This window comes from Carex rostrata, chromosome 11, assembly GCF_964058835.1.
Source record: "Carex rostrata chromosome 11, lpCarRost1.2, whole genome shotgun sequence".
In the NCBI taxonomy this organism is placed as follows: domain Eukaryota; kingdom Viridiplantae; phylum Streptophyta; class Magnoliopsida; order Poales; family Cyperaceae; genus Carex; species Carex rostrata.
In genome coordinates this window covers 1,126,667-1,198,755 of record NC_135928.1, presented here as the reverse complement: position 1 = coordinate 1,198,755, position 72,089 = coordinate 1,126,667, and the positions used below count along the sequence as shown (strand labels likewise).

Here is a 72,089-nt window from a genome sequence, read left to right as displayed (position 1 = left end):
GAATCAATTTGGACTTGAAACGAAGAAGTTATGGCCGAAAAGGACTGAAAAGGGCTTTTATGTGAAGTTTTTATACTTACAGGGACCTATTTGTAAATTTCTAAGAACCTGAGGTTATAATTTGGGCTTTCGACAGGGTCTGGAGTGCAATTTGGGCTTCCAATGGTCTATTTGAAGAGGTTTTATGCTGCCAGGGATTTATTTGTAAGTTTTTAAGGGCTTCTGTACAAATTTTCAATGATCAAATGGGTTTATATGCAAAAGACTTTGTTTAGTCACATCTGGACTTTGAGATTAGTGTTGGGCCTTTGAGAGGCGCACAAGCCACTGGATTGAGATCATTGAGCTTTTGTATTAGTGCAGCAGGTGATTTAATCAATGGGCTTCAAGATTGGACTTTTAGGCTTTAATAAGTGCATTGCACCATCAATCATTGTGCAAAGGCTTGGATTTTATCCAGTGGGCTTTAGGATTTGTGCTGAACCATTTTGATTCATTTATTAGCTGACAAAGGGGGCCTACTGCACAGTAACGGGTTATTTGATTTGAATTTGGATCGTTTGATCAAAGGGATACTTTAGAAGTCGTGCAACCTGATAGGTCATGAGGGGTTTGCCTCTGACAAGCTAGGGTTTATCTCGATGAACTGCATCTGGCCGGTTCTAGCCACGGCAGCGCCAGCCATAAGCACCGTTGGCTTCATCTGGTCATCATGTGAGGTACCCATTGTCAGCGGCGGATGATCACCGGAGAAGACGGTGGAGGCTTCTACAATAACAATTGGTACCAATGGTGGTTTAATCTGATTTCTGCTGATTTTCATGCAATTTTCTTCAGAGAGGATGGGAAGTATTGATTTTGCATTTAGAGGGGTTTTGAACATGATTTGGGTTTCATTCCATCTGTTTCAGTATCGATTTGATACCAGTGGTTGGTACAAAGGTCCAGGGGTTGGTTCAAGCATTTCAAGAAGTCAATTAGACTATTTCAAAGTTATTTGAGCATGATAGAGGCATTGGGTTGAATTTAAATATGTTTTGGTTATGAAAAACACATCTGAACTCACTGTTTCAGTCACTTTTGATCCATTTTATCATGATTTTTGTACAAAAGATGCAAATTTAATTTTACAGGATTAAATAGGCATGTGTTAGGAGTTTTTGTTCCAAATTTCACATTTTCCTGAGCAAGGTTACTCAGTCAAAAGGGTATTGCAACATAAGGGACAGTTCTAGTAATTTTGCAATTTTAAATTCAATATTTTTTATTTTTAAAAGATGAACTTTAGAAGCTCATATCTCTGTGTAGGAATGTCCAAATCATGCAAACTTTGGGTCTATCTTATGTGTTTTTTATTCTCTACATGATAGTGTATTTATTTTTATCATTTGATCAATAGATCAGTCCAGACTTGCTAGATTACTAGCAGAGGTTATTTCAAGCACTTTTGATGTGCAGCACTGCCTTAGAGGCAATCATCATGCATTGCAGTACTGAGTATGGGTTTGGTATTGTACCATAGGTTGCCAGAGAGGATCATGTATGCTCAGTGTTGTAAAATGCGGTATGCGGAAGGTATGCGGAAGACCACCGCATACCGCATATACGGTATACGGCCGCATATGCGGATTTTTATGCGGACTTATATATGCGGATTTTAAAAGAAACGATCAAATAAAATAAGATATAATACTCACAATATAATAAAACAAAGAAAACATACAGCCCAAAATCAAATAATAAATAAGCTGGACTTAACAAAGGGCTTTTATTTTTAATTAATGCAAATATATATGAGTCTGTATCTCAAAGTAAATTTCGGCCCAAAATCTCATGTACTGGCCCATGATCAAAGCTACGCATGCATCTCATTAAATGAAATAAAGTGAGTTTGCACAGCGAGCCAGCGACAGCTCAAAAGCGTCCGGACTTGTTTTTCTTTAGTCCCACAGCATCAAATTAAATATATGAAGACGCTTAGGACTCTATAAAATAAGCTGGGAGGTTCCTTTCACAGATCACTTAACTGGATGTCTCCATCCGGATGAGTCTTTGCAATTTGATTGGATCTGTTTTATCAATGGATATCAGATCATTTTTTTATAAATAAAATTATTTGAATTAAGAAATTTTAGAATCTGGTAACAGGTTTTAATATTTTTTAGTATGTTTTCAATGTGGACCGCATATGCAGTCTGCATAATTATTTTTTATGCGGTTCTTCACCGCATACGCATATGCGGCCGCATAAAACCGCATTTTATAACACTGTGTATACTAGTATTGGTCTGGTTCATCATTCAGACCATTTTAAACCAGTTTTCAATGCTTTAAACACTATTCTTCGTACCTGAAATGACCAGAATACCCCTCTCTCAACATATTTTTATAAATAAAATATAAAAATGATGTTTGCGTATATTTTCTTAAGTATAAAGCATATGACTGACATATCTTTGCATGTTTAAAAATACAAATGCACATGCACATATGTCCAAGATAAATGTCCAAATCATGTCCAAACCAATCGAGAACCAACCAAACGACTAAATGAACCTTACATAAGCCCTCTTTTAGCCCTAATTACCCGGTTTACACCAAAATAGGCGTAAATCCCGGAATGAACGAGGTATTTAGTTTGCACCCAAAAGGTCTGCTGATGTAATTAACGGCGAAGGCTTGTGCCCGTCAGGAGTTAAACTTCTCCACAATCAAATAATAAAACCCCGATAGGTTGATTATGAATTGTAGGCCCGTCATAAGGGTGAACCGGAAGGAATTGTCGAGAAATGTCCCGGAACTCTATTTCGTATTGCACTAAGGGATCAGCACATGTTTAAAACCTGATTTCCCCCCTCTTTTAGTGCAACTCTCAGCGCCCTATAGTTGTCAAGAACGAAAACCCTGAATCCTCTGATGAAGAGGCAATGAGAGTTAACAATAGACAGGTTCTGTCCAATCCTCGCGGTAATCAAAATAACTGCTACCCAAAGACTCTTGATGAACAAAGGAACAAGAAATATTCAAACAGGCATTGGAAGATGGTCTCGAGTTACCTTAATGCTGCTTATTGTCTAATGGGTATCTGATCAAATAAAGGCCCAATCGGAGCTAATTAATTCATTTTAAGATTTGTATGTCTGCTTCAACATTTGAAGCAAACATACAAGTTCATAAATCTTAACACAAATTGAACCGCTCTGATCAAATATTGGATCGATTTTGATTCCCTGTCCATTGAACCCTTCCCTTCTGATGTGGCGCTGCTCCTCATTTTACTTTATTGACAAGACAACAGGATTTGGTCTAATCTTTGTTGAGTAGAACTAGGGTGTTCTTAAGTTCATCAAGTCTCTTGATGAACTCAAGTCTAAAATTCATCAAATCGACTTCAAATGACGAATCTGAACTGTTGAAACCCGTACCTTACGAGTGATGCGTCTACATGTGAAAATTTTATAACATTTGAATTAATTTAGTATAAAGTTAAGCGGTCAAAAAATATTCAAAAAATGAATGCATCAAAATTAATTTATTAAGTTTCTAATTTTGATCGATTGACTTTATACTAAATTAATTCGAATGTTTAAAATTTTCACATGTAGACGCATCACTCGTAAGGTAGGCGAATTTCAACGGTTTGGATTCGTCATTTAAAGCAGATTTGACGGGTTTTAGACTTGAGTTCATCGGAAATAAATCTGTTGCGATTCTTTGGAATCACAAGGACCCTGCTTTTCCAAAACAAACCATCCATTTGTTTTGAGATTCGTTCTTAAAATCAAATATCTTTGAGATCCGTGTATTCCAAAAAATAAATGGTTTGATTTGGAAAAACAAGGTCCTGCGATTCCAAAGAATCGCAGCAGATTTATTTCTGATTTTACCAAGAGACTTGGGGAACTTAAGACACCCTAGTTCTACTCAATCTTTATTAATTTCAAAAGGATTTGAGCAATAACGGGAAAAGTGTAACTTGTGTTAAATCAAGCGCAATTATTGAATCATATCATCATAAATTATAGTGTATGGTGCTGGCTTTTTAAGAATAAAACTAAGATGATTTAAGATTTAAGCTCATTAAATAATTAGTGAGCTTAATCTAAAAATATATTAAAATAATTTCAAATAACGAATTCAACTGTTGAATTTAATCTACTTCACGAATAATACATTTACATATTAAATTTATATGTTTTGGAATTAATTTAGTATTTAGATAAGTAGTAAAAAAAAGTTTATAAATTAATTCGAATACATTCATTTTTTTTTTTTTATCACTTGATTATTCTCAATTAATTCAAAAAAAATAATATGTAAATGCATTACTAGTAAAATAAATCAATTATAGTTTGAATTGATTGTTTGAAGTTAATTAAATATATTTTGAATTTAAAACTCACTTACGAACTTGTGAGCTTAAAAATATTCTAGTCCTGCTCAGGCTTTTTAATTATCATTTATGGCAATTTTCATTGAAAGAGTAAAAGTACAGGATAATAATACATAATAGGACACAACTTTCCATGTCATTTTTAGTATTGCTTAGAAAAGTAAAAGTCATTTGTGCAATTGTGCCCTCCAAAAAGAGGAAAATACTGTTTATATCCCATCTAGTGTATTAAATTTTGAACTATGCTGCTACATTTTCTTATTTGGTTACAATTCAAATAGAAAATCTGTATTCGATCAAATATACAATTTTTCATTTTCGATCGCATATTCAACCACATTCGTATTACCACATACTTGTTTGTATGATGCTGCATATTACCGTATACTTATTTATATATATATGTTTCATTTAAAATCTGCATATATAAATCCGCATAAATATTTGTATATGCGGCCGCATACCGCATATGCAGTATATTGTCACCTTTTTGCATACCGCATAAAAAACTGCGTTTTAAAACATTAATCCCAACCTATGTTACCCTAACACTCCTAGAAACCCATCGTACCCGTGTCTGACACGTATCCGACGCCGACACGCCTCTGACACGGCCACGATACGTATCAGACACGCCAGCTAGCGCGTTAGGTGAGCTGGCGTGTCCCAACCATGTTGATACGGTCTCCGACACCGCGTTGAAACTTGTCGATTCGGCCCGAAACGTCCGATACGATTGGGACACGGCGGGATACGCACATGTGGCCCGTGAGCTGCGCCCGTGCCTGTGGACCGCGACCGTGAACCGCTCCTGCACCCGTGCACCGCGCATACACCACCAATGAAATTGAATTTTTTTTCCTCCCTTGCGTGAATCAAACTGGGGTTCCTAGGTGAGTGTCAAAATGTTTTACCACTCCACTATAACTTCTTTTGTATTATCTTTTAGTAGTTATAATATTTACTATATTCTTTGGTTAAGTCTTTAATCATTTATACAAATTTATTTTCTGTTATAATTATCTTAAATATACAATATATAAAATAATTAAAAATAATAAATATATAATAGACGTGTCGTATCCTCTATTTTTGAGAATTGCCCACTAGTGGAAAATATGGAATCAGGATCGGTTATATACACATATCAGTAACGGAATCCAACCGATCCTGATGAAGGCGATACTGATACTATCAGGATCGGTTTTATATTTTTTAAAGAACCGTTCCAAATAGAAACTAATAGGATCGGTTTTTTCATAAAACCGATCTTAATAGTAGTTATCTAGATCAGTTTTTGAATAAAAACCGATCCAGATAGGAACTATTAAGATCAGTTTTTATATAAAAACCGTTCTTGATAATATTTTCGAATATTTTTTTTTATTAAAAATTTCATATCTATATCAGTTTTTGAATAAAAACCGATCCAGAAAGGAACTATTAAGATCAGTTTTTATATAAAAACCGTTCTTGATAATATTTTCGAATATTTTCTTTTATTAAAAATTTCATATCTAGATCAGTTTTTGAATAAAAACCGATCCAGATAGGAACTATTAAGATCAGTTTTTATATAAAAACCGTTCTTGATAATATTTTCGAATATTTTTTTTTATTAAAAATTTCATATCTAGATCAGTTTTTAAATAAAAACCGATCCAGATACGAACTATCAAGATCAGTTTTTATATAAAACCGATCCTGATACTTTTTTTTTTGTTGGAATGAGGATCTGAAATCTGGATCGGTTTTTAAAAAAATAACCGATCATAATAGTAGTAATCTGGATCGGTTATTTAAAATAACCGATCCTGATGTTTTATTGAAGCTAAAAAATATATTTTTATTTATTTGACCAGCTTCCATATATATTTTGCTGGCCAGCATCCTAAATATATTTTTTTTTGCACAGTAAGAAACAATAATCAAATATCATATACACATCATAAATTAAATATCATACACATCTTAAATTATTACAAAAAATTCATGTTCATACAAAGTTTTGTGAAGCATTACATATTATAACAAGAAATTTAAATCCAAAAAAAATTAATTAACAAACATACAAGTGACTAATTGAGCTATTTCTTCAATTAACACACATTTATGCAATTAATGTAAAGCATAACAATAAAAAAATCAATAATTACCTCTTTTGCAATCACATCACTTGAGATTAAAAAAGATCCTAAAAATAAAAACAAATGTAACAATTAGATGGAAAAACATTTTACAATAAAAAATACAAAAAAATGTGTTTTTAAAGCATAATAATGAGAAAATTATATAAAGTTAATACCGTAATAGTTGATCGGCCGAGCCGGAGGTGCGAGAGGCTCGGCTTTGAGAGGAAGAGACGGAGAGAAAGAGAGAGAGAGACACGGAGGAGAGGGAGAGACGGAGACAGAGAGAGAGACACAAAGAGTACAGAGGGAGAGACGGAGACAGTGAGAGAGACGCTAAGTTGAAAATGAGAGGCGCGGAATGAAAATAAGAAGAACCCTAAGCAGGTTATATAGGGAGTTATCATTAGGATCGGTTGTTTATAAAAAACCGATCCTAATAGTATCAGGATCGGTTTTTTATAAAAAACCGATCCTAATACTAATTTTTTTTGGCGGGACTAACTTTGAAAAAAATAGTATCAGGATCGGTTTTTTATATAAAAACCGATCTTGATAAATTTTTTTTTCAAAATGGGTTCTGCAAAAAAAAAAAAAAAAATCAGGATCGGTTTTTTATAAAAAACCGATCCAGATACTATCAGGAACGGTTTTATTGCTAAAAACCGTTCTCGATAATTTTTTTTTTTTTTTTTTTTGCTGCAGAACCAACTTTGAAAAAAAATAGTATCAAGATCGGTTTTTTATAAAAAACCGATCCTGATACTATATATAAGAAAGATCACTGCGGTAAACCCCACTCATATTGATGGTCTATCAACCATCAAACGGCTACCATTTATTTTCTTTTCTGTTGATAATGCATGTACACAGATAAATATTAAGAAAAATATGAAAAATATCAAATTTATTTATTTGTGTTTGTATGGCCAAATCAACTCTACTATGATCAATTTTGTACAATTTTATTATTATTAATGGCATCAAATTGTTAAATGGAATGCAGACCGTTCATTTCTGCATGATCATCCAACGGTGGGTCTGTAATTAAATGACATGTAATAATTTTTAAAATGATCAAGATATAACATGGAACATTAATAACGTAAAAGTGCCGAAGGCCCGACAACTGTAAGTTTTGATCCAACGTAAATTATTTACGGCCGTGCGATGTTGCTATATTGTTTTGCTTTGATGAACTAGTACACGAATCCCGAATTGTATCAAATTTTATAATGGTGAAATTAATATGACATTCTTTCATTTTAACGGTTCCGATCGACCAAATGCTAATATTCGTATTCGTTCCTTCACAACCCCACACAACAAGGGTTCAAGTCCTATGTATATTATTATATGGCACAAGTCATTGATGCATCATGCATGATTGTATAAAAAAATTCAATAGTCAAAATGACTTCAAAATGAAATATCAATGTCAAATAACTAATTATATTATCACATAAATTTTAATAATGTAAATTACATTAATTTTCATCAAAAAATATTTATAATTGAACCATATGCCATATACAACAACCATATATATATTCTATTAATCACCACACTAATTACATATACAACAACCATATAATTGAACCATATGCCATATACAAAAAAATAGTATTAGAATTGGTTATTTGAAATAACTGATTCTAATACTATTTTATTTTCAAAGTTGTTCTTAAAAAAAAAAAAAAAAAAAAAAATTATCAAGAACGGTTTTTAGCAATAAAACCGTTCCTGATAGTATCTGGATCGGTTTTATTGCTAAAAACCGATCCTGATGCTATTTTCTGATATATATTTCATTTGTTAGATGTATTTAAGTTATCTGAGAAATATATATATAACCAGAGATTATTTAAAAAAAATAAACAACTTGTTTGTGTTTGTATAATTGTTTGTTTAATTATTTATTTGTTATTTATAAATTAATACCATAAAATTAATTGCTTAATTGATGTCATGAACAAATGGAAACGAATTCATATTACCTGAGATAACAAAATATATATGGTTAGACCAAGACCATATTGATTCGAATTTTATCAGACGGTTCATATATAGGATGTACATAGGGAATTAAATATCTTTAATTTGACATCTTTAAAGAAATTAATTCAATTATAAACCTCTTTTTAAAAAAATATATATACTTGAAAGCTGGCCAGGTTTTACAATGCTACCTTTAAAAAAAAAAAAAAAAAAAAAAAAAAAAAAAAAAAATTTATCAAGAACGGTTTTTAGCAATAAAACCGTTCCTGATAGTATTTGGATCGGTTTTATTGCTAAAAACCGATCCAGATGCTATTTTCTGATATATATTTCATTTGTTATATGTATTTAAGTTATCTGAGATATATATATATAACCAGAGATTATTTAAAAAAAAATAAACAACTTGTTTGTGTTTGTATAATTGTTTGTTTAATTATTTATTTGTTATTTATAAATTAATACCATAAAATTAATTGCTTAATTGATGTCATGAACAAATGGAAACGAATTCATATTACCTGAGATAACAAAATATATATGGTTAGACCAAGACCATATTGATTCGAATTTTATCAGACGGTTCATATATAGGATGTACATAGGGAATTAAATATCTTTAATTTGACATCTTTAAAGAAATTAATTCAATTATAAACCTCTTTTTAAAAAAATATATATACTTGAAAGCTGGCCAGGTTTTACAATGCTACCTTTAAAAAAAAAAAAAAAAAAAAAAAAAAAAAAAAAAAAAAAAAAAATTTATCAAGAACGGTTTTTAGCAATAAAACCGTTCCTGATAGTATTTGGATCGGTTTTATTGCTAAAAACCGATCCAGATGCTATTTTCTGATATATATTTCATTTGTTATATGTATTTAAGTTATCTGAGATATATATATATAACCAGAGATTATTTAAAAAAAAATAAACAACTTGTTTGTGTTTGTATAATTGTTTGTTTAATTATTTATTTGTTATTTATAAATTAATACCATAAAATTAATTGCTTAATTGATGTCATGAACAAATGGAAACGAATTCATATTACCTGAGATAACAAAATATATATGGTTAGACCAAGACCATATTGATTCGAATTTTATCAGACGGTTCATATATAGGATGTACATAGGGAATTAAATATCTTTAATTTGACATCTTTAAAGAAATTAATTCAATTATAAACCTCTTTTTAAAAAAATATATATACTTGAAAGCTGGCCAGGTTTTACAATGCTACCTTTAAAAAAAAAAAAAAAAAAAAAAAAAAAAAAAAAAAAAAAATTATCAAGAACGGTTTTTAGCAATAAAACCGTTCCTGATAGTATTTGGATCGGTTTTATTGCTAAAAACCGATCCAGATGCTATTTTCTGATATATATTTCATTTGTTATATGTATTTAAGTTATCTGAGATATATATATATAACCAGAGATTATTTAAAAAAAAATAAACAACTTGTTTGTGTTTGTATAATTGTTTGTTTAATTATTTATTTGTTATTTATAAATTAATACCATAAAATTAATTGCTTAATTGATGTCATGAACAAATGGAAACGAATTCATATTACCTGAGATAACAAAATATATATGGTTAGACCAAGACCATATTGATTCGAATTTTATCAGACGGTTCATATATAGGATGTACATAGGGAATTAAATATCTTTAATTTGACATCTTTAAAGAAATTAATTCAATTATAAACCTCTTTTTAAAAAAATATATATACTTGAAAGCTGGCCAGGTTTTACAATGCTACCTTTAAAAAAAAAAAAAAAAAAAAAAAAAAAAAAAAAAAAAATTTATCAAGAACGGTTTTTAGCAATAAAACCGTTCCTGATAGTATTTGGATCGGTTTTATTGCTAAAAACCGATCCAGATGCTATTTTCTGATATATATTTCATTTGTTATATGTATTTAAGTTATCTGAGATATATATATATAACCAGAGATTATTTAAAAAAAAATAAACAACTTGTTTGTGTTTGTATAATTGTTTGTTTAATTATTTATTTGTTATTTATAAATTAATACCATAAAATTAATTGCTTAATTGATGTCATGAACAAATGGAAACGAATTCATATTACCTGAGATAACAAAATATATATGGTTAGACCAAGACCATATTGATTCGAATTTTATCAGACGGTTCATATATAGGATGTACATAGGGAATTAAATATCTTTAATTTGACATCTTTAAAGAAATTAATTCAATTATAAACCTCTTTTTAAAAATATATATATACTTGAAAGCTGGCCAGGTTTTACAATGCTACCTTTAAAAAAAAAAAAAAAAAAAAAAAAAAAAATTTATCAAGAACGGTTTTTAGCAATAAAACCGTTCCTGATAGTATTTGGATCGGTTTTATTGCTAAAAACCGATCCAGATGCTATTTTCTGATATATATTTCATTTGTTATATGTATTTAAGTTATCTGAGATATATATATATAACCAGAGATTATTTAAAAAAAAATAAACAACTTGTTTGTGTTTGTATAATTGTTTGTTTAATTATTTATTTGTTATTTATAAATTAATACCATAAAATTAATTGCTTAATTGATGTCATGAACAAATGGAAACGAATTCATATTACCTGAGATAACAAAATATATATGGTTAGACCAAGACCATATTGATTCGAATTTTATCAGACGGTTCATATATAGGATGTACATAGGGAATTAAATATCTTTAATTTGACATCTTTAAAGAAATTAATTCAATTATAAACCTCTTTTTAAAAAAATATATATACTTGAAAGCTGGCCAGGTTTTACAATGCTACCTTTAAAAAAAAAAAAAAAAAAAAAAAAAAAAAAAAAAATTATCAAGAACGGTTTTTAGCAATAAAACCGTTCCTGATAGTATTTGGATCGGTTTTATTGCTAAAAACCGATCCAGATGCTATTTTCTGATATATATTTCATTTGTTATATGTATTTAAGTTATCTGAGATATATATATATAACCAGAGATTATTTAAAAAAAAATAAACAACTTGTTTGTGTTTGTATAATTGTTTGTTTAATTATTTATTTGTTATTTATAAATTAATACCATAAAATTAATTGCTTAATTGATGTCATGAACAAATGGAAACGAATTCATATTACCTGAGATAACAAAATATATATGGTTAGACCAAGACCATATTGATTCGAATTTTATCAGACGGTTCATATATAGGATGTACATAGGGAATTAAATATCTTTAATTTGACATCTTTAAAGAAATTAATTCAATTATAAACCTCTTTTTTAAAAAAAAAATATACTTGAAAGCTGGCCAGGTTTTACAATGCTACCTTTAAAAAAAAAAAAAAAAAAAAAAAAAAAAAAAAAAAAAAAAAAAATTTATCAAGAACGGTTTTTAGCAATAAAACCGTTCCTGATAGTATTTGGATCGGTTTTATTGCTAAAAACCGATCCAGATGCTATTTTCTGATATATATTTCATTTGTTATATGTATTTAAGTTATCTGAGATATATATATATAACCAGAGATTATTTAAAAAAAAATAAACAACTTGTTTGTGTTTGTATAATTGTTTGTTTAATTATTTATTTGTTATTTATAAATTAATACCATAAAATTAATTGCTTAATTGATGTCATGAACAAATGGAAACGAATTCATATTACCTGAGATAACAAAATATATATGGTTAGACCAAGACCATATTGATTCGAATTTGATCAGACGGTTCATATATAGGATGTACATAGGGAATGAAATATCTTTAATTTGACCTCTTTAAAGAAATTAATTTAATTATAAACCTCTTTAAAAAAAAAAAAAACGTACTTGAAAGCTGGCCAAGTTTTACCATGCTACCTTAAAAAAAAAAAAAAAAAAAAAAAATTATCAAGAACGGTTTTTAGCAATAAAACCGTTCCTGATAGTATCTGGATCGGTTTTATTGCTAAAAACCGATCCAGATGCTATTTTCTGATATATTTTAATTTGTTATATGTATTTAAGTTATCTGGATCGGTTATTATGTATAGACCCGATCCAGATGCTATTTTATGATATATTTCAATTAATAAGATTTATTTGAGATATTTTAATTATCAGGATCGGTTTTTGTTGGAAACGGATCCTGATACTATCAGGATCGGTTTTTACTAAAAACTGATCCAAATGATTGAACTATTAGGATCGGTTCTAAAATAAAACCGATCCTGATAGTATCAGGATCCGTTTCCACAAAAAACCGATCCTAATAGTAATAAACTAGGATCGGTTGTTACTAAAAACCGATCTGAATAGTTTTTAGGATCGGTTTTTTTAAATAAACCGATCCAGATACTTATTAGGATCGGGTGTCCATATAACCGATCCAGATAGGCCGATCCTGATTTCTGTTTTTCCACTAGTGGCCGTGTCGCCATACTCGTGTCGTGTCCGACACGATACCCGTACCCGTATCCATGCAACATAGATCCCAACGGACCATTGATGTATCTTATGTTGTTTACGTGCGAGTAACATTGGTCCCAACGGACCATTGATGTATCTTATGTTGTTTACTTGTGTACTCGCATTCTTCTCTATTTACACTTCAGTTTGATATCTGATCGGAGTTGTTCGATCTAAGAGCAGTGATATTTTTTCTTAATACCATCCATGCATCTTTCCAGAGCGCACAAAAGTATCTCTTGTTTTTCTATTTATTTTGCGGTGGTATGCTTGATATTTATTATGATACTTCTGCGATCAAGTTTGAAAACTGAGACTAAGCCAAAAGGGTTAATTCCTCCTAGTTGTTGATCGTTTTTCCATTTAAAAAAAATAAAGGTTTAGGTCTTGGAACAGGGACTTCATTATTAATCAGAAAATTAAAATTGGAGGGGTTGGTGGGTCTGAAATGGAAAGAAAACAGGTTGGTATTTTTGTCCAAAGGGTTTTAGACAAAGTACCTGGTCTAAACTATTCGATTCATGCTAAAATTTATACGGACGGTTAAGATTTATGGAGCCATTTAAATTTATTAAGTTTGGAATCAATTGCACGAATCTTAACACATATCGGAGAGTTCATATCCAGCTTTGATAAATTTTGTCCAAAGCACTTTGGACAAAACCCAATACAAAAAATATGACTTTTCTATCGTAATTAAATATTGTGTATTAACGCAAGAAGAGAATTTTGTTGGTTAACACTTCCTCCTCTCATGTGGGTATGAAAGGGTCAAACCTTGAGATGCCTTTTCGTAGGAGCAGGACCCTTTCAAACTTTTCAAAACTGCTGATGTTTTCCTCATTCTATTTCTATACCAGTTTACCTAGTCCAGATCCTCTCAAGTAATATGTTTCAATTCGAACAGGACGATCAGAATTCAGATCACTCTGATTCAAATCTGTAATGTACAGAGACTTCAAGATTCGTGCCAGTATATACCAACGGGATCAGATTCAAACTCAAAAATTGAGGTAGCTTATGTCATAAGAATTCCTCTATACCACCTCCCTCCCTCCCCTCCTCTGTTCATTAAAAACACACCATTGACAAGTCCTTACGAGCAACCCAACCCCTCCAAAACAAAAGAAGAAATAGCAATGATGGCAAGCAAAGGAAAGGGAGGAGGCCCAATAGTGCCATTTCTTCTAGGAGCAGCAGCTGCCACAGTTTTCTTAGTTTTCATTTTCTCTGATCAGAAGGCCAGGCAGCCATTGGAGGCTTCTCCTTTCAAAACCAAGCACCAATTTGCTGCTCCTTTAGACTCCCCCAATCTTGAAATCAAAATTAACAAGACTTCTATTCAAGCTGGTAACAGAGTTCCCAAGAAGCAATCACATGCCAATCAGGTTGGTGCTATCTCTTTCTTTCTTTTTTCCTATATTAGTTTTCATTTTGCGTGATTATAATGTTTTTTCTGCTTTGGAATGCATGCAGTTTGTACTTAAAAAATTTCTTTTACAATTAGTCAACGGCGTATTGGTATCCTTTCCTTCAAAATTTTCAAATAATATTCATTAGTAATTTCCAACACTATTTATTTGCATTAAAAAAAAAGGATAACTATTTATATAAAGTGAAACAATCAGATGAAAAATTAATCTTTATTTCTTTGAGGAAACTGGAAGTAAAATCATCAAAGCATTTAAAATCTACCACTATACCCTTTTTTATCTCAATTGGTCCTTTTGAAATTATAATAGTACATTTAATTCCACATATTGTTAATGCATTATTGGATCTACATTAATTCTTTTCCACTTGCATAGACTTCTGGCAATGCTATTGAAGTCTTTATTCTTGCTGTCACCATCATTGTTCCCTATTGGTTCATTCAATACTTAGTTATTTTACTCTTTTTGTACATGGCTAGTTCTCTCTCACTATCAAATTATTGAAGTACAATTAGATATTTCAGTTTGGCTTCCAAAGGTTGGTAAGGTCAAAAACTTTGGAAGGAAACCATCCAAAAAAAGAGAAAAGAAACTTTGCAAGGAAAATTGGATTATTGTAATTTTCAAGGACGATTCTGTGATATTCAATTTTAAAAACTGCACAAATTAATTATTCTTGAAGACAGTACAAAATGTCAAAAACGAATAGTTAGCCAAGTCAATGCAGAGCAACAATAATATCGGCTGCAACTGGCATATTATTTAGGAAGTATAAAAGTTTCAAATATAACCTCCTAAAACTTTTATTTTGATTGCGTATAATCCTAGTCTCCCCCCCCCCCCCCCCCCCCCCCCCCCAAACCAAAATTAAAAAAAAAAGGTAGTAACTCGATATTGAGGCCCAAAAAAAAAAAAAAAAAACTTCAGACTTACTGCACCTAAATAGCAACAAGAATAACAATAACAATTATAATATAAGAAATCAAAACTTTCTTTCCTAATTAAGGTATATGTTTCAATGTCAAATTTCATCAAACAGACATCAGATGATGAAGACCTACAAGACATGTTAAGAAAAGTGGCCTTGGATGACCACACCATCATTATGACTTCAGTGAACGAGGCATGGGCTGCACCAAACTCACTTCTTGATTCATTTTTTGAGAGTTTTCGGGTCGGAGAAGGCACAGAGCGATTTTTAAAGCACATATTTGTCGTGGCCTTGGATGCAAAGGCATACCAGAGGTGCAAATCCTTGCACCCTTACTGTTATTTCCTCAAGCAAGAAGGAGTTGACTTGTCTGAGGCGCAAAGTTACATGAAAAATGTTTATCTTGATTTGGTTTGGAGCAAGCTCAAGCTACAGCAGCGCATACTAGAGCTCGGTTACAACTTATTGTTCACGGTAATTTTTTTTTTTTTTTTGTAAAGTAGCTTGTTGTGCATGCCAACATATTATTTGTGTTTTTCTAAGTCATAGTAATTGCGCCTTTTAAAATGAAATATAGAAGGGAAAAATAAGTTTCTGCTGCTGCTAAGTTTTACCGCCGCACACCCATTTTTACACTCTGATTTTTGCTTCAATTTACTTATTTTTCTACTGATTTAACTTCTTTCTTATCAAATAAACTAGTATTACCTTCAATTAATTCAGAATCTTAACTTTTATGATTAAAAAATTGCTTTCATTGTGATATTACAATGATTACCTTTTTATTAAACCTTTTTCTATACATAAGTGAGTTCAGAATATGACAGATAGTACGAGAATTTACCTCAAAATAAGACAAATATTTGTGGTATGACATTGTGATATGACAGACAGTGTAAATATTCCTGGGAGCTGCATCTCTTGTCTAATGCAGAATTTGAATATCTAATTATTTGTGGTTACAGGATGTAGATATTGCCTGGCTTAGGGATCCGTTTGAGCACATAACCCTAGCACCCCACATATCAACATCGAGCGATTTTTACTTTGGTAACCCCGATAATCTTGGAAATTACCCCAACACAGGATTCATATATTTCAAGTCATGCAAGAAAAACATAAAGGTCATGGACTATTGGCACAAATCAAGAAAGAGGTTTCCCAAAAACCACGATCAATTTGTGTTTAACGAAATCAAGAATGAAATTGTTTCAAAATTCGGTGTTCGGATGAAGTTTCTCGATACCACGCACATCAGCGGGTTTTGCCAGTTAGGAAGGGATTTGAGCAAGATTGCAACAGTCCACATGACATGTTGTATCGGCTTAGAGAACAAGTTATTTGATTTTAAAAGAATTATAGAGGATTGGAAGAGCTACCTAACACACCCCCAATGGGAGAGACAACAGGGCAAGATCCAATGGAGGTTTGAAGGAGGGAGATGCATTCACTGACACTGCAAGTGTATATTTTTTTTCCATTTAATTACCCTTCTCTACATTTATTTAGTTTTCCATTGTTCAATATGTGTTATAAGAAAGTGTTTATTTATTTGTATGATAGCATTCTTTGAGGTAGAGGTATTATTTTGGGCCCATAAAGAATAATATAGGACAAGGAAATTTTTAAGGTTAAATATATTGATTTCAATTGTCAGTTGTTGTTTCCAGTTTCAGTATAATTTTTTGAATTTTACATTTCCAACGGATATATCATATATAGTATTAGTTCAGACTGAGTTCATAAGCAGCAGTACAAATTTTCTACCTACTGAAGATTATTTTTTAATTCGTAGATCATAGTTTCAAGTCCAGAAACAAACAAACAAACAAACTATACATTATTTGAGCACTGGATGAGAGATGCATGCATATAGAACAGAGTGATAGTCACCTAATTGTTTTTTAATTATTATATATGTCTCGAAGGAAAGATATCCACTTCAAAGTTAAAATCATGATACAAGTAGGTAGGTTATTAAGAGTTTCAGACGACTCTTTTGAGTTTTAAAAGGGGCTTAGCTGTTTGGCTGTTTGTATAGACATTCACTTTGATTCTCAACAAGCTTCTGAACGTATTCAAATTTTGGAACAGTTTTGTTGCTCTTTAAAAAATATTTTTAATATTTTTAAAGAAAGGGACGGACAGAAGAGAGCAATAATAATGCTATCAATATCAGGCTTGTAAAATTAAATATGGCTCTGTCCTCAATCCGTCTTTCATTCGGTCCACACCTGTCTCTGTTACACTGTTTGGTGATAGTACGAATGTACGATGCTATAGTATAATTTTGGATCTAATTACAATTCAAAGCTCCACCTCTGTGAAAGGTGATCATGACCGTTCGAGTTTGATTGGAGGGTTCTCTGTATCAAATTGAGGCTCATCTGTGATCTGTGACACTAGTGTATAGCGTACAGGCACCGTGTATTCCCTGCAGTACTATCCAGTACTGAATTTCCTTTTAGATGGATCTTATAATCAACCCTGTTAATTAAATAATAGAACCAAGTTTCATTAGATCCAGGCTGTTGTGAAATCAACAAAATACAATCTCTCTCCCATGATCAAGAATCTTATATCAAATAAAGCTAAATATTTAAACAAACAATAGAACTAGAGTACTTTTAATCCATATTTTTCCATTTTTGTTCACCTAAGATTCTGTGGATCTTATGCTTTTTTTTAAAGTATGGTGTCTAAATTGTAACCGGATAAATGATTTGAACCGAAACCTTAAATTCATAGATATGCTTTGTTTTATACATAGCACAATGTCTTAATTAGCTGTACGAGATATGGTTCTTCTAAACTAACAACAACATGAAATTTGTACATAAGCAAAAAATATTTTTTTAACGGGGAATTTCATGTATTACCTAAGTAGCAAGTATTGAGTTTCAAATCTGCAACCTCTTATATAGAGCGCGATATCGTAGTCCACATTAGATGTAATTTTTCAGCAAAAATTATAATTGTGAGAAGAATTCTCCGTGCAGTGAAAATTGTTTACATCAGCAAAATACTTCCGCATTATCACACTGTATCTATTTTTATCAAATGATGGGTTTGAATCGATTAAAAGTGCAGCAACTTGCAAGACAGATTAAAGTCCCATTGCTAACAAAGTTTACTGTGTTAATTTACACTGAAATATCAAACCCAACATTGTAGACATTATTTATTTGACAAAAACTACGTGTATTGTTATTCATTAGACACTAGACAGTATATATATTTTTTTATTGGGGTGAACTTAGGAACCAGGGGACGTCCGATGAGCATTGGACCAAAATTGATCCGATACCGGGTCGGAACCGTCCGATTTACATCAAGATGCGCTAACCTGATAAGCAAGAATTTTGAAGCGATGCACATGAATCTTACTGCGAATTAGACAGCTTCAACTAGGCATCATACCGATTTTTATCCAATATCCATCGGACGCCCCTTCTTCTGTGAATTTGAGGATTCTCAATTTATTAATAAATGATACTCAATCTATGTATGTAACAAGATAACTGAACACTGACAGCGATCAACCCTTTCCATGCGGAGGCCATTGAAGGTGTCAAACGGCGATCGACCCTTTCCAAGCAGAGGTCATTGCCCTTCTGTAAGAAGGTAACAGCCAGACCCCAGGAAGAACGCTTCATCCTCCTATCGGACTGCAAGGTGTTGGTCGAGTCAGTAACAACAAAGAACACTGATAGCATACCTACATGGCAAGCCCTGGAAACAATTGGGAAATGTATAATCGCATACACTACAAAGGAGTTGAGAAGTACCCTACGTTACACTAGAAGGGAATTTCTCACATTGCCGCATCACTGGGCAAACGTTTCAAGAAGGACCAGAAGATCATACAGTGGAAGACCACCAGAGGATATCGATACTGGAGGTTTGGGCTAGAAGGACGGAGCAGTCAGCATGAGGAACCTGTTGCAGGTTTCACGTATCACATTTAGATCTTCATCATTCACTTAATCTTGACTTTTTAATGCTCGGATAGTTCCGTTTTTCTTCTTAGGGAATGAAACTGGTACCGTCACTGTACCGGGTCACTACAGTTTTCTAGGAGTGAGTTTTTTCCTTTCAGTTTCTTTTCTGTTTTAGTTCATGTTTTATCTTTTAGGAACTGAGAACTGGTACCAATAATGTACCAGTTCACTCCAGCTTTTTTTCCTTTCAGTTGCTGTTTTAGTTTCTTTATTTTACTTGTTCGTGTGTAAAACTCATGTTGGCTGGTACACGTAATGTAAAACTCATTTTTATTAAGATCAATGCATGCCTAAGGGCTTTCAATCAAAAAAAGAAAAAATCAAGATAACTGAAATTTATTTTTTGAATTCTAACCTTTATGGATTAACTAAAATTATATTCTCAGGTAATTTACTGCCAATAGGTCATCATATCTGGAGTGTGGAGTTTGCATTGGACCATTGAAAAGCATAACACACGCGTCAATGCGCACCCCAAAACAACCTGAAGCCCAGTGATGCCCAGTGACATTCATCCGGATGCCCAGTGATGCGTGGAAACGTTATCTCACAATTGATCTTATAGTTCTTTCTTCTCTGGTACAGTTTGTAAATACAACATTAGAAAATAAGATATCAGCATAATACATGTATCTTGCCCATTATAATATATGACTCATCGATCCATCAATTAATGACCTCGGTCGGTCGGTGGTCGTACCAATTAATTAAAGCCTACGTAATAAATGAGGTTAGTGGTCGTGGATGATTGAGAAATATTAATATAAATAACATAAACCAAACAATTTGGGAGTTCAGATCAAATTCAAATCGGCAATAATAACAAAAAACCAAAAAGAACCAGTACTTAAACCATGCGCACATAGCAGTTACCAAGTTTCTCTTTTAGTAGGTTTTGGTTATGCACGTAAAAGTAATGCTGCTTAAATTTTTACCATAATAAGTTTAATTCTACATACTTTGTAGTTTATATCTGTAAATTCAACATAAAGCGCATTTCTTTAGGACTGACAATTGTCACCCAGCACAAAGTTATGTGCCCAACTTAAGATAAAATATTGGGTAAAGTGTTCTTTCCATATATAGGAACCGCAATTCATTAAAAAAATGTGCAGTAGTTCGGCTAGGATGAAAACAATGATTCATGGTAATTGGTAACAGATGTCACTAACTCAAGCATGCAGTACGACCAAACAAAAACATTGTAATACACTAGTTGAACTGAAAAATAAAAAATTTCCATACACAAAATTTGCTTTCCTGTCCTTCAACAAAAAAAGATGCCCAGTTTTGAACTACTAAGTCCAACTAAATAAACTCCGAAAGAACTATCAAATCCGAGGAGGTCTCTCTCAAAATTAAGACTTTAAGCTGCTTGAACTTGAGTTGCCTTTCCCTTTCTTGGTGCAATCTGAGTCTCAGGCTGTTCATAAAAACAAATATAACAAATTATATGTCATTTACATCTATCAAACTATTTAGTTCGAGAGGGCAATCCATACAAAACTATGTTCTTTCTTCATTTTTCAAATCATTTCAAATAACACAAAAAGTTCATTGGGAGAGAGATTAACAAAAAACTACCTCCTTTTTGACAGCCTCTTCCTTCTCTGACAAGATCAGCTCAATGTGGCATGGTGAAGACATGTAAGCTGAAAATGAAGTTATGTCGAAGTCAGAATTTATAGCCTACCAGACCTCGATCAAAAATTCATTTATTACAATACAAGAAATGAACACAGCCAGAAATGGCTTGTCTTCAGGAGAGCTATAATACAAGAAATAAGATAGAAGAAAATAAGAAAACCATACGATTGATTCTTCCATGAGCACGGTAGGTGCGGCGACGCTGCTTCTGGGCCTGATTGACCTGGATGTGAGAAATGTATAGGTTATCCACATCAAGCCCCTTGACCTCAGCATTGCTCTCAGCATTCTTGAGCAGATCAAGGACGAAGCGGGCTGACTTGGCAGGCCAGCGTCCCTGACCATTAGAATGGCGGTTCTTGGCCTGTGCAGTACGGCCCACACCACCGCAGAAACGGCGGAAGGGGATTGCCTGCTTGTGTGCAATAACATCTTCAAGGTACCTCTTTGCTTTCCCCAACGGCATACGCCTAATGGAAAACGCTGTCTCCCTTGTGTTCTATAATAAAGAAAAATAGAAAGAATGCACACTGTTAGTGTAGAGTATAGACAGCAAAAATAATATTTATGTTGTTCATAATTGTATTTGGTTATCATGTAACAAATACATAACTGATGAATACATCAAATGACTTGTGAACTGACTACAGACAGAAAAGTTCGCAAAAAAAGAAGTGGTGATGAATTTAAATACATCAATAACAATCATTGACTAAAAGAGTGCACATAAGCAAAAACATGTATCACTGTTTACTGAACCTTCTGCCATAGGAAAATCTAACCAAAAGGTTCACCCAATAACATTGTTTTTATATCCCTAAAGTTTGACGATAGCTCTGCTGACTGAAACTAAACAGAACCATGCTTTTTCATTAGGTTATGATTATCTAACTGAATATGCAATTAAATAGCCCATATTAAGGTTTTTTCTTTTTCATTAGTTAATAACACTCATTGACTAAAAGAGTGCACAAGCAAAAAACCATGTATCACTGTTTACTGAACCTTCTGCCATAGAAAAATCTAACCAAAAGGTTCACCCAATAACATTGATTTTATATCCCTAAAGTTTGACGATAGCTCTGCTGACTGAAACTAAACAGAACCATGCTTTTTCATTAGGTTATGATTATCTAACTAAATATGCAATTAAATAGCCCATATTAAGGTTTTTGCTTTTTCATTAGTTAATAACAATCATTGACTAAAAGAGTGCACACAAGCAAAAAACCATGTATCACTGTTTACTGAACCTTCTGCCATAGAAAAATCTAACCAAAAGGTTCACCCAATAACATTGATTTTATATCCCTAAAGTTTAACGATAGCTCTGCTGACAGATACTTAACAGAACCATGCTTTTCATTAGGTTACAATTATCTAACTAAACATTAAATTAAAGCCCATAATAAGGTTTTCGCAAACATATTAAAAAAGTCACATATAGCATAATATATTCCTAAAGAGTAGATTATTGCACAAATGTTTCCCCTGACCAGTTGAATCTAATACAAAAAAAATGAACATCAACTACAATCAAAAGACCAATTTAAGAAATCAGGCATACAAGCTATAACAACAGAAGATAAAGTAATGTCAATAAATGTATCATCGTTTACTGAACCAGATGGCATTGTGTGGTCAAATGGTTCACCCAATAACATCGAATTATTTTCCCTAAAGTTTATGAGAGCACTGTTCTATAAAACAAAACAACACCCTGCTTTTATACTTTAGGTTGCACCTTGATGAAACCAAAAAATTTCATGAATTCAATTTACTGACAAAATAACTATCAACATGACTTTCGAGATATGCTACATTATTATTATTATTATAAAATACAATAATAGTGTATAATATTAGTTTCATAGAACTCATGAATTAAATCTATCTAATCAAACTAAATTAGGTTAGCCAAATCAGAACACATAAACAACTCAAAACAACAACCCACGTATTCAAACTAGGATACACATAAAAACACACTACTGGAGGCTTGCAAGAGAATAAATCTTAGATCACATACATGTCCAAAAGCACAATTATAGGACAATGAACAAAAACCAGATTACCAGGCTTTTAAAACAATATAGGCCCTTTTATAAAATCAAACCAGCAATATACATATTGTATATCAATCAAAATGAAGTAACCAACAAGTGAGAGAAGAAATCTTAGAACACATATTCTACTGCAGGCATCATTGATTCGTCACCACTAAATACAGAAAGACCTAAGGGAAAACACCATAAGACAATAACTGACGCTATACCACCCCTAACAATAATTTGATATCATATGTTTACAATTACAAGTGCCGAAAAGTGAGAAAATTACAGCAAACATAAACTAACCTTGAAGTGAACCCTCAAGTCACGGCCCATAGCCTTGGCGGCTGCAAAATACAGGAGAAAATATAATCAGTTTAAGCTACAATGTTAAAATCATGGAAATGATGATCTGATTCGATTAGATCGGAGAAACGACCCATTCAAACAAATGTAGATAGAAAAAAAATAACGTGAAATGAACTGGAAGATGTGAGATCTTACACTTGGTGACATTAACGGGTTCTCTCGAGTACTTCACCTGCCATCAGATAAAAACACAAAAAGATAATCGATGAATACATAAATTTCAATCCAGAAACCAATTGAGATATTTAGAAAAGCGAGATGGAGAGGTACCATCGCTGCGCTGCAGTCTGGAGAGAGGTGTGAGGCGGCGGCGGCGACAGAGAAAGAGAAAGACAGGTGCGTAGTTTTTATACGGAAACATGAGAAAAACCCTACCCTATTGGGCCGAATATGAGATACATCTCAGATGGGCTTTTATTAAATTAAAATGCCTCCCTCTTTTCAGGCCTGCAATCCTCAACCTTCAGATCCGCGCTAAGATCGTGCGGATGATAGCGCTGAGTCAGAGGTCCAGTTGCCTCCAATTCTTTATCAACCCCCCTTTCTCTCCCCCACGGTCCAAGCCCGCTCCCGATTCCAACGCTTACGAGTTATGACGCTTTTCTCTCACCCTATGTTGCATGGATACGGATACGGATATCGTATCGAATACGATATGGATGATATGGATATGACGATACAATAATTTTTAAAAAATCCGAATACGATAGCCTATTATATATGTTTTATTAATTTAATTATAATATTAATTCAATTATATAAATATAAAAAATACTGGGTACAATAGCGGAAGTATATATTATATATCAAAAGATACTCAATTCTAACATAAACAATGAGGTGGCGTAGTGGAAAAGTGCAATGGTGCTAAACTTCCTAGCATGGGTTCAAATCTTGCATCGCTCAAACAAAAATTTTATATTTCGGTTCACGCGCAGTGCATGGAGAAGTTCGTTGGTGCACAGCTTTACCGCGGTGAACGGGCATACAGGCGCATATCAAATGTGTGTCGTGTGTATCGGATGCGTGTCAGACCCGTATCGACGACCGTATCAGTGCGTTAGATCTAATACGTATCGTGGCCGTATCGGACGCGTATCAATATCCGATACGGATACGGATCCTATATTGAAGTATCGGGGTAACATAGCTCTCACCCTTTCCACACCTCCCGCCCCTCTTGACTCACTCAAGCCGACACCGCACCACCCTCTTGCAACCTCCGACCACTCTCGATCCTCCCTTCCCCTTCCCATTTCCGTTCTCCACAGAGTTAGAAATTAGGATGCGCTCTTTCTCACTCGTTTATTTAATTTGATGCAAAATAAAAATTAAGAATGGAACTTCAGAAGATATGTATTGATTGTTACTCAAAAGCAAGAAAGGCAGTAAAGAAACGAAAGGGAAGAAAGGAAAGAATGTGCCTCCTGGGTCGAATAACTTCAACGGGCTAAAACCACATTATTATAATTTCGGCCCAAATAATGCTTCTCTACTTAAGTCAGATTTGGCAGCTGGTGGTCCTAGCGAATGATTTAGGCTTAGCAAGGAAGAAATTATAGATAAGTATTAAAGGATATGTACATTACTTGGTCAGATTAGAGAGAAACATTTATAAGTTCTCTATTCCTTGATAGAGAGGGTCCGCAGCCGATACAAGATGATGCTACTTTGTTTGAGGCTACAGTCTAAGAAGATGCCAGTGTTATTTGTTTGTAGTGCATTCATGTAATTGAATGCCCTGTGTTTAGTTTGTTGTTATAATTTTTGGATTAATATATATTTAGAGGTAATGCTGGAAGTAGTTTGGATATGTTAGTGGGTTAAAAACTTTTGAAAGATTACTGACAAAAACCATGTATCTATAATAGAATAATGTTCAGAACAAATTTAATTAACAACTATAATTAACAATTATAATAAAATAAAGTTCAAAACAAACTTGTCAGACAAAAATTTGCCCAAAAGAGCATACATGCCTTTGATATAGAAAGTAAGTCAAAGACTACAAGGGTGGACTGCAAAGCAATTATCAATAGTTGTAAGGTTAGTATTGATAAATGTTGTGTAATCACAAGTTCCAATCCATTTCATGTCAGTCTTCAAATTACCAGAATGGGTAATTCATGAAATTGATAAAATAAGAAGGAAGTTTTTATGGAAGAAAAATGCTACAGAAGGAGAAAGAAGGGGATTTTCATTGGCTAACTGGGAATTAATATGTAAACTTAAGAAAATGGAGGATTGAGAATTATAGATTTACATACCTTCAATATTGTCCTATTAGCTAAATGGTACTGGCGATGGTGTAAACCATAACCAATGTTATGAAAATCATTATTCATATATTTCTATGATAATAATGAGGTGAGGGAAGTACCAAATTGCAAATTCTTTAAACGTACCTTATATAAAGCAAAAATATTTTGTGAACAATTTATTATAAAGGTCATAGCCTCATAGGCAATGGCAATTCAACAAAATTTTGGTCTCATAACTGGGGAGAGGGAGAGGGGTTCTTAAAAGATGAATTTCTATAATTGTATAAGCTGACTTTGGAACCAGTGATAATGGTTTAAGAGTCATTCTAAAATCAGAACATGAGATCATGGTTCTTGAGTTTGGTCTCTCCAAAAAGTGTGTAGTAGTTTGGTAATTTATGTAATATCATGATCAGACAACAACAACTAAATCAGGAATCAGTGTCTATTTGGAGATGAAGAATGAGCCTAGATATAATGTATTCATTCAAAGAGCATAAGATGAAAGTGTCTCCTAGGTTCAAAGTGTTTGCGTGGCTTATGTATTACAAAAAGATACTGACAGCTGAGAATATGGCTAAGAGAGGCTGGAATATGCCAAGCATGTGTGTAGTATGCAGACAAAACAATGAATCCATAAAACATATTTTACGAGTGTTTTTCTCATTGATCATGTACTATAGAGTGACATAACAAGTTGAAATAGTTAACAGAAACTGGCAAAGATAATTTACAGATGAAGAAACCATAAAGCACTAATGTAGAGCAAAACACAAAGGCTCTGCATTTAACAAGCCACCAAAAAATAGTCATAGCAAAACAACAAGCTAATACTAAGCCGCATATGATAGTGCTAAGGTAAAGTAAGGATCCTAAACTCAGATCTATACAAAAATCTTTGTTCTTCTTCATAGCAAATCAAGCTGGGGAACCAGCATCCCTCAACAACAGAATAAAGGTTGTTTCTTCAGTCGCAACACCCTAATACACTATCAGTTGATTGTCAGCAGGATCCCAAACATGAAGGGGTATTGCGTTGATATCCTCAAGTAGTCATTCCTCTGCAGCTTCTTTGATTCTTTTATCCATGCGACACTAAATATAATAGATCGAACACTTTTACCATTACTAGATTGAAAACAAATTTTATTTCTTTGCTTTTGTTCGCTTACAAAAGTATGCTACAAAGTTTCAGGTACAGCTAGCTGTACCAGTTTAAACCTTGAATCTACTCTCGTCTAAGATTGCAAGTGCACAACCCTATCCATATAGTATAATAAGGTATCGATCCTCAGGGACGGAATAATTCGACTCTAAATTCTTACTAATCTGAGTTAGGTACTAGAAGTGTGAAAAGTTGGGTTTGGTTTGTTTATATTTCCTAATTTTGAGCGACAATTCAATTAACAGTAAATGAAAGCAATTAAAGGTTTTGGTTTTGAACAATGATAAAAGGCGCTCCCAGAGTTTCAGATTTCATCCCAAACTTTGCCCTCTCTGGACCTATCATGCGACTCGCATCATCTCTGATGCGACCCGTATGATGCGACTCGCATCATCTCTGATGCGGGTCGCTTGGCCCTCGAGCTGAGCTGACATGTGTTCGTATCTAAGTTGATTTCTTGTGCGAGGCTTCAACCTGTAGCTCTCACCTACTGGTATCTAACCTAAATTGATTGTCTGGTTTGCTAGAAGTATCCACAACCTTTCGATAATGGAAAGTTCACCTCTCGGCTACTATTGATCATAAATCTACTTCAAATACTAAATCTCAATTGCAAGAAACATCAAGGCCAAATTACTAGAAGAGATGCTATAGACATCTAACAGTAGACAATCAAGAATCAATCAAGCAATCAAAATCAAGCAATCAATGAATACTCAAACAAAGAATCACACAAGTTCAAACTTATATCAAAACAACATGCAACTCAAAGACAAAGTTTAGAGACTACATCCTAGCCCTAGGAACTAAAGATCTACTCAAACATGGTAAAAGAAAGCATAAAAGAGAGAGAGAATAGGCAGATCATGATGAAGCTCGAAGATCCAAGGTGGATTGGAGAGGATCTTGCAATCTTCTCTTCTCTTCTTCTTCAAGCAAGCTCCAATCTCTTTCTTCTCTCTTGATCTCTGCTCTCTAAGTGATCTGGAATGTAAAAGGGGAAAAAGCTCTCCAAATTCTGGCATAGGACCTCCTTTTATAGGCAACGGGTCTGATTTGGGGCTTGTCAGGTTCAATTTGAATTGGGCGGCAACCCGTGATGCGACTCGCATCATCTGGTCTTCAAGTGAGGAGTGAGGGTCGCATCGCAGGTCGCTTTGGGCTTTGATGCGACCCGCATCATGGGTGATGCGACTCACATCAGATCTTCCTGAAGTCTGCCATTTGCTTGATTTTGCCCGATTTCGCCTGATTCCTGCAAAGTAAGAACCAAAACATAGCAGTACCACCTTCTATGGATATTCAATGTAAAAGACACTAATTGTTGGTTCAAAACATAGATTTTTGTATGGAAACAAGTCGAAATAATAGGTCTAATAAGGTGATATCAGCTTTCAAATCGTCCAACACACGACACTAAATACAACTAAGAACCCTAACTGGTGGATTGAATTAAGTTGGCATGAAAAGTTAAAAATATCGAAACAGTATGACCAATTATCAAAGCAGAGAGAGCCATTGCCTAACCAAACCATATTTTTTTGTGCTTGAGGGCATTTAAGGAAGAGGTAGTTAATAGTCTCATTCTTAGCACAAAAATGGCAAGTCAATGCTCCTGGCCACCCTCAAAGTTTTCTTAGTTAAGATACGATTATGGAGGACCAACCACATAAAAATTCAATTTTTAGGTGGTATTGGTAAATCCTAAATAATGGCATACTTATTGGCTTTAATCCTTCATAAATTAAGCATTTGGTAGATGGATTTGACTGTAAAGTGTCCAAAAGTTTCCCATCACCAAGCTATTTTATCTATGCAATGAGTGAAACTAGATGAACTAATAATGTAAAGGAGTTCATGCCATTCCTTAGCTAAAATATCATAAAGACTTCATCTAAATCTAATTACAGTACCTTGAGATATTAATACTTCAGCTACAATAATATTCTGATTTGAGCATATAGTATATAATTGAGGTTTTTAATAGTTTATGAGTATTAATGAATTGATCAATCAGGTATACTAAAGAACATGAAAATAAATTGATAATCTTTTTTAATCATCCTTGTATAACATTAATTGAATATTTTGTGGTATCATTGGAGTTTTAGTTGGGATTTGTGACATGTTTGTCGTAATTTCTATCTTTAGCTGGAATTAGTAGCCATATGTATTTTTCTTTTCAACAATATTTAGATTATAACACATCAAACATGAAAAATTGCTTTCCAAAATTTCAAGTTCTTCAAATCAAACACATTAATGTGGCTTGTCATTATTCTGCAGGATAGCATTTTCAATATAAGACAAATATGAAATGAATAACAAAAACTATAATACCCAATTGCATACAGCAAGCATCTATGAGTTCTCAAAATAACGGACCAAAACTCTCATAAGCAAAAGGAAAAACTTGAATCAAAATAAGAGAAGATCTACATCTACCAAGACAAAGGTCGTTCTAGTCAACAACAGTGGAATAATTAGATATAAAATAGGTCACCTGCTACAGGTACCCAGGTTGGAGCTCGAGTTTGACTCGATTAAGGCTGATGGGTTCGAATATGATCAGAACTAGCTAAAGGCATACAAGTTTAGGTCCGATCACCGGTACTGTGGCTCTGGCAATTCACAGGTTAATTCTATAATTGAATTGTTGGCTCTGCCGGTGAAATTGGCTTTCACATATAACTCAAGAGCTCAGTACGGAGTCCCCGCATTGAAGGTCACATTATACATAGTTGCCAACAATTTTCATCAATTACCGGAACCAGCTATAAGGCAACCTTCAAGACCGAGGACCATGTACCAAAGGTCTCCATAGACTACTCATGAGCTAAGAACAAATTTTGATTGGGATTTCCATTCGGGGCCAATCCGAGATTAAGTGTACTGGATTCCACGGTTAGATAACGATAAAGCCCAACAAGGAGTAATAGGGCCTTGCCCAACATGAGCCCAGCCTGGAATTGACTTATGGTCATCGCCTTTGTGGTTGTACATGACGAATGCGATTTAGTAACCGCCATTTTATGCGAGCGTCACCGCTCCTATGCAATCCCTGTAACTGCTCTGACAACACGGCACTGATAATTAGAGGACAATCTATTTAAGACAAAAAAACTTCACTAAGCAAGGGCTGGACCTTTGCCCCAAAAGCGAGGTATTAATACATATTAGAGTCTGAATACCTCGTTACCTTTTTACTTCGGGAACCAACAATCAAGATACACATTAATACATATTAGAGTCTCCTTGAGGCAAGACGAGCCCAAACTCGAAAAATTTCGCATGCGGCCTACTCTCTCCGAGATAGGACGTATCACCTGGCCACGGGCCACCCCATTGCATTCTAAATAATATCATTATAATTCATTATATTATTACTGCTAATAAAAAGTATAATTAACATGTTAACAATTCTTGATTGCTGCTAATAATTAACAATTCTTCTAACTATGTAACATAGTAATATTTCACGATTAACGTGTATCTTGATTGCTGGTTGATATTAATAATATCATAACAATTAATAATATTATTAATAAAACTATAATTGTTATGGTTAGTCTAATATAAATAATCTAGAGCCAATCTAACTAATGTAATTAATCACGTGTTATTATTCTTTTAAAACAGTTATGGAAACATATATTTTGTATACTTGAAACATATATAATATAAAGAAATTGACCGAATTCATTTTCACATTCTTAGCATGAATAATTTCGTTGTAATTATTTAGTATAGTTTTTATAAATTAAATATACAAATCTTTTACATTATGGTTGATTCACGCGAGATGAATAAAACTGAAGTAAAGAGCATGAAGACAGAAAACTGAATAGAAAATAATATTTATATTTTTCATTCTCTTATTTAGTTAATTTGTCTTATTAACTTCCTCTACACTCCAAGTTAGAAATTAATAAAATATACTTTAAAGAAAAAAATATTTTCATTTATTTTATACTCGTGTTAAATATTCAATCAAACAATAATTAAATTATAAGATTCACCTTTTTCCAATACTTATCATCCAAGATGCCATGGGGAAATTCAAAGCATTGTTGTAAATAAGTATGCGGTTGTCGGACGGACATAATACTGACAAGCGATTAATTGGGGATAATCGGCCATAATCAGAAATAATCGGCCGATTAATTGAAAAATTCATGACAGTTTGGTCACCGTCAACAACTAATCAGTTAATTAATTGGCTTAAACGGACGTTTTTACAACACTGATTCAAAGCACAGACGATTTGTGCACAAAACTTGTCAACTTGACATGAACCGTTGGATTAAGATCTTTTATAAGTCGATTGAATGGACCATATCTTCTTTCCTTTTTCTCCTGATTTTTCAGCATAATAATATCCGATGTAGGTCGTTCAATAAGTCACAAAGAATTGTCAGCGATTTAATAGAACAGACACATTACCGATAGCAAATCTGTAACACATTGCTTGAATATTATATAGATAGCAATGTTTGTAACACATTGCTTGAATATTATTATAGCGTCTGATTAGTATAAATTAGTGTTATTTTATTTTAAATAACACTAATTTTAAAATTTATCAAATCGATTTCAAAATGTGAATCCAAATCGTTCAAATTAATCTACTTTAGTAGTTATGCGTTTACATATAAAATTTATAATTTTTTGAATCTATTTAGTATCAAGTCAAGCAGTCAAATGTGGAAATCTTTAAGTTATATAATACATTCATTTTTCAATATTTTTGACCACTTGACTTGATACTAAAATAATATATATATATATATAGGAATATGCTAGCATGCTATGCATAGCATAGAGCCTCTCCATGCAACGCCTTGGATTTTGACTTTTGAAAATCCTGAGGGTCGATCCGAACCGTTCATCTTGTTCTCCATATTAATGTGTGTTTGGGGACCAAATTTTACATTTTTTGAAATTTTTTTACTATTTCTTTAGATTTATTGAAAATCGCTGTTTTCAACAAATCTGGACCATAAAAAAACAGCGATTTTCAATAAATCTAAAGAAATAGTAAAAAAATTCCAAAAAATGTAAAATTTGGTCTCCAAATACATATTAATATGGAGAACAAGATAAACGGTTCGGATCGACTGTTAGGATTTTGAAAAGTCGAAATCCAAGGCGTTGCATGGAGGGGCTCTATGCTATGCATAACATGCTAGCATATTCCATATATATATATATATATATATCTCCATTCTTATATTATGCACGTAGATGTCCTGATCCGCCAACGGTTATGATTAAAAGATTAATTTTTGGATTAAATATCAGCCCTTCAATTAAATTATATGTCTTATTTTAATGAAATGCATATTTTTTACGTGTAGAAGTCTAAATTTAGTTAGAGATGCACTCGCCACACGTATTGCCACAAGTAATATCAAGAATTGAACAAATGAAATTAGCATTAATTTTTTTTTACCATATATCTCCAGCTTTAATTGGCATATAATTCATGTGCTTAATGACATGAACAATTAATTATATTTTGATGACGGACAAATATAGAAGTGTCCATTTGTTATCTTGAAAAATAGTTGCTAATATTGTCAGATTTTTATTATTTTTTTCTTGTGGCGCACAGTTTCTCAAAGGAGATCAATAATTTGATTAGTATAAGAAAGGAAAGAAGATTTGAAAAAAGAAAGAAACGAAGATCGGAAAATATTGTAATCAGAAAATATTGTAATCGGAAAATATTGAAAATATCTTAATTAAACTATTGCAAATTCGTTTTTATTCTCTCTTTTTTTCAGTATCATTGTTCTCTCTTTTTTTCACTGTGAATAAATTTGTAAGGTAATTTAGGAAATACTACATCTCACAATGTCAAATGTAGCAATCTAATTTATATCATTTTTATTTGTTAGATTATATATATTGATGTAAGGATTAAAAAAAAAAAAATTTGAAGGAAAACAGAAAAGGTAAAGCATCAATAGCTTTGGATAATAAGAAGGAAGACAGTTTAAGGCTATTTAATTTTTATTCTAACTATATCATATAGACAGTACATGTCTAAGTAAATTTAGATTTCTATATATAAAAGAATATAAAAAAGATACATTGAATAATAAGAAGGAAGACAGTTTGATTGGAGGATTGATATTCAATCTAAAATTTCAAATTAAGTATATATTTTCATTTGTGTTGTAAAAAAATATGTATGCACTGACATGCAAATAATATTGTCGTATTAAAACAATCATTTGTTGTTGTTTCTTTTATTATTATTTATTATCTCTATGTTAAATATTATAATTCGTCCCGTTGCAACGCACGGGCATGATACTAGTATATATATATATATATAGAGATGGGCTATGGTGCATTGCAATGCATAGGCCATGGTGTGCATTGGACCATAAATCACCGATTCAAAGTCCAAATGACCGATCCAAACCGTTCATCTTGTTCTCCATATTAATATGTGCTTGGAGACCAAATTTTACATTTTTTGGAATTTTTTTACTATTTATTAAGCCACTTTGAAAATCGCTGATCCAACGGTGGCTTCTGATTTTACTGTTCCAAACAGTCACCGTTGGATCAGCGATTTTCAAAGTGGCTTAATAAATAGTAAAAAAATTCCAAAAAATGTAAAATTTGGTCTCCAAGCACATATTAATATGGAGAACAAGATGAACGGTTTGGATCGGTCATTTGGACTTTGAATCGGTGATTTATGGTCCAATGCACACCATGGCCTATGCATTGCAATGCACCATAGCCCATCTCTCTCTATATATATATAAATGCATCACTCATAAAGTAAATAGGTTTAAATTAGTTATTTGAAGTCTATTCAATAAATTTTAAAGTTAATATTATACGACACCCAGGGGCGGACCCAGGATTTTCGTCAGGGAGGGGCAAAAAAATATCGAATCGGATTTAAATAGCTTATCGGATTTAAACCCATTAACTAATTGAGTACTCGATAAAAAAAATAATGTTTTGACTTATTTTTTCAACACCTTGACTTATAATTTCTGATTCTATAACTTATAATTAATATTACCAATCATAATTCAAAAAAAATATTTTGATTTTAACACTAAATTTAACCCGAATTACAACTCAAACACTCAAAAGGGGGCAAAAAAATTTCCAAGGAGGGGCAGAGTCGACCGGTACCAATAAATCACCACTAAAATTCGAAATCCAGGGAGGGGCGGCTGACCCCCCTGTGCTACAGTAGATCCACCCCTGACGACACCGATGTCGTATTAGTCAAATTTATTATAATAAAAATGCTATGACGTAGCAGAAGTTAAAATTTGTAAGTCTGATGTGTTTATGAATTTTTTTTTCTTTAAATAATATTCGTGGAGAGATTATTATGGTATCTCGCGTGATATGAATTCTAAGGAAATCACCGTAAAGTAATTTTACCCTGAAACGGAGCATGGGATAAAGTTTTGGTTGATATGATCACTAGTTCACTCCCACAAAAATGATTGGATCTCTTACATCAATCTATACAAAAACTAATTATCATATAATTCACTAAAAATCTAAAACTCGTTATTAATTATAACTTTATTCCACAATATTTTCAAATACGAACTCATGCTGCATACTGAAGCCAGAGGCGGATTCATAATTTTTGTTGAGGAGGGGCGAGAAAATAAAGAATCGGATTTGAATAGTTATCGGGTTCAAACCCATTAGCTAATTGAGTATTAGATAAAAAAAAACAATGCTGTAATTTCTAATTTCTAATGCTTTGATTTCTAATTTTCAACACTCTGACTTCTAATCCTAATTACCAATTATAATTCAAAAAATTTATCATAATTTTAACTCTAAATTTAACATTAAATTAAATACCAAAAGTCCAGAGGGGAGCAAATAAAATTCAGGGGCGGAGGGGGGGAGGGAGGAGCAAAGTCGAACCGAACCTATAAATTTATATAAGAAAAGAGCAGTTGCCCTCCTCTGAAATACACTGGATCCGCCCTGACTGTAATCCTTGTTTTCAATTCTTAAATCTAAGTTGCTGACCACACAATAAAAAAATTGTATTATTATTTAAATAAAAATACTAAGTATTTTTCAGTTTGGTTCCCAAAAAAAAATATACTAAAGAAAAATTATATTAAAAAAATAAGACATAATAAAATTGCATTTACAAAATTTGAACACAAATATTTTTTTGAAAACACTAAAAATATGTACAATATAAAGTAACATATTAATTCGAGCGGAAATTTCTGTAGAAAAATCTTTAAAAAGTTATTATTAATTTTTTTATTTATAAATTATCCGATTAAAATAAGTAATTAATAGTTTAAACTAAACCTACTACCTGCGCATCTCATATCATATGGCGAAGAAGTTAATATCCAGTACGATTTTCCTCTGGTTCTCTCCTTATCATCAAGTAATTCATATTACCTGAGTTAACTCAAATTTTGAGTTTAGATCCGAACTGTTCGATATAATCTAGCACGAATATTAAAGGGACTCCGTGCTTTTCACCTCAAGCCGGATTGGTCCATATCTAAACTCAAACTTTGAGTTACTTTAGGAGAAACGGACCCATCAAAGAGGCCGGTCAAAGAAATCAAACTAGGAGATTGAATTATTTTCTTGTCGTTCATATCCAGGGAAGAAAGAAAGATAAAAACAAAACTGCAAATAATAAAAAAACACAAAACCCGATTGCTCTTCGCCTCGACTCTAGTCTCCGTTTCCAGCTCTCCTCTTCTTCCTTGGACATTTTTCAGTTACCTTGCTCTCCTTCTCCTTTCAAACCCTAAGCCCGACCTATTATCGCACCTACATCACTCGACAGTAATGGCGGCAGCGGACGAGAAGGTGCGTTTAACCGCACAGCACATCGTACGGACTCTCGCTACCTCGAAGAACGCAGCGGATGACATGATGCGGATCCTGTCTGGGTTCGACGACCGTTTCAATGATCTGTTCCCTTCATCCGCCGCCTCCGCCTCTCGTGGGGCCACTGAAGATGATCATCCGGCTACTTCCGGGGAGGAAACTCCGGCGATCGGGGGAGATCCGACGCAGGAGCAGTCTGGATCGCCACTAAAGGGATATCAACAGTCACCACGTGCGACCGTGCATGAGGTCAACGATCAACGCGAGGCAAGCAGCGAGATCTCAGCGAAGGAGAGAGATGGGATCTCGGAGGATGACAGCGTTAAACTTGAAATGGCCGAGAAACTGGTAAGCTTGACCCTAAACTGTCTTGTACCTTTTTGAAGGGGTCCATCCTAGTGAGTCGTTATTTTCCCCTTTTATCATAAATCTATTTTTTGGGCACATAATACATGAGTTTACATTGCTATAAATTTATGTTATGCTTTTTAGGATGGGACAAATATTGAATATTTCCAGCTATAAAGTCAGAGCCTAAGCAGTAATCTTATTTTCTATATTTGACGTGGATACCTTTTTTTTTTTTTGTTAAGTAACAAAGAAGAAACCATGGTTCCTATTTTTAACTTTTATGAATTTACATTTGACTCTTTGTGCCTTCAAAATAAGTTTGCCTTTTGTGTTGTAAACCTTTGCTTTATGGGTGCCGTTCTAGCTGTTTATGCTAATTATATCAAAACATCAATATTCTTTCTCATTAAACCCAAAACATCAATACTCTTTCTGGTTAAACCCCTGGAAAGTAAAATTGAACAAATGCCAATCCAATGTCGAACTTAGCAAAACATCACCCAGCCCTCCTCAGTTTAGGTATTTTGTTCCTTAAATGTCCCATTTACCACTGTAAATGGCGGTGGACACGACGCAAGAAATCAGTACCAGTGTACACATGCCAGGGGCATCATCTGATACTGCATAGGGATCAAGATTTCTGATTTCTTTTTCTTTCCCAACTGTAGTTTGATTCCTTAATTGAGGCTCAACGACCAATTTTGTCTTGAAAGAAACATGAAGCCCCTCATTAGTCATTAGGTTCCTATCAGCCATTATTTACTTTGTTGACACGCGTCATTACAAAGGTCATATAACATTTGGCATAACCACTAAAAATTGGGAGTTTTAATACTCTGGGATCCATTTGGGAGTTGTTATTGTGTAGTTCCTACATCCTTTGATATCATTAGAACATATTGCTTGTCTGCAATGATCTAAGCCTCTTATATTAGTAATAAGAATAACCACCAGGCCACTACCCTTAAAAAATAAATAAGAATAAGTCATTCCAATTTCCAATAGCCATTACTGGTATTGGCAATGTGTAGAGTGCACACTTTTTATTTGCTTATGCTTTTACAACAGCTGATGAATTTATCTGCATACGCATTCATAACATCTCTGTTTTTTTCTTTTTCTGATAAAGGTACTCATGTGGGACTCCTCGGTAAATTCAAGCTCCTCCCTCTTCGAGGCTCCTGAAGAGGCAAAACAGTACCTCTCAGGAATTGACGACTTAATAACTCTTTCTTCTGAGCCTTCACTCCCTACCTTGTACCGGGTCCGTGCCGAGTCATCCCTCCAGCTTGCCATGTCTCGCCTGGAGGATGAGTTTCGCAATCTTCTTTCTCAATCCTCAACCGATCCCCTCACTTCCCACCACTCTGTCTCTCTCCGCCGTATGGCCACTGACCCCACCCCAGTAATACCTGACAATCCAGAGTCACCTCATGTGGATGAGCTGGAGCACTCTCTCTCTCTACCTCTCTCTTCTGATGTCATTGTCCCTTACCTTGTGTCGCCTGATACCATTGGGGACTTGAAACAAATTGCACTGCGTATGATTGCATCCTGTTATGAACCCGAGTTATGTCAAGCATATAGTGACACCAGGAGGGAGGCCTTAACAGACTGCTTGGGCTCACTTGGGGTCGACAAAATGAGCATTGAGGAGGTGCAAAAGATTGATTGGCCCACTCTTGATTCCAAAATGAAGAAATGGATCCAAGCATTGAAAATCATGCATGGTGTTCTTCTAGAAGAAAAACGTGTGTGTGAAACTATCTTTGAGTCATCTAATTGTTTGAAGGATGAGTGCTTTGCTGAGGCAGCTAAAGGGTGTGTGTTGCAGTTATTGAATTTCGGGGATGCAGTTGCAATTGGTAAAAGAACATCTGAGAAATTGTTTAGGATTGTGGGTATGTATGAAGCCCTGTCTGATGTTTTGCCGGACCTAGAATCCCTGTTTTCTGGCCATGCTCAGGTGTTTGTTAGAGAAGAGGCTGAGGGGATATTTTCACGGCTCGGTGATGCAGTCAAGGGTACAATTTTGGAGTTTGGCAATTTAATCCGTGGTGAGATGTCCAGGAAACCATTGCAATATGGAGAGATACACCCATTGACACGCTATGTCATGAACTACATTGGTTTGCTCGCTGATTATAGCAGTACACTCAATACCCTTCTTGCTGATGAGGATGCCTATGGGTCGGATAAGGGAACAGGTGCTGGTATGGCTGAGGGTGCTAATCTGACCCCTTTGGGAAACTGCATGCTAACCTTGATCACTTACCTTGAGACAAATCTAGATGAGAAGAAAAGGTTGTATGAAGACGAGGCATTGCAACACATTTTCATAATGAATAATTTGTTGTACATAGTGCAGAAGGTAAAGGATTCAGAGATGAAGACCTTATTGGGTGACAATTGGGTCCGCAAGAGGCGGGGCCTGATCCGTCAGCACTCGACTGGGTATCTAAGGGCTTCCTGGACCAGGGTTCTTTCTTTCTTAAGGGATGACGGGTTAGGAGGAGGTAGTGGATTTTCCAATAGAAATGCGCTAAAGGAGAAGTTCAAGAACTTCAACAATGCTTTTGATGAGATATACCGGGTGCAGACAAATTGGCGGGTGTCTGACCCACAACTCAGAGAGGAGTTGAAAATATCAATTTCTGAAAAGGCTGTACAAGCTTATCGGGCATTTTATGGAAGGTCTAGAGGACAGTTTGAGGGTCGAAGTGCTGCGAGGTATATAAAATATGCACCAGAAGATCTTGAAAATCATGTTGCAGATCTGTTTGAAGGGTTTCAGGGGGTCCCAGGAAACCCTAGGGGGAGGGAGGCTTCCTAAGTGTCCTTTGATCAGTCAGTATACGGGCTTTGTTAAATTATTATTATTTTTTTTTTTACATTTCATTTTTTTGATAGTTGTCTCGTTGTTCTTTAATTTTATTTAAACTTTTCTCTTTTTCTTTTTCTGTGGTATAATACTAATACAGAACATGCTTTGGTGAATTTTTGTTATTGTACCGAGAGATGTGAGCAATTCTGAATGCACCCTAGCTTTGTTTGACTGTATTTCTGTTTAATTGTCATGTACAGGTGTCGGAACTCGGAACTGAATTTCTCTAACACCTTCCCACTGGAATTCAATTTTGCCTTTGTACTCAATTATTAGTAATTATTATATTGCAATATTAATTTATTCATTATGTTGATCTTGCTGGATTCAAATAATGGATCTGAAATATATGGCTTGGTCGCAAGTCCGTAAAATAAAAATTTGAGTTTGGATCCGGACGGTTGGATCAAATTTAGGCCAATACGGTCCTAGTTGGAATTTACTGTCTCTTCAATATTCGTGCGAATTTTAATCGGACGGTCCAGATCCAAACTCAATCTTTGAGTTGTTCTAGAGGATCGTAATTCATCAATCACCACCATCACCACCCTATGAAAGTAAATCTTTTATGCGAAACAATAAGTTATTTTAATAACAAAAAGTAAGATCAGAAAAATGAAATTAAAAACGGGAGCAAGTGAATTGGGAGTAGTGTATAGTCTTGTTTAAAAATTTAAAAGTAATTTGAGTTTTGTTCGCGCCACATCTTTTATCTCGTGCGCAACTGAAATTGACAGTCATGGTCTCATGGATGTGAAAGTCCAATTTTAGGAGTACAGTTATTCCTAATTTATGTATTCGACGGACCTGATTAAATCCGGCCATATCTCTGATAACTACCTGATTCCGTCTCACAACACAAGTTTGGTTTCAAAATGATCCTGATGGTACACGGCCCACATGTCAGCCACTCTGAACACCCAGTCTGATCAGGGAATATGTAATACATAATCTGAATGCTTCCTTGATAGGTAATAAAAACGAACAAAACATGACACGCACTGACCGAAGGACTGCACAAAAAAAGCGAAAAGAAAACGAAGTAACGAACAAAACGTGACATCGCACGTAATTATGTACCAACTAAACACCAGAAAAACCGCAGATCTCCAGTCCCGACCAAAATGGCTGCCAAGCTCTCGCTGGCCGCGACAACCGCCCTCTCTTTCCTCCTCCTCCTCATCCCCGCCTCTCTTCTCTTCTTCCTCTCCAATTCCTCGATTGCCTCTCGTCTCCTGTCCTTTTCACCTTGCCTCTCCGTTGCATCAACCAGCGACCGCCCTTTAAAGGTCTACATGTACGATCTCCCTCCTCGATTCAATCTCGCCATGCTCTCACCTTCCTCCGCCTCAGGTAGTGATCGCAACACGACCAACGACCCCCCCTTCCCGCCATGGCCAGAAGGATCCGGGATTAAAAGGCAGCACAGTGTGGAGTACTGGATGATGGGTTCTCTCGCCTCGCAAGAGATCTTGCCAGGTGATAAACGAGGAGATAATGGAATTGGTGTCGTCAGAGTTTGGAATGGAGACGAGGCCGATGTGTTCTTCGTGCCATTTTTCTCGTCACTGAGCTTCAATGTGCATGGGCGTAACATGACAGATCCTGATACAGAGATCGATCGCCAGCTCCAAGTACATTTTTCTCGTCTCTCAAACTTATTTTCTTTGTTGCATCGGTGCCCTTTCAAATTTTGATAGCTGTTCAAGTCACCTTAACTATCTGAGTGTTCTTCTCTTTGTTGTTTGCAACTTTCAGTTCTTAATTTGTTCATCTGTTCAATAATGGTTTGCAGTTTACAATTACCTTTTCTCGGCAATGCCGCAATGCAAGCATATTTGTTTCATGGCCAGTTGTTTCAATTGCATGCACTTTTGCATGCCGCAATTAATTATACTTCAACCTTTATTAATGGTAATGCATTGATTTTTAGGAAAGAGTATATGTAAGTTGCCTTCTTATATTTAGATATAAAGGAAGTTCGTACTTCATTTGAGTGATTTTGTGCCAAAATTAAGGGGTTATGAACAATGGACCTTGTTACATTATGTTTGAACCTTTCTTGTTTTAGAGGATAACTCTGTTCTTCATTGTCTAGTTTGGTGTGTTTAAGAAGTTGCTTCACTCTAGGACAAACTTTATCCAGGAACTTGTGCTTGACTGCTAAAGTTAAATAACTTTAAAAAACAACAAAAAAGTAACCTTTTTATACACCAATACACCATCTGAACTGGGTGCATTTATGTTAACTTGCGAAGGCCTTTATACATTTGATATATTTTTAAAGACTGCAAAGCAGCCAGTTGTTAATGGGACCCATTTTCTTGGCAATGTTGGTTGAAACCAGAATACTTAAGTTGGACATAAACATTTTTTTTTTTTTGCATCTTTCAGTACAGTAGCTACATCATACATGTATCAGTACTGTTACATATAAGACTGTAATTAGAATGTACAGCTACGGTGTGGCATCAACATCCATCATTCAGGGCTTCTTTTTGGTATAGTCTTTAGACCAAGCAGCAGTGTGCTGTCAGTCCTGGCATCAACATTAGCATGCCACTAGTACTAGCAGATGCTGGTTTGTTTAAATGAGCATATTGATCGTGGTTTATTGAGACAGAGAACAATATTCTGCATTCAGTGTGGGATCAGTATGTAATGGTTTTCACTTTTGGTCAATTTTTATCAGGTTGACCTTCTAGAAATTCTTAGAAGCTCCAAGTTCTACCAAAGGTCTGCTGGTCGTGACCACGTCATTCCAATGCACCACCCCAATGCCTTTAGATTTCATCGAAATTTATTGAATTCATCAATGCTTGTTGTGTCTGATTTTGCACGGTTACCTGTGGATGTGTCCTACCTGAGAAAAGATGTCGTTGCCCCTTACGTGCATGTTGTCAGTTCGTTTCTGGACGATGACCCGACTGATCCTTTTGATTCCCGGCCAACTCTTCTCTTTTTCAGAGGCCGCACCATCAGAAAAGCAGTACGTAGTTGATTTTTTTTACCAAAACATAGGGAACTCAGATTGATTGCCACTTTTATTAAAAAAAAATGCTCGAAATGCCATTTTCTAAGGTTTATCAAAGCAAAAGGTGTGCTGTATTTTGAAGGAACTGGGTGAGGTGTATGTGATATTTTTGTGTAATGTTGCCATGAGCTCACATTGTACTACTTTTTACCCTCTAGATTAGCTGTTATCTTCTAATAATGGGACTTGAAGTGTGACAATTTTTCTTAACCTTTCCCTATTTTCCTTTTTAGGAAGGAGTTGTCCGTGCAAAACTTGCAAAGATGTTTAAAGGGCATGAAGATGTGCATTTCGAGGATAGCTTTGCTACTGGCGAAGGCATCAAGGCAGTAAGTTAATTTTGTTTTATTGTGAGTAAACAAGAGATACCTTTATGATATTTGGGGTAACAGGAAGATATGTTTTGATATAAAGCATGTGAAAATGCTGGGTAATTAAGTTCATTTGTGAATATACAAACTAGCACAATTTATTAGGAACAAAAATTCAACTTGCCACAAGTATTACATAGCATCTTCCCAGAATTTTAGAGGGAGAAAATATAAAAACTGTGACCCTCTTGATGGTTTTTCAGGCAAATTTGTCTTGATAAAAGATCCATTGTTAGAATTTTGATTCAAAAAACTAAGTTTCAATTCCAGTATTATACTACTGGATTGTATTATCACAATGGGGAAGACTTTTATTTTTATTTTTCTAAAAAGGCTTAAAAGTTTTTTGCCATATCAGCAGAGGTGGAGCTAGGTGGGTTGGAGTGGGGTTGTATAACCCTACTGAAACTGACAAAATTAGCTTGCAAATATTAAAATTTAGTTAATTTTTTAACTAGACTTTATTATTACTTGCTTAATTATGCCACTGTAAATAACTTGAGCAGTTTAAATTTGGAGCATGTGTAGGTTGAACATCGCACTTAAGTTGATAACTTGATTCAAAATCCAACTAATACCTCCTTACCATCTTTTACAGTCAACTGATGGAATGAGGAAGTCAAAATTTTGTCTGAGCCCTGCTGGAGACACGCCCTCCTCATGCCGCCTCTTTGATGCCATTGTCAGCCATTGTGTACCAGTCATAATCAGTGACCGTATTGAGCTCCCTTTTGAAGACGAGATAGATTACACTGAATTCTCCTTGTTTTTCTCTGTAAATGAAGCTCTCACGCCCAATTATCTGCTTGAACAATTGAGAAATTTCCCTAGAGAGAGATGGATAGAGATGTGGGGGAGGTTAAAAAGTGTATCTCATAATTTTGAATTCAACCACCCAGCAGAAAGAGGGGATGCGGTGGATTTGATCTGGCGGGAAGTTAGGAGAAAATTACCGGATGTTAATTTATCCATGCATAGGAATAGGCGGCTTAAGATACCAGATTGGTGGTGATAACATTGTGTTTCTACTGAATTCTTTTGACTACTCTTATGTAAGTAGAAGCATATATATTCAATTAGTGACATTCTTTTAACCGCTTAGAAAAGAGTTTACTTTATTTGCTAATTTTGTTTACTCATCTTTACTGTCCGAGCCCAGCAATTACTTCATTTTTACCTTTATTTACTAGGTTACTTTCTTTTCTCTTTCTTTTTTGTTTTCCTTTTTTTGTTTTGTTGTAAAGGATGCTCTAACACATACCTTGTAGTTGAGTGAATTATATTTGAGAGAGATCCAAGTTTAGTGTATTCTTGTGTGGTTACAATAACTTGGGATAAAAGCTAATTCTCAGGATTTAGTCAAAATGTACAACATATGAGGTTGCGTAGTAAATGAAGACATTTTAAGAAATAGGCCAGTTCCTACACAGTTCAATAAATGAAATTGCAATGTAACATTAAAAAATGAGTTAATATATTCTAAGCTATGGAAATTGCCTCAGCAGAATACCAGTTTTGAACTTTCAAACATAAGTTTTTTTTAGTGAAGGTTGGAGGTCAAGCCACCCAACTATTTAATACCTTTGTAATACAATAAAAGATTTTCTCCATCTGGATTTCAAATCCATACTTTCAAACATAAGTTGAACAAGATTAAACTAAACTAAACTAGCTACAAGTTCCTCATCTAGATGAGATAGTTAATAAAAACAACTATATGAACCCCCCACCAAATAAAATACATTTTTTCTATCATTACATATGTTGTTTTCTATTAGTTTGATAAATACAAAATGAGATGGAGAAGTCCTTTTTAATGGAGAAAGGAAAAGAAATAAAACACAAGAATTTCCTTGTACACCTACCAGAAATTTTATCTTAAATTTGGATAAGATTCGGCCATAATTAAAACCACCAGGGAACTCCAACCAGTGAATGGCCTAGCACCTTTACCTTTCCCTTTATTTTTCTGATCGTAGTTTTCCCACAAGAAACCCGTTTCATGGTAATTTGTAACAATATTCCTGTCAACAGAAAGAACAATAAATAAGAAAAATTAGTATCACATGATCTGTCCTTTGTCAAACATGTTATTTTGATTTGCTTTTCTGAAAATGAGTTTGGCATTTGCAAAATGAGGTCCTTTTGTTAGTTTCCCCTCATTTGCTACTTTCCCCTTCTAAATGATACACAACAAAAAGAGTTCCCACATTCGCACCGTTACATTATCAACTGTTCTTTTCTACCTCATGAAAGTTCCTAATCTCATAACAGTACTCCCCTTTAAATCTAGCAATAAAGTTTCAGAAGAAAAATAATAACAGACAAATGTACCTTATCAAGTTTGACCTTAGTTCTTCATACAACCCACCAGCCCGGTCCTTGTATGGTCCATCCACTGCCATGACATCAAAATGGAAACAAATTATGTACCGACTACTACAAGGTCAGGAAATAAGAACACAGCATCGTACCTTGGGAGTAGTGATGAAGGGAGGAAAGAATCAAGTAGTTCATGTTTATCCAGATAGCGCCCCTCCAGTACGGCGGGTCGTGCTCTGTATTATGTTTCATATACATAGTGCTACACAGCAAGAGATATTTCAGAGATCTCATAATATAATTTTTTTTTATTGTGGTTGAACTGAAAATTTCTTTTTTGGGGGGTTTCTCTTGACATGTTTGGAGTTGGTTTGCAGTTTTGAAGGAATTCATGATCCCACTGTCACTGATGATGAGAACTCTCTTAGCCAATTAGCTCTTTAGTTAGTAAATGTGAAACATACAACGGTAATATAGTATTTTCGGTACTTAAAACCTGGGTGAATTAGCTGTTATTTACAAGTAAACCAAAACTGACATGTGTTAGTTTCAGACATGAAAAATGTTGGTGCAATTTGCACGTAAAGTAAAATTAGTGAAAGTAATTTGTAAAACGACAAGGAGATCTACAACATATGCTTTCCACAAATAATAGAAATTATATTATGTAATATACTTATAAACAATAAGAAAACTACCTAATTTTGGAAAGGGAACGGAGGCCATAATCAGTCCACAAGATCGAACGGTTAGAAATGAGATCCAGCTGCTTTTCAAGAATCCATGATTCCTGCATTTAAAAGTAAATAATTACAATAATTGTTATTAAATCCACAGCAATACAGGTTCAAGTATTGGTATACTTGATATGTGCCAAAAGTGTACATCAAACGCAAGATCAATCAATTTCTTTTGGTAACAGCAGGACTCAGCTTGTCCCTTGTATTTCTCCATTTTTTTTTCCTTTCTGTCTTCCTTGCACTTGCTTTTACTTGAATATCAAGGACAAATCAAGGCTAACTTACAACAAATGAAAACAAAATGCAAATGAATTACCATTCAAAATAATGTTTGACTTACTGCAGGAATAATGCCCATCATGAAAGGAAAGAGGCTGACATAGCCAATATGGGGAACTAATCTCAATTGGGGCTGTTCCAGTGTCTCTCTCAAGAACTCTCGTCTCATCACTTCATTTTCTCTCAATTCATGCCATCTCAGCCTAACCTAAAATGCAACACATGATCTATGAGAAAAACTCTAAGCAAGCTTCATTAGTAAATGAGGCTGTATTGGTAATGATGATAACAGTTAAAAAGAGATTACCTTCTCCGTATGGACACCAAAATCAAAGTAGGCCCCAGACTTCTCATCCAAATGCATCTTTCAAAAAAGGAAAAAGAAAAAAAATCAATAAATCAATATAAAGATAAAGGGAATTAGAATGTTAAGAGTTAAAAGCAAATGCTACACCCGCTGAAAAGACAGTACTTGATAAGACCTACCATACCAGTTTATACTAGCATATAAAGGCTTCTCTGTTGATTTCTTCTCAATTATTCTAATACATAATACCATGACATGAGACTACAAAAGGAATAAGTAATGTTTGTTGTATCTTATGTCTTGGTACCAGGCGATATGTGGTGGTAAGTTTATCCTTTGCATTTGAACCCACAGATGCACATTCACATTATTATTATTATTATTATTCAATCAAAGATCTTTAACACAAAGCAACTCAGCAAATTTATAGAGATAAATAAATAAACCACTAGTGCTGGTAACAGCAGACTGCATTGGTACCAAGCAGTAAGTACATGGTGCTAACAAATTGTTGTACTTAAAACCACCAATATTAACAAGATGCCAGACATAAATTTCCTCAGAGAATAAGCCAAGAACACATGGTCCTTTCTAAGCTAAGGATAGCAGCTCAGACTAAACCAAATAAAAAGCACCAATTACTTGGAAATAACTCGAGACAATGAGAATATACAAGTACCTTGTTAAGAACATCAAACTCAGAAAGTTGCTTTGACATGAGAGTATAAGCCTGAAAAAACCACCTAAAAGTGTTAGATTCATATTTAGACTACCTTTACCAAAATTCAATATCACGAATAGTGAGTACAGTACTCATGAGGCAGTGTCATTTAGTCCAGTAGTTTGTGTATACCATCAGTGATGGCAAACATACCCTTGGGCAAAGTACATGTGTAATTGCAACATGTGGTATATACCACTATTAGTTACACTGGTACAAGTGTGCCCACATGAATGGATATTAAAATGGAGAAAAGCACTCGAGAATTTAATCCTTGGCACCTTTACAGAATTGTGCTTGATGCCTAACATTTGTTGGATGGAATGCATGCAATTGGAAGCAAGGAGCATCCAACATCTCAAGTCTACATGCCTCTCTTCATCATTTGGGTGTGATGCTCGTGGATAGTCATCTAATCCAGAAGTTAATGTCTGAAAATATGAAACATGATTGAATTTAGTAATAACTACATGACACATACAGACATTGTAAAGATAATATCAGCACTCAGCACGTACCAGCAAGCATGGAACACTTGATTTAATTAAATAATTTATTTATTATATTACCTTTTTTGGGCTTGCTTGGGCAAGTGAGTACAACTTGATGTTTTATCTAGAGTTGACACTTACAGAATTTCACTCAGGACCATGACTCCAAAATTCAGTAGTACAAGTATTAAATCCTAACCAAGAAGCATGTTTGAAACAGTATTGGTAAATCCAAAAATATGCATCTTAATTTATTGGTCCATCTCAATTACCAGCGTATTGTAGGTTTGTTTCTCTCATTTAAAAAACGCTCTGGATTGGAAGGATTAGATCTTTTTTTATCCATGAAAAATTCAAGGTATGAAGCAGTGAGGACCTTTGGATTCAATTCGCGTCTTGTAGAGTTGTCTCTTCCATGCCAATAGAAGGTTCCTTCATGCTTCCCTGAGTGATAAACAAAGTATGTTCATATTTAATTTTTTTGGAATTATCTAAAAATTATACACAGAAAAAAATAAGAACCTCAGCATATTTAAGAACAAGTTCATCTCAATTGGTGTTGAACCAAAGAATGTAAAGCATTCAAGAAAGTACAACTCACCAGACTGTGTGGTGTTGAACCATTGAAACCATGCATCCAGGCGGGCATAAGCCCTTTTGAGGAATGTAGAGATTCTCTCCGCCTCTTCATTGGAGAATTCCTTTGAATTAAGTGCTCTAGATAAGTCTACAAATTGCAAAAAGATAATCGAAATAAATATGTGAAAAAATGTAGTCAACTCATAGAAACAGAGAACTGCAGGCCTAGCACAGATGGTGATGAGCCTTGCCTCTCTACGGAGAGACGCAGGTTCAAGGGAGCCCTTATTTAAAAAAATAAATTAAAAAAAAAACTCAATAGAAACAGAAAACCTGTCTTCACTCCTCTCTCAATAATCTCACAGAAACACATTAAGGTATTTAATAATTTGAAGCAAAATGAAAAAGAGAACGAAGAGTCGTAGGTAGAGAGAGACGGTACCTCGAAGAACAAGAAACAAGGTAGGTGGATTCCCATTTGATGGATACTGGACAACAAATTCCTCTGGGACCTTGCTATGAGAAATGAGAAAACATAAAAAATATGGCATCAATAAAGCAAATTGTACCTTAAGAGATCCATCTTTTTGGAAATTAAGGGAAAATAATTTTACAAAAAAATACAAAATAAAAACCTCAAGGCTTCAGCTCCCAATATTTGCTCACGAGGGATCCATCCATCTATATTAAGTAGATCCAACCAATGCCCGATAATATCCATGCATATATCAACATCCCATCTCCTACATGTTAATTTCAAATTGTAACATCTATTTTTTAAGCATAGTTCATTAATGAAAATTACAGTGGCAAACAAAAGATTGGGGTGAGGACTAGGTTGGGGCTGCTTTGTTCATTTAAATTACCTCATCATCATTTATCAGTAACATCATCAACTTAATTTGATTTAATCAGATGTAAGTCTGGGTCACAACTTTACTACTTAGGTCAGTGAATTTTTTTTTTCTCTCCTTCAAACTTTGATAATCAGTAATTTGTTTCTCTGACAGGATGCTTCCGGATTGATAAAAAATCTTGCAGAAACTTCAATGAACAAATTCAATAGCAGCTCACGTATTTGTACCAGCAGTGGTATAAAGTACAAATATCTACAGTTGTCAGATAGGAGGTAACTGGTATCAAAACCCTAGACCCTAAGTCATCAGATAGAAGGTGCATGTTGCTTAGAACTTTTACCAAATGAGCAATTGATGAAAGCCCTCGTCCCAGAGAAAGCCTCTTGGGAAAAAAGACCGACTGGGGACAGCTGTGTACAGCTCGGCTGGCCAGTAAGAGATTGATTTTTCACCATTCTTTAGCTGCAACAGAATTACAAGATATACAATATTGTTAATATCCCTTGACTTCTTTTTTATTTAATCAGTTAAAATATTTTCCAAGGATTACATTATTATGGTGCTAACAAGTACTTGATCAATAGCTGTTAATTTTTTTTTGTGCACCATCTGGAACTAAGGACCTCTTGGTTAACCCCATTTTACAATGCATTTTTGGCCAATCATGTAAGTGGAAGTTAATATTTTTTTGTTTCCTGAAAATTAAATGGAAACTGGTGGAAATCACTTAATAAAAAAAAAATGATCGGGTTCAACTGGGGTTGTAATTATTAAAAAAGTTAAAACATATGACACTTCCCATGTTGGTATTGTAATGAGCTTGGGTTCCCTGCCGATCAGAGCACAAATTATGCAGTACTGGTAGTATTGAAATACTCAAACGTAGTAAATTAACGATGGATTCACAGTTTCACATATATATGGAACAAAGAACTTACAGTCAAACCCTTAGGAATGGCAATTTTAGACTGGCCATAGAAATAACCAATGCCACCAAGGAGGTTTCCTATAGCTGCTTTCCCGACCGCCTTTTCCTCTTTCTCCATCTAATTAGAATTATGAAACCTGTTATTTCCCACTTTGACTATTTGAAGATAAAATCTTTAATTTGTCAACCATTGTGTTAGGTAAAAAATGTTCTATGTTACCAGTCTTACCAGAATTGTACCAGTTTTTTTATGTTGTCAGTACCCCAAAATTGCACAAACAAATAACAACAATGCTGCTAAGACCATAGGCCACTGTGCTATCAGTTCATACCAAGATCTAGGTACCTTCTTTTCATTACTTCATTGGCAGTAAAGAACCAAAGCAACCACAAAGAGTGTAGTAGGTAACCTTTTGCTTGTCAAACAGCCGGTCATATTTCTCTTCAAAAGCCTTTTGTCTCTCCCTTAGCTGTCTAGTCAACTCATTCCCTGAAATATTCATACAGAAAAAAAGAAGAAAGATATAAAATTTCCAATAATAAAATCCAAGCAAGCTTTACAAGACAAGAAAGAAAAGCAAGTACCAGTTAGGCTAGTAACTCGTTCTGGAATCCTTGAACTCTCTGAGTCTACCCCAGACAAGAATGCTAGATCAACTTTGGCTGGAAGTTCAACTGAAATCTGAGAAAATTTATAGTTAATAAAAGTGACCAATCACGTTCAGAAGCAAAAACAGGAGATGGAGGGATGGAGAGAAAGAGAGAGAGAGAGCTAGCATCTGCCAAAGTTTCAAAAAAAAAAAGAGAGACAGAGAGAGAGAGAGAGAGCAAGCACAAAAATATTAGCAACAGTAAGAAAGTAAAAAACATGAGTTAAAAGTAATCAAATTAAATTATACATTGCACTTGAAACTAATAGGATTTGCATAACACATATATTAACTATGTACTGGTGCAAATTATATCATTATCATGCCAAGCCCTGACATTACACCCTTTAGCACTATATTTATTTGTCCATTTGTATCTTTAATTCTTTTCTTTTTCTTCTTGTCCTTTCTATTAATGTTATCAGTGGAAACATTGCACAGATGCCAGCCAAAGAAAAAGTTGCATTTATTTGAGATTAAATTACAGAACTTAGGTACTCTAATCCTATGCAATATCTAAATGCTCTTTTTCATGCTCCATTGAAGTACCTGATAGACCATTATATTTGAATAACTTTCTTTGATGTCAGGCAGCTGAATAAGACCCGTTCTCTGTGCCTATAAGTAAATAAAAAAAGAATTCAGGTTGTACTACATACTATTCATGAAATGTCTGACAAAGTATAAGTGATGTGAACATACATTAACAGAAAGTGTTGCCTGAACTAGCTCGGTTAAATTATGCATATGAGGAGATTTGTATCCAGCAGTGTGTACTTCTACAGAGTCCTGGAGATATTAAAATTGGTCATGTTAACTTTTTAGAGAGATTACAGAGAGATAACAGAATTCTCATTTAAAAGTGCAAAAACCAAGAATTTTAATTCCTGCTAACACACCAAAATTTTATCCAGTACATACCAGTACTGGCCCTGATGGTAAAACAAAATAGTAGTGGTACAAAGTCAGTTTTTCACTTTTTCTACGTGGTAAATTGAGCCAAATCCAGCCCCAGATAGGTCAGAAATGATCTTCAGTAGTGCAGTAAGAACTAATTAAGCCTCAGTTACAGCAATTTGTTAAACCTAAAATTATGCAACTAAGCCCACACATGCCCGGGAAAGACAAAAAAAGTAATATATATGTAAAAGGTAGATAAGTACATAAACAGGTCAAAAGGGTCATCATAAAGGCATGCCATCCTTACTAATATGAGCTCTTTGTTTAAAAAGACAAAGGAAAGACAAAAGAAAAGAACTGCATACAAGTGAATTTAAATGGAGTTGCCATGTGCCAACATCCACCCTTGATCCTGATGCCAAAAGAGTGGTACCATGACGGTACGATTCCTGACTGTTCATAGTAAAGGATTGTCCTGACTCGTCAGCTACGTAAAAGAACAAATGCATTGGGCTCTCTTCTGCATTACCTGACCTAACAAGTAGGTGTAAGGGATATCATATGTATAAGTACATAACAGATTACAATAGATATATGGGACTGTAAGAAAGATATTGAGCAGGCTGACAGCTACCTATTTCTTTGATGAAAGGTTCAAAAAGGCCTCTGAGATTTGTTGCTTTGTTAAATTGGGCTCTTTCAACTTCCTTTTTAATTCAACCAAGCACTGCCAGTTAATGGGTACAGGATGATGATAGGGCAGAGATCTAGACTGCTTGTTTTGGCAATTTTGCAACCCATTAACCATTTGCTTAATCATCATTGGAATGACAATTACCAACCAAGCATTACAGATCTCTGTTGTATCAGAAACTTTTTAGCCATTAACTAACAAGACTGACCTAAGTTTGAACAAAAGTTGAGTGGTGATTGAACAGAGAAAAGGAGATGAAGCGTCCAGCAGAACAAAACAAAAACTCCAGTAGTCCAACAGAACAGATATATCATATTAATGTAGTTGAACAGAAAACAAGTTAAGGGCCAGTTTTAGACAGTTTTGCATTTGTGTCTTATGTCATCATTTCCATAATTCCATGGGAACACTTGACACAAGACAATGAAAGAAAAAAGAAGAAGAAGCAAAATAACATAAAATTGGTTTTATCTAGACAAAAAAGCAAAATTTACACTTCTTTGCCAACATCAATTCTGACTGCCCAGTCTCCTCCGAACCCGCTATCCTCTCCCTTCTGTTTCAAGAAGCTGGTTTCAATATGAAAACCATGATCTCTCAACACCTGGCGGCCGTAATCTCGGCCATTGTGCTCTACCCAGCCATACGTGCTGAGCTCATCAGAATCCTGGCACACATGACGGAGATGGTATTGCCCATTTTTTATTCCAAGCCACATCATGCCAAAAATTAGTGACTGTGATGTTCTGAGAAGAAATGGAAATAAAAAGATATTTTATATATATCCACTATACATTTTAAATGTCAGAACTCATCTTTGCAAAAGGAGAAATATTGGCATCAGAAAGAAATAAGGACTGCCCCTAGAAAACATTTGAAAACCATCGCACTTGCCCCTTCCTTTCCCATTAACATTGAAAGATACATAACCAATAAGAATAAAAGAGGGACAGTTTGGCCCCCTTCAGGTAACTTAGCAGAAGAGGGGCATAAGTGATATTTTCCTCGTTTGATGGCAGTGGCACAGGTAATATTTCTCATTTCGCAGAATTGTACAAAGATTGTCCAAAATCATTCCGAAAGGAACATGCAAAACCAGACTGTCCAAAATCTAATAATAACCAGTGTGTAATTCTTCCGCATTTCCTGCATTACTTTGCGTTCCGTGGTCTACAATTGCAGTATATGGCAGTTCTGGTAAAACATAACATACCAGTACAAGTAATGTTCCAACTGAAGCAACTTGGTGTTGGTGGCACCACAATTGGTTGGTATACTAACAGCAAGTTCTTTAATCTTTTATTGCACCAGGCACCAGATAAGGAATATTTGGCAGTGTTATTATATGCAGCAACCAGGAATTCAGAATTTATAGAAGAAAAAAAAAAAGGTGCAAAAAAGTTGCTGTTTAAAATAAGCACCTTGCACGTATTCCGAGGTAAACATGGGGCCGGTAAGTCCCCCAGTACAGACTGTCCCTGTGAAAACCTCCAAACTGCACCAATTTTAAAACATAAATCAGCAGAACTATCATTTTTCAAATGATATGAAGGTTCTCCGTGACAGATAAAACATCTCTGATCATTTATTCACCGTATAGAAGCATTTGCGTAGCGTTTACATTTCTAAAAAAATTCACCATTACATCCTAAATTTAACCCAGATTCTAGAGCACACTGCCATATCTATTCCATGGATCCCGCCTGGCTCTTGTTGAAAGAACCAAAACTTTAAAACATCTTCGGATTTGGTAATGCAGGGTTCAAAAATAAAAAAGGATGTCCAAGTCAAAACCATGGCTAACCTGGGGAAGATCCATCAATTTGGGCATCGCCAATGGCGTGACACTTCTCTTAGCCCTCGTAACCAGCTCTCCTTCACTCTCCCAAAATCCCCAGTTGTAATACACCAAGGATCCGATCAAGAGAAGAGAGATAAACCCCAGCACTGGAAAGGTCCAGCGAATGGGGCCGCCTAGGCGACGCTGGTGGTGGGACCCACGACCGCCTTGACGTCTCGACTTCTCTCTCGTGGCATCGGCGGCGGTTCTCTCCGGCGAAGCTCTCCCTCGGCTCCGGTGTGTCGTCGTCCGGTTATCCCCTGCCATCTGTAGTGTGTTTGACTGTTCAGAGATGGTGCGTGGGCTTTGTTTCCACATGGACGAATCCGCATCAGCTGCCGCTGGATTTACCGTTTTCATATGAACCGTTCGATCAAAATCAAACGCTTCAAATTACATCTGAGGTTACACCATTATAATTCAGTGCAAATCGTGAAAATCCACTCTCTTTGTCAAGAATTCAGATCCAGTGCAATACATTATACACGACTGTTTGTCTGTGTAAAATGAGATCTTAATAGTCTGTTGTAATAATAGATCCAATTTTTCATTTTTTTAGATTTTTTGGGTCTTCAAGCATTTTAATATGGAGATTATATTGAACGATTCGGATTGATTTTTTGAACTTTAAAAACAAAAGTAAGAATATGAGATGCGATTAAGATATAAAAAACACGAGTCATTTGAACTTACTCTTTTAAGATATAATTAACAGGATAACATTAATATGCTTATTTATGAAAAGATCAGCTTGCTCCTTTCCAAGTTCAGGGTTCCTTACAATTACAGTTTATTATTTTAGTTTTGTCAGAAAATATTTAATGGCAGTTAGACACTTAGACTTAGTCCACTCCTTGCTTTTTTTAAGAAAAATATTATATCTAGCTCTGGAAGAAATAGATAGATATAGTCATTAATATTGTGTGATCATTTCAGTGTATAATATTTTGCATGTTAAATCCCTTATCTTATTCCTAAATTGCCCCTATACAACAATGGTTTGTTTCCATGGGAAGGGTTAGAGATCAATCAATCAATCAATCAGTGATAAGCTTTGAGGCTAAACTTTATTGTTGCTGGTCATGGCCAATTGTACCCTGATTCAGCTATCCACTTTGCATCGTTGTTAACATAATCATAATTAAACAATACAAAAATTGATTAAACATAAAATTAACTTCCTAAAAATTATTTCATGTACAGATGTACTTGTTGAACGTCTGTATTCTAGATTTCCCTATGAGTTTTTTTAATTTCGGAATTTACAAATTGATATTCCTATTTCATATTCAAAAATTCACATTTTTATGATTTTTTTTATTGCCGAACAAACACTAATTATAACTTATAAGAGTATGAGAAAAACAAAATTAGATGAGCTGCTTTTCGGCTTAACCTTATGTTAAATCTTAGATCTCAATTTGAAGCTACAGAAAGGCCGACAAATGATATGTAACATTTGTTATAACAATAGAAAGCCCACACGAAAACAAGGCTTAAGCCCAGAAGCCGAGGGTACTGAACTGTCTGGTTTGGTTAATTATAGCACCAATTAGTTAGTACTGTATGCAACAAAATTTGCCTTAGTTTTGGTCATGCAGATGCAATTATGCAATTAATAAATCCAAATATTTGCCTTATAACTTCCAAGTAACTTGCTCCAAGTCAATTTATTGTCATTATGCAGACTGTATTCATGCAATCAAAATAATTAACCACAAAGGAAAAGGAAAATGACAACAATATAGGGCTGAAAAAAAGTTATGAACCCATAACTCGTTTATTTACAACTCGAATTAGTTTCAACTCGAGTTGGCAGACTTATTTAATTAGTGAGCTAAGTTTGAGCATCTCCCAACTTGCTTTTTAATAACTCGACTTACACAAAATTCGTCACAATAAAACCTATCTCATATATTCTAGGAAAAGCATCCGCTGCTTTTCTCAAAGGAAATTCAAAGGAAAAGCAGGAGTTTGTTATCCATTTTACTCTCTATCTCTCACTTCAAAGAGAAAGAGAGAGAAAAAGAGGAGAGAGAAAAGCAGAGAATAACAAATATTTGAAGAGCAACGAATTTCATTCCTCTATTCTAAATAACTACTCAAGACTCACGAACCTAAACCTCATCCAAATTCCGACCCAAACATAGGGATGGACTGATTTTAACGAGTTATAAACTAGTTACGAACCAATTCGAGTTGATAATGAACTGAAATTGAGTTACGTTTACAGTTTGTTATTGTCATTCCAATTCAAATTGACTCCATCATTAATTTAATGAGCTGGAGTTAGAAATAACTTGTTTAAACTTGACTCATTTCCAGCCCTACAACCATAATAGACATTTAAACCCAGCAAAATGGTAACAAAATTCAATCCTGTAATAATTGTGTTTTATCACCGCCATCTACCTTCATGTCAATTGTAATACACGAACATCTAAGTCGCCGTGTTATTTGAAATACATCACCTAAACTTTCCTTTTCTTTCCAAATTTTTGGGAAGGTTTTTTTTAATGAACCCAAGAAAGGACAACAAATGATTTCACATTTGTCGCAGATTAGTGGTTTGCAAACGGACCGGGCAAAATCTGTGGAGAGTGACGGGTACAACGGGTACACGGGTATAACGGGTGCAGGTTTACGGTTTTTTTTTTTTAAATTCTGCCCTGCCCGTTTCAAACCCGTGCCCGTCTTAGGTTCGGGGTTAGGGCAGTCCGGGTTCACGGGTAGGCCGGTCCGGTCTGGTTTTTTTTTCCCCTTTTTTTCTGTTTTTTTTGCTGGTTTTAGGTGCTTCAAGATTAGTGCTGAGTTGCATCCAAAGGTTCAAACAATTCAGAATTCAATATGTACTCATTTAATTTGTTAAAAATATGTTTTCGTCCCAATTTCGAATCGAAGGTTCGTAAAATACTACAATGCGTAGGAATATTATTACGTGTTTATAATTCGACTTTTAAAATATGAATAGTTCAAATATCAAATAGTGTATATATATAAGAGTTGGGCTAAAATGAGCCATGGCTCATTTTAGACATTTTGAAAATTCAAACAACTGATCCGAACCGTTCATCTTGTCCTCCATATTGAAATGTGCTTGGAGACCAAATTTTACATTTTTTGAAATTTTTTTACTATATATTAAGAATTTTTTAAAATTGCTGATCCGATGGTCCAGAAAATTTTACTGTTTTTACTGTTCACAGAAAAACAACAATTTTAAAAAATGCTTAATAAATAGTAAAAAAATTTCCAAAAAAATGTAAAATTTGGTCTCCAAGCACATTTCAATATGAAGATCACATCTAACGGTTCGGATCGGTCGTTTGGACTTTCAAAATGAAAATACGGCGTGGAGTACAAACACTTGGTGAGCTATGGCTCACCCAAGTCAACCTCTATATATAAAATTATCAAGTCACATCTTTATAATTCCTAAATAAATAAAATTTGTAACTTATATATAAAAATTATTCGTGCAAAAATTTGTATATTTATTCGGCTAAGTACAAATCTATTTATTTATTTCTTTACACGAGTCATTTTATTTTATTTTTAAATTCTCATTCTAATTATATAGTTTCATAATTTATTTATATCTCGAAATTTGTAGTTTACATGTTAAATTGATAATATATTTTCTAAACATTCATTTATTTTTAATAGGCTAAATAAAATATAAATAAAAATATCTTAAATCAATTACTTTAAAACAATAAAATATAAATCAAAAATTTCTTAAATCAATTACTTTAAAAATAATTGTGAATTATTTTAAAACAACAGATTAAAAAATAAAAGTTACCCTCTTGCTTTATTCCGGGCTTGAGACCGGCTATGTAAAATAACATAGGCGGAGTTCTAACTTTTTTTTGTTAGTAATTCTTCTTTAAAATGAATAATTTAAAAACTAATTAAAATGTTTAGAAATTATAATTTAAAAAATAACCATAAAGATTAAAAGAGGTTAGAAATTTATACCGACATTACCTATCTAGAAGTTTGGATTCATATACCATTGTTCGCTCTCTTCCACACTGTCTGAATTCGAATTAGCCTCGGGTCGCGGCTCAGTACCGCTTTCTTCAGTGTCAATTTCGGATGATGATGCTTGTTGATCTCGATGTTTCTTGCGATTTTCAGCATCAATTTAATCTTTCAAGCACACGAGTCTCTCAAAAACATGTGCACACAACTTACTGCGTTTATTGGAGAGGATCCTGTTCGCCGAATTAAAATAACTTTCAGAAGGGACGGTTGACACGGGCACGACAAATACGTCGCGGGCCATCATTGCCAGCGTTGGATAGGCCCTTGCATTCCTCCTCCACCACGCCATGATGTCAACGTGTTCACTTTCGTTGAGCATTGACATATAGCTCAATAACTCGTTTGTGGATGTGTGCGGTTCACTCTCCGACTGAAAATCTGCTAACAATTCACCACTACTAGTGCTCCTGGAAGTGGAGCTATTAAAAAATAAAAAAATTAGTTCACAAATAATGTAGATATTATAAATAATAAAGATTAAAAACACATGTATACTTATATTCTTACCTAGCAGCGGCATGGGACGAAGATGGGTGTCACACCCCAAATCCCCGGGGTCTGACAGCCTGCCGCGTGTATCTATCAAGTGTCACATATACACGCAAGGCAGTGGATCTTTTATATGCATTACCAATATCCTCATTTGCTGCATCCGTGAAATAAACCTGAAAATAATCGGGAGGGTGGGGGTGAGAATAAATTCTCAGTGCGAATTTGCCACAGTTTGAATTATTGGACTTGCAATCAAACTCCATATTCAAAAATGAAACCCAAACAATAACAATGCAAACAGATATATATAATCGTAAATAACAGAATGCCAATGCTCGACAACAATCAATCAACCTGAAACACAGTTCACGGAATTTCCAAGATGAATTTCAAAACACAACATATATTTGGCTTAACTTGATTCATTAGGGCTTGTAGCAACTACAAATGTTCTTTCGAGCTGGACCTTTATCAAACCCACATCTGTAGGGTTACTGACGCCTACAGATGGCCAACCAAGCTGGACCCTTTATCTGACACCCATCTGTAGCTGTTTGGCTTAACCATATCCTAAGGTCTGGTTACAAGTCACCTATACAGGTCAACTTGACACAAATGCAAACACACGGAATCAAAGTCAGCCATACCGCTCAACTTTGCAATTTCATTCAAATAGATTCACAAACAACTATCAGCCTTGCACAATTCATTAAACAGGTCAACGGATAGGTCACCGTCACCTTATCCAGCCACCTAAACAGGTCGGTCTGGCAAATTCATAACAGGTCAACGCATAAATCAGCAGCGTCACCTTATCCAACCACCTAAACAGGTCGGTCTGGCAAATTCGAACAGGTCAACGCATAAGTCAGCAGCGTCACCTTATCCAGCCACCTAAACAGGTCAGCCTAGCAAATTCATAAACACAGGTCAACGGATAGGTCACCATTACCTTATCCAGCCACCTAAACAGGTCGGCCTGGCAGATTCATTCACATCAAGAACAATTAATAGAACTAATCAAATAATAACCATACCAACATGCCAAATAATCTTAACCGAACAATTCAAATCATTCTCAGTAATGCAAGAATCAATCTACAACATGAATTCCAAAATATGCAACAATTAATCAATCAACATGACAAACGAATAAACAGTTTAATTCCTGAAAATAAAGTATCAAACAAGTCCAAGAATCTCGCACCTGATTATGACGAACGTACCGCTTAATCTAAGGATCGGGCGTCTCAAATTACCTCGCGATATCTTGCTCGACCGAGCCTACACCTATATCATACGTATACTTGGTTTAATTCAGTTACATCATCATAACTTAAATTTTTAAAAGCCATCATTTAATCCGTCAATTTATGCTTCTCAGCCTAAGCCAAGTCCATAATTTTAATTCTCAAAGTCGAAATCCAATTCTATTTACACATACACATCATGTCATATTCATTTCAATTTTTCAAGGCTTATGAAATTACAAGTCCAATTCACCTTATTTATCCAATTAAACATTCAAAGGCCTAATTTACTCAATTATTTCACTTTGGCCCATTTACAATCATTTACAATTCAAGGCCGCATATATACTCAAAATTTTCAGATTCGCATAGAGGCCCCTCTACTTAATTTATTTACACAAACAAGGGTAATTAGCATAACCACCCCTCCATCTCATCAATTTATGCAAAGGCCCCTGTTAATTCAATGTTCTGGTAGTATCCAACTAGACCCGATATAATCTCAAACAACCACAACATAGCAATTCAAAGAGGAAGTTTGCACCATGTCAGCACGGCATCAAGCACCAGAAAAATGAGAGAAATAACTCATTTCAGATTAGAACAAGGCACAAGCCGTACCAGTAACAACAGAACAGAGCAGAGAGCAAGGCAACAAGAAATCAAGCACCACAGAACAGGCCAGAACAGGTACTGGTACGGTACCAGTCAAGCATCAACCAAGCCGTAGCAACACAAGCACATACACATACTGGTCTGAGCGAACCAGAACAGAAAAAGGAAGGGGGGAAAAGGGAAAGGGGCCATGAGGATAAGGCACACAACCCAAGTCAGATCCTTGCCGAGAAAATCAACAACTCGTGCAAAGACAAAATCCGATCAATTTAAACGAGCACTACAGAAATTTACCCGATTGAGCTCGCACGGGATGGATTGGGAAAAGAACGGCCGGCTCCAACTAAGCACCAGACAGCACCAAGCCGACACCAGCACGGCATCCAGCGAGCACCGGGACAGCACCAAACCAAGCACCGAGGCAGCACCACCTCAACCCTAGTTTCTAGGGTTTCATGGGAGGGAAGGGGGGCGGGAAAAAAGGAGGAGGGGCGGGGGTTTTCCGAACCGAGAAGGAGAGAGAGAGGAGAGCATGGGGCGTGGGGCGTGGGCGGCTCGCCGGCGACGGGAGGGGGCGGAGCCCCTTTTTCTTCTTTGGCGTAGAAGAGAGGAGAGGGGACGGAAAGGAGAGGGGGTCTGTCACGGGTAGAGGGAGAGGAGAGAAAGAGAGAAGGGAGGGGTTTAAAAGGGTTGCTTCAAGATTCGTGCTGGGTTGCAATCCAAAGGTCCAAACAAATCCAGAATTTCATTATGGTCATTTAATTGGTTTAAAAATCTGTTTCTACTATAATTTCGAATCGAAAGTTCATAATATTTTTGTAACTATATTTGTACATATAATTTGTGTATTTATCTCTCAATTTAAGATTCGCATAATTCGATATCTTTTTATATAATTATATATATTCAATTAGTTCTCTAAAAATTCTAAATGAACGAGTTTTATAATTTATATAATTTATTTGTACGAATAATTTCGTATAATTATACTCTTATTTGGAATTCAATTACTTATTTATTCACATGAATCTAATTAAATCAATTTCTTCTTTCCTAACAATTAAAAGGAATTGTAACGGATTTTCTAAGTTTCTAATTTATCGAATAATTATAATTTTATTCCTAATGCTATATATTATTTTATTTCTAAATCTCTAAATTTTGTTATACATAATTTCATACATTATTTATATTACGAAATTTTAGTTTCGTTTTAGTCGGTCAGAAAATTCCTGAACAATCGTTAATTTAATTAAACTTTTTATTTAAGCCAAATATTCGATTTAGAAATTTAATCATGTTTTAAAATTTTGGAATGTAACAACGGGTTTTGGTTGTCACCCATTCTTGAGTTGTATAAGTTAAACATCTCATCGAACTTCGAATTCACATATGCCTCCACCCCGGTTTTGTCTAAATGTAGATTCTCTTTGTACGTTTCAAGTATTTTGATCGTGTAATACTTCTTGTATGCCGGGTTAAGGCAGCTTGCGATAATGGCCAGGAGGGGTACATCTTCCTAATATTTTAGAAAATTTTGTTTTATGGCACCTACGATCGACGTAAGAGATTTATCGTAGGTTTCAGCTTGTTCCAATTCACGATACACCTTGGAGATGCTATAGAGATGTTTGAGCAACTCAAATGACGTCGGTGAGTACGAACATGATAGTTTGACGGTTGCTGTAAAAAAGGTTCCTAGAAAATTTCTAAGCCTTTCTAGTTGCTTCCATTCTCTGTTGGTGGGTTCCAATGCCATTCCCTCGGGGGTAGAGCTTCTCAAAAACCCCCCTATGACAGCTGAGTAAGGAAGGCATCGGTTCAAAAACCTATAGGTAGAGTTTCAACGGGTATCTATATCCCAAGGTACTCTTAACTTGCTCAATCCATAGTTGACACATATCAATGCAAACCGTTGCTTTCTTTCTTGGTTTGAAACAATGTGGTTGAGAGCATCCTTAAATTTAATTATCAATAGGTTTACGACTTCTTGTTTAAGGGCCGCCTTCACGACGAGGTTAAGTATGTGGCAAGCACACTTTTGGTGAAACATTGCACCATTCATAATTGGGTTTAATGACTGTTTAAAAATCTCAATTGAAGCTATGTTGTTGTTAGCATTATCGAATGAGATAGAAAAAAAATCTTGTTATCCATATCTCTCTTAAGGTTATACTCTTGTAGAATCTCAATAATGGATTTGAAAATTACATTTGCAGTGTGCGGGAAATCCAACACTCGAAAACTTAATATCCTTTTTTGTAATACCCATTGATCATCAATCCAATGCCCGGTAATACAAGAGTACTCAAATCCATGTTTATCGGCAGTCCATATATCAGAGGTAATTGAGACCTTATTATTTTGATATGCAAATGTAGCTCGTAGCTCATTTTTTGTAATGGTAAACTGGTTTTTTATTTCACTAACATTCTTTCTATGATGGATCCTCTTCTACATTGGTTGACCACACACTCGAATGACCAACCAGGCAAAACTCATGCGAGCACCCATACTTATTGGTTGTTCTTTGTGGGTAATGTACCGGGCCAATTCACTAAACATTCTTGATTCATCGTATTATGGGTTGGTTCTGGTACCATCCGAGTTCACAAGGGTTTGGATTTGTCTCAGTCCAGCATTTTCATTTGGAACCTCACCAATTTTTTGGTGCATTTTGACATGTCTTTTAAAGCTGGTCATATCACTAGTTTGTTTATACACAAAATTCGGTCTCTTGCAACTTTTTACCTTACATTCAAGGATTTGCAAAAGGCCATCCTCATCTTTGGTCATCTTATACCAGCTGAACCACGGCTGATTATATTCGGGAGCTCTTCTAGTCTTCTTTCCTGTTGGTTCCTGTGGAGGGGGCACTTGTCGAAGGAGGGACATTTTATTCTTGAATTCCAGGGACACTTGTCGAAGGAGTACTTGTAATAGGGGGAGTGAATTGACTCGATGCTACAAAAGAAGTGCCTATGCCTCCATATGCATACGGCTGTGTCAGTTGATGTGTTTTTTTGGAATGAATATGTTTAGATCGTTTGAAGTATAATACGGTGCACTTATTTTGGGGGGTTGTTGATAATTTGGTTGTAGATAATTAGGTGGTGGCATTTGGGAGGAGGAACTATCAAGATAATTATGTAGATAATTTTGTGGATAATTAGGTGGTGGCATATTGGGGCCAAAAATTTAAGCCGGCATTCTCGCGATGGATTCTTCCACCGAATCGCACTGAGGAGTTGTCATTTTTTAAACCGATTCAAAAAAATAAATGTAAATTACTTAACATATTAAAAAAATATATCTAACCTATTTATTTAACCTATTCAAAATAAATCCAAATTTGAAAAATTAAATCAAACTTATTCAAAAAATAAATCTAATTACTTAACATAAATCTAACATATTACATTTGAGTTTCAGGGAAAAAATTAAGTAATCACGTATGAAAAATAATTCTAACATACATTTGAATTCATTACATAAATCTAACTTATTTAAAAATAAATCTAACATTATAAATAAAAAATAAATCTAGCATTTTTAAAATATATCTAACATATTAAAAATTCACTAAGCATTTTTAAAAACAGAAATAAAAAACAAAGATAAATATGTTGTTTCGGCCTCTGTTCCCGGCCAGAACAAGCTATTTTGGCCTTTGCGCAAAGGCCAAAACATACTGTTTCGGCCAGGAACAGAGCCGAAACAGCATATTTTTCTCTTTTTATATTTCTGTTTTTATTTCTATTTTTTTTAAATAAATCTAATATTTTTAAAATAAATCTAACCTATTCAAAATAAATCTAACAATTTTAAAATAAATCTAACATATTTAAAAACAAATCTAACATTTAAAATCAAAATAAATCCGAATTTTAAAAAAAATCTAACATTTTCAAAAATAAATCTAATCTATTCAAAAATAAATCTAACATATTCAAAATAAATCTAATATTGTTAAAATAAATCTAATATAACATATTTAAATTTTAACATTCAACAAATTTTAATCTAATAATCTAACCATATTCAAAAATATTTCTAACATTCAAAGATTTCTAATTATCTAGTCTATTCAAAAATAAATCTAACATTATAAATAAAATCTAACATATTTAAAAATAAATTCGAATTTCAAAATAAATCTAACCTATAAAAAATAAAATCTAGCCTATTCAAAAATAAATCCAAATTTGAAAAATAAAATCTAACTTATTCAAAAATAAATTAAGTTACTTAACATTTTCAAAAAATAAATCTAACCTATTTGTTTAACCTATTAAAAATAAATCCGAATTAAAAAAAATGAAATCTAACATATTCAAAAATAAATCTAATTAACATATTCAAAAAACAAATCTAACATTTTTAGCAAGGCACTAACATTGAATAAATCTAACATAAACTAAATCTATTTAAATTCTAAATTTCTCTACAAAAATAAATCTAATCTATTTAAAAATAAATCTAACATTTTCAAAAATAATTCTAACCTATTCAAAATAAATCTAATATAACATATTTAAATTTTAACATTCAACAAATTTTAATCTAATAATCTAACCATATTCCAAAATATTTCTAACATTCAAAGATTTCTAATTATCTACCAATTCAAAAATAAATCTAACATTATAAATAAAATCTAACATATTTAAAAATGAATCTAACATTTAAAATCAAAATAAATCCGAATTTAAAAATAAATCTAACCTATTCAAAAATAAATCCCAATTTGAAAAATAAAATCTAACATCTTCAAAACAAATCTAATTACTTCACATATTCACAAAAATGAATCTAACCTATTTTTTTAACCTATTAAAAATTAATCCGAATTTGAAAAATAAAATCTAACCTATTCAAAACAAATCAAATTACTTCACATATTCACAAAAATGAATCTAACCCAACTTTTGAACCTATTAAAAATAAACCGATTTTTTTATTTATATAAAAAAAATAGCCAAAGAGGGCAGCTATTTTCAAAAGTACCCAAACCGGAAATTTTTTTTCTGGTTTTAGCACCAATTACCGGAAATTTTTTTCAGTCAACTCATCTCTAAAACTGGAAAAAATATTTCCGGTATCCAATTCCGGATTTTTTTTTTGTTCGGTTTTTAGTCCCAAAACTGGAAAAAAAAAATTTCCGAAAAATGGGATTTCCCATTTTTTTTTTATAAACTCATTTACATATATACATATACATATATTATATATACATGTATTATATTATATATACAAATACATATATTATATTATATGTACATATATTATAAAAAATGAGTTTCTAAAAAAAATCCAAACGACGTTTATAAACAAAATACCGATCGTTGTATGCCTACCATTAAATGAAAACTTAAACTAGATTTTTGAGACACTAAACGACGTTTTTTGCAATTTCTAAATGATTATAAATATTTTTGGAATTTTCTAAATTAATCGATATGTAAACAAATCAAACTATTTTATAAATTATTCTAAATTATTTTGAAAATTTCTAAATGATTCTAAACCATTTTGAAAATTTCTAAATTAATCGGACAATATCTAAACTATTTTCTATGTATATATATTATGAGGAGGGATCAAGTTACAACAATTTCTGAGTTACAACAAGTTACGACAACAATTTTCTACATTTTCAAAGTCCAAATCGTCGATCCAAACCGTTAGATGTGATATCTATAATAAAATGTGCTTGGAGATCAAATTTTATATATTTTGGAATTTTTTTACTATTTATTAAGATAGGTACAAAAACTAGTCAAATTCAGACCATTGAATTTTGTACCCATCTTAATAAATAGTAAAAAAAATTCAAAAAATGTAAAATTTGGTCTCCAAGCACATTTTATTATAGAGATCACATCTAACAGTTTGGATCGACGATTTAGACTTTGAAAATGTAAAAAATGGCTGTGGTAACTTTTTGTAACTTGATCCCTCCTCATATAATATATGTATAATATATGTATATGTATATATAATGTATGAGGAGGGATTGGATGACACCGTTGTTTGGTGACATCGGATAACATCGTGCATTTTCAAAGTTTTCAAAGTTCAAACAGTCAATCCAAATCATTCAACTTGATGGATATGTTAAAATGTGCTTGGAGATCAAATTTTATATTTTTTGGAATTTTTTTACTATTTATTAAGATAGGTACAAAAACTGGTCAAATTCAGAACATTGAATTTTGTACCCATCTTAATAAATAGTAAAAAAATTCAGAAAAATATAAAATTTGATCTACAAGCACATTTTAACATATCCATCAAGTTGAACGGTTTGCATCGACTGTTTGGAGTTTGAAAATGCACGGTGTCATCCGATCCCTCCTCATAATATATATATATAATATAATATAATATATGGAGATGGGCTATGGTGCATTGCAATGCATGGATATCCTTGTGCATTGGACTATAAATCATGGATTAAAGTCCAAATGATCGATCCAAACCGTTCATCTTATTCTCCATATTAATATGTGCTTGGAGACCAAATTTTACATATTTTGGAATTTTTTTACTATTTATTAAGCCACTTTGAAAATCTGAAAATCTGGATGAACAGTAAAAACAGTAAAAATTTCTGGACCACCGGATCGGCGATTTTCAAAGTAGCTTAATAAATAGTAAAAAAATTCCAAAAAATGTAAAATTTGGTCTCCAAGCACATATTAATATGAAGAACAAGATGAACGGTTTGGATCGGTCATTTGGACTTTGAATCCGTGATTTATAATCCAATGCACAAGGGTGCCCATGCATTGCAATGCACCATAGCTCATCACATAATATATTTATATGTATATAATACATATGTATATATAATATATGTATATCAAATTTGACATCTGCTGGTAAATCAGCAAGTCTGGACTGATACAGGGACCAAATAGCAAAAGTAATTACACCAGCATGTAGAGCATTCAAAAATACACAGAATTGACACAATTTTCAATTTATTTGGATTTTTCTACAGTTAGTTATGAATTTCCAAAATTAAACTTTCAAACAAATTTTAAACAGACATAACTTTGGCTAGCAAAGTCGGATTTGGGCGTATGACCACTTTTCGGAAAGGGGTGGGATGAGACGGATCCGAATATTACCCCGAGGGTTGCCCCCGAGTATCTGAAGCATCAGAATTAAAAAAAAAACTTCGTTTAGTGCCTCAAAAATTCAGTTTAAGTTTTCGGTAGGTATACAACGATTGGTATTTTGTCTATAAACGTCGTTTCGGTTTTTTTTATATACTCATTTTTTATAATATATATATATATATGAGATGGGCTATGGTGCATTGCAATGCATAGGCCATGGTGTGCATTGGACCATAAATCACCGATTCAAAGTCTAAATGACCGATCCAAACCGTTCATCTTGTTCTCCATATTAATATGTGCTTGGAGACCAAATTTTATATTTTTTGGAATTTTTTTACTATTTATTAAGCCACTTTGAAAATCGATGATCCAACGGTGACTGTTTGGAACAGTAAAATCAGAAGCCACCGTTGGATCAGCGATTTTCAAAGTGGCTTAATAAATAGTAAAAAAATTCCAAAAAATATAAAATTTGGTCTCCAAGCACATATTAATATGGAGAACAAGATGGACGGTTTGGATCGGTCATTTGGACTTTGAATCGGTGATTTATGGTCCAATGCACACCATGGCCTATGCATTGCAATGCACCATAGCCCATCTCTATATATATATATATATATATATACATAATATATATGAGATGGGCTAATGTGCTTCCGGTAGCATATGGGCCGAAATGCTACCGGTCCAAATTTGAAATTTCAAAATCCAAAAAGTCGATCTGAACCGTTCATCTTGTTCTCCATATTACCGCTGATCCAACGGTGGCTTAACAAAACAGTAAAACCGTTGGATCAGCGATTTTCAAAGTGGCTTAATAAATAGTAAAAAATTTCAGAAAAATATAAAATTTGGTCTCCAAGCACATATTAATATGGAGAACAAGATGAACGGTTCAGATCGACTTTTTGGATTTTGAAATTTCAAATTTGGACCGGTAGCACTTCGGCCCATATGCTACCGGAAGCACATTAGCGGATTGGCCTATCTCTAATATATATATATATACATAATATATATATAGGGTCTGTCTAAATTGCTGCTGGCAGCATTTCGGCAGAGGTGCTGCCGGGGCTATATTTAGCCGTGTGATGTCCAAACAAAAAATCCAAACCGTTAGATGTTTAATCTATATTATAATCTACTTGGAGACCAAATTTTACATTTTTTTGAATTTTTTTACTATATATTAAGCTGGTTTGAAAACCGCTGATTTCAGTAAATTTCTGCAGCATTGAAATCAGCGGTTTTCAAACCAGCTTAATATATAGTAAAAAAATTCCAAAAAATGTAAAATTTGGTCTTCAAGTAGATTATAATATAGATTAAACATCTAACGGTTTAGATTTGTCGTTTGAACATCAAAAAATAGAAAAAACAGTGGCAGCACCGCCGGCAGAAATGCTGCCGGCAGCAAATTAGCCACAGCCTATATATATATATACATAATATATATAGAGTTAGGTTGGGGTGCTAATATCAAGGTTCTAAATAGCGATTATAGCGGCATAGCGGGGAGACAAAAAAAAAAGCTATTGTGAATAGCGGAAGCTATCACACATAGCGATTTCCCTTTTCAAACTTTATATTCTATATTTATACTAATTATCAACATAATCAATATTAGAGAATTGATGTAACAACTAAATGAAAACTAATCTAAGTCTATACTTTTTATCAATTACGCAAATAAGAAGGAAAAAAATCTAAAAAGTAACATTATTTAATAGTTTATACTTCATGGTATTACATATTATAATAGACAAAGAGCAATTAATTTTATAAGGTAAATGAAGTCAATATACATATTTAAACATTTTATAATTATAATAATAATCAAAATCAGCTTTCAATTAAAACGAACGATAATAATTTTACAAATGAATACTATAAAAAGAGTAATCAAAATGAAGAATTAGTATTTGAATATTTCTCGATATAGAATGATAGAATAAATCACAAATAAAAATAGAAGCATATAGTTTGGTTTAGTATACTTATCGTAGAAGACCATGTAACATTAGAAATAAGAATAGAAGTACAGAAGTCCATATAAATTCCAAAAAAAAAACCATGTAGCATAGCAGTAGCTATAGCGGGTCTCATATAGCGGTAATAGCGGTCGTAGCTGAGTTAGCACAATTTTATCTCATAGCTTAGCGTTTATGGTCCGGAAAAGCTATAGCGCCGCTATAGCTAGCTATTTAGAAGCCTGGGTGCTATGGATAGCATAGTGGCCTCTATGCTACGGCTCAATATTCGAGTTTTCAAAATCCAAACGGTCGATCCGATCCGTTCATCTTATTCTCCATATTAATATCTGCTTGGAGACCAAATTTTATAATTTTCTGAATTTTTTTACTATTTATTAAGCCACTTTGAAAATCGCTAATCCAACAGTTTTACTGTTTTGTGCAGCCACCGTTGGATCAACAATTTTGTAAAATACTTAATAAATAGTAAAAATATTCAGAAAAATGTAAAATTTGGTCTCCAAGCAGATATTAATATGGAGAATAAGATGAACGGTTCGGATCGACCGTTTGGATTTTGAAAACTCGAATATTGAGCTGTAGCATAGAGGCCACTATGCTATCCATAGCACCCCAGCCTAACTCTATATATATATATATACATAAGAGGTGGGCTACGGTGAGTTGCGAAGTAAAGCGCGTTTCTACTTCACGCCGTATTTTTATTTCGAAAGTCCAAACGACCGATCCGAACCGTTAGATGTTTAATCCATATTGAAATGTGCTTGGAGACCAAATTTTATATTTTTTGGAATTTTTTTACTATTTATTAAGCATTTTTGAAAATTGCTGTTTTGCTGTAAACAGTAAAAAACAGTAAAATTTTCTGGACCATCAGATCAGCGACTTTCAAAATTGCTTAATAAATAGTAAAAAAATTCCAAAAAATGTAAAATTTGGTCTCCAAGCACATTTCAATATGAAGAACAAGATGAACGGTTCGGATCGACGTTTTGAACTTTAAAATCGCAAAATATGAGCGTGAAGTAAAATAGTTGCTTTACTTCGCAACTCACCGTAGCCTAGCTCTATACATAATATATATATATAATATAATATAATATAATATATGGATATGTATATATGTAAATGAGTTTATAAAAAAAATGGAAAATCTTATTTCCGGAAAAAAAAATTTCGGTTTTGGGACTAAAAACCGGAATTTTTTTTTCTGGAATTGGATACTGAAAATATTTTTTCCGGTTTTAGAGATGAGTTCCGGAAAAAAAATTTCTGGTTTGGGTACTTTTGAAAATAGTTGCTTTCTTTGGTTATTTTTTAAAATTAATTTTTTTTTGGATATAAATAAAAAAATTGGAAAAATAAATCTGAATTTGAAAAATAAAATCTAATTAGTTCACATATTCACAAAAATGAATCTAACATATTTTTTTAACCTATTGAAAATAAATCCGAATTTGAAAAATAAAATCTAACCTATTCAAAACAAATCAAATTACTTCACATATTCACAAAAATGAATCTAACCTTTCAAAAAAATAAATCTAACATATTTTTTTAACCTATTAAAAATAAATCTGAATTTCAAAAATAAAATCTAACATATTCAAAACAAATCTAATTACTTCACATCTAACAAATCTAACATAAACTAAATAAATCTAACATATTGAATAAATCTAACAAATCTAACAAATCTAATTACTTAACAAATCTAACATAAAATAAATCTAACAATTCTAATTACTTCACATTCAATAAATCTAGCATAAAGTAAATCTAACATTCAATTTAAATTCTAAATTTCTCTACAAAAATAAATCTAACATCAAATTTAAATTTTAAATTACTCTACAAAAATAAATTAATCTAACATGAAATAAATGTAACATTTAAATCTCGCGGGAGGTGCCGAACTTTGTAATTTCGATACCTTCGTAATTTCATTTGCGTACTTGTAGAATGAATTAAATTTACAACTATATTTTTTTAAAACAATAAATATAAAATTGAGAATAATAAAAATATTGAGATTGAGATTGAGATTGAGAGATGAAAATATTGAGAGAATGAGAAAATTAGATGTGAAAATATTGAGGGAGAGGGATGTATATTTATGGAGGTTTGATTGGGTGGGAATGAAATTTAAATTTTAAAAGAAGAAAAAAAATGTCAAATCCGGGTAGGGTACAACGGTCCGGGTTTGATTTGAACCGTTTGGGGGGGGGGGGGGATTTTGAAAAATTTTGAAATTAATAAAAAAAAATGGGTACAACGGGTACACCGGTACAGGTAAATTTAGTCTTACCGGATCAAAAGAAATCTGGTGTCTATTGTAGATATAGGAATAACTAGCAACTTGTACTGTTCTTATTTAATGCAAGAAAGAGGCAGGTAGATAAACAGTGAATCCGTAACTCCTCCAGTACCTGAGGCCATTGTCAAAAAAATTACAGTCTGAATTTAGTCCCAACCAGACCAAAAGAAATTTGCTGTCTATTTTAGATATAAAATGTCTGTTTTGAGATTCGTGCAAAAGTTAAAGAACTGTCTGTATATATTAATTGTACCTCAAGCACCTGGGGTTGATTTTTTTATTAATACCCTAAAAAATAATCAAAATATCAAATATGCCCTCAATTTTTTTTTTTTTTGAAAAATGCCCTGACCGTCTAGCTGGGGGACGGTCAACTCTCAGGACCAAACCACCCCCCAGTGGGATGGTCAACTTTTTTTTTTAAATCTTAATATTTTTATTTAAATAATTTTGTGGAGTTTTAGTTTTCTTATTTAGGGTGTATGCCAAAAAAAAAGGTATTTGATATATTGATGAGTGATGTCGTAACTCTTTATGGGCGTGTTCGGTGGAACAAAGGGAATGAGAATGCAAAATTTTTGAACTGAAAATT

General features: G+C 33.9%; 5 protein-coding genes and 4 non-coding genes across 9 annotated transcripts; 3 read left to right on the top strand and 6 right to left on the bottom strand.

The window, feature by feature from the left end:
- Positions 1 to 14,031: 14,031 nt before the first annotated feature.
- On the top strand, positions 14,032 to 16,986 carry LOC144562357 (uncharacterized protein At4g15970-like). Its single transcript, XM_078311576.1, has 3 exons — positions 14,032 to 14,354; positions 15,439 to 15,804; positions 16,296 to 16,986. Exons 1-3 carry the CDS (start codon positions 14,106 to 14,108, stop codon positions 16,782 to 16,784), a joined length of 1,104 nt encoding a protein of 367 aa, XP_078167702.1. The 5' UTR covers positions 14,032 to 14,105; the 3' UTR covers positions 16,785 to 16,986.
- Positions 16,987 to 20,512: 3,526 nt separating this feature from the next.
- On the bottom strand, positions 20,513 to 23,798 carry LOC144561757 (large ribosomal subunit protein uL22). Its single transcript, XM_078310849.1, has 6 exons — positions 23,669 to 23,798; positions 23,534 to 23,570; positions 23,336 to 23,376; positions 21,144 to 21,477; positions 20,916 to 20,983; positions 20,513 to 20,754 (listed from the first exon to the last, which is right to left on the bottom strand). The coding sequence occupies exons 1-6, from the start codon at positions 23,669 to 23,671 to the stop codon at positions 20,698 to 20,700; spliced, it is 540 nt and encodes a 179-aa protein (XP_078166975.1). The 5' UTR covers positions 23,672 to 23,798; the 3' UTR covers positions 20,513 to 20,697.
- LOC144562511 (small nucleolar RNA snoR74) lies at positions 21,715 to 21,849 on the bottom strand. The gene has a single exon (XR_013514126.1). It is a non-coding gene; the product is annotated as a small nucleolar RNA snoR74 (small nucleolar RNA).
- On the bottom strand, positions 21,961 to 22,095 carry LOC144562509 (small nucleolar RNA snoR74). The gene has a single exon (XR_013514124.1). It is a non-coding gene; the product is annotated as a small nucleolar RNA snoR74 (small nucleolar RNA).
- On the bottom strand, positions 22,209 to 22,343 carry LOC144562510 (small nucleolar RNA snoR74). Its single transcript, XR_013514125.1, has one exon. It is a non-coding gene; the product is annotated as a small nucleolar RNA snoR74 (small nucleolar RNA).
- On the bottom strand, positions 22,580 to 22,708 carry LOC144562507 (small nucleolar RNA snoR74). The gene has a single exon (XR_013514123.1). It is a non-coding gene; the product is annotated as a small nucleolar RNA snoR74 (small nucleolar RNA).
- Positions 23,799 to 35,446: 11,648 nt separating the features above from the next.
- On the top strand, positions 35,447 to 39,046 carry LOC144561738 (exocyst complex component EXO70B1-like). The gene is made up of 2 exons (XM_078310826.1): positions 35,447 to 36,046; positions 37,179 to 39,046. The coding sequence occupies exons 1-2, from the start codon at positions 35,657 to 35,659 to the stop codon at positions 38,880 to 38,882; spliced, it is 2,094 nt and encodes a 697-aa protein (XP_078166952.1). The 5' UTR covers positions 35,447 to 35,656; the 3' UTR covers positions 38,883 to 39,046.
- Positions 39,047 to 39,993: 947 nt separating this feature from the next.
- Positions 39,994 to 43,477, top strand: LOC144561460 (Exostosin family protein). Its single transcript, XM_078310418.1, has 4 exons — positions 39,994 to 40,567; positions 41,626 to 41,922; positions 42,201 to 42,296; positions 42,937 to 43,477. The coding sequence occupies exons 1-4, from the start codon at positions 40,058 to 40,060 to the stop codon at positions 43,348 to 43,350; spliced, it is 1,317 nt and encodes a 438-aa protein (XP_078166544.1). The 5' UTR covers positions 39,994 to 40,057; the 3' UTR covers positions 43,351 to 43,477.
- Positions 43,478 to 43,981: 504 nt separating this feature from the next.
- Positions 43,982 to 54,026, bottom strand: LOC144561459 (alpha-glucosidase 2-like). Its single transcript, XM_078310417.1, has 22 exons — positions 53,611 to 54,026; positions 53,228 to 53,301; positions 52,301 to 52,552; positions 51,478 to 51,646; positions 50,915 to 51,001; positions 50,762 to 50,830; positions 50,148 to 50,244; positions 49,973 to 50,052; positions 49,573 to 49,680; positions 48,975 to 49,096; positions 48,413 to 48,520; positions 48,220 to 48,293; positions 47,800 to 47,925; positions 47,575 to 47,642; positions 46,989 to 47,138; positions 46,666 to 46,716; positions 45,987 to 46,043; positions 45,741 to 45,887; positions 45,359 to 45,450; positions 44,813 to 44,922; positions 44,673 to 44,736; positions 43,982 to 44,362 (listed from the first exon to the last, which is right to left on the bottom strand). The coding sequence occupies exons 1-22, from the start codon at positions 54,004 to 54,006 to the stop codon at positions 44,212 to 44,214; spliced, it is 2,652 nt and encodes an 883-aa protein (XP_078166543.1). The 5' UTR covers positions 54,007 to 54,026; the 3' UTR covers positions 43,982 to 44,211.
- Positions 54,027 to 72,089: the final 18,063 nt, after the last annotated feature.

Excerpts from the sequence above, each read along its gene's own strand:
- LOC144561459 (XM_078310417.1), bottom strand. The coding sequence starts at position 54,006 with ATGAAAACGGTAAATCCAGCGGCAGCTGATGCGGATTCGTCCATGTGG. Across the intron at positions 51,647-52,300 it reads ATTGATGTTGGCAAAGAAGT|GTCAGGTAATGCAGAAGAGA; the intron begins GTAAATTTTGCT and ends CCTACTTGTTAG. Across the intron at positions 48,521-48,974 it reads TTTCATCAATTGCTCATTTG|GAGATGGGATGTTGATATAT; the intron begins GTAAAAGTTCTA and ends ATTAACATGTAG.
- LOC144561738 (XM_078310826.1), top strand. The coding sequence starts at position 35,657 with ATGGCGGCAGCGGACGAGAAGGTGCGTTTAACCGCACAGCACATCGTA. Across the intron at positions 36,047-37,178 it reads TTGAAATGGCCGAGAAACTG|GTACTCATGTGGGACTCCTC; the intron begins GTAAGCTTGACC and ends TTTCTGATAAAG.
- LOC144562357 (XM_078311576.1), top strand. The coding sequence starts at position 14,106 with ATGATGGCAAGCAAAGGAAAGGGAGGAGGCCCAATAGTGCCATTTCTT. Across the intron at positions 14,355-15,438 it reads AGCAATCACATGCCAATCAG|ACATCAGATGATGAAGACCT; the intron begins GTTGGTGCTATC and ends TTCATCAAACAG. Across the intron at positions 15,805-16,295 it reads GTTACAACTTATTGTTCACG|GATGTAGATATTGCCTGGCT; the intron begins GTAATTTTTTTT and ends TTGTGGTTACAG.
- LOC144561757 (XM_078310849.1), bottom strand. Across the intron at positions 20,984-21,143 it reads TGCTCATGGAAGAATCAATC|CTTACATGTCTTCACCATGC; the intron begins GTATGGTTTTCT and ends CTTCATTTTCAG. Across the intron at positions 20,755-20,915 it reads AAGAGGCTGTCAAAAAGGAG|CCTGAGACTCAGATTGCACC; the intron begins GTAGTTTTTTGT and ends TTTTATGAACAG.
- LOC144561460 (XM_078310418.1), top strand. The coding sequence starts at position 40,058 with ATGGCTGCCAAGCTCTCGCTGGCCGCGACAACCGCCCTCTCTTTCCTC. Across the intron at positions 40,568-41,625 it reads AGATCGATCGCCAGCTCCAA|GTTGACCTTCTAGAAATTCT; the intron begins GTACATTTTTCT and ends AATTTTTATCAG. Across the intron at positions 41,923-42,200 it reads GCCGCACCATCAGAAAAGCA|GAAGGAGTTGTCCGTGCAAA; the intron begins GTACGTAGTTGA and ends TTTCCTTTTTAG.